We start from the raw sequence: 72089 nt of genomic DNA, 5'->3' as shown, positions 1-72089 counted from the left end.
CAGACCCGAACCCGGACTTCTTCACTGAAGTTCGGGTTAGGTGTTCTGTAGATTTTATTATTTTCCCTTATAACATGGTTATAAGGGAAAATAATAGCATTCTTAATACAGAATGCTTACTAAAATGTCGATTGAGGGGTTAAAAAAAATAAAAAAATAACTCACCTCATCCACTTGATCGCGCAGCCGGCATCGTCTTCTTTTTTCAGGACCTGCAAAAGGACCTTTGATGACGTAATCCTTCTATCTTCATTCAGCAGGACCTGCGCTGACGTCACCACGCTCACCACGTGGTGAGCACGATTACGTCATCAAAGGTCCTTTTGCAGGTCCTGAAAAAAGAAGACGATGGTTCCGCCTCTCCCCAGCCAGCGCAGCGTGCGTGTTTCTGTGCGTGCGCCGCCACGCTGGGGGGTGGGAGGGATAAAAACACACAAGCGTCCGTCAGCCATGCCGCTCTTCCGGGATCTTGCCACGCTCCTATCTGGTAGGAAGACTTTACCTAGATTGCTAAATGAGGGGGTCCCTCTTATGAGGTTTATTGTATTCAGTCCCTGTGGAAAAACCTTGGGTTTCTATGTCGAGTCTGTGGCAACAGGTCAGTTTGAAATCAACCTAGGTGAGATGCTAGTATGGTAGGTAGCCTGCTGCCATCTAGTGATTATTTTTTATTATTACCACCTATTTGTGATATTAACCTCTTCAGCAGAAAGGTATATGGTTATATAGATATATATATTTTTTATTAGATTATTAGTGACTTTGGCTGGCGACTAGGTCCAGCTAATGGGGGCTGGTCACAATGGAACAGATTAATCTAAGTTTTGCTTTATTCTATTGTAGAACAATGTCTCAGGCTTCTGAAGATAGAGGCTCCACTGCAAGAAAGCCCATTGGGCAGCGAAAACATATGTCCTGCAGATCATGTAACACTTCCCTGCCAGATGGCAGTGAGTTTTACTTCTGCTCAGACTGCAGAGTAAATGATTTTCCTGTGGAGGATCAGCCTTTAGCCAATAAAGACGTCCTGTTATGGATGAAGGATTTTGTACATCATGCTTTTAAGCAGTCAGCTAGTAAGGATATTGAAGCAGCAGCTTTTCGGACAGAGTTCAGGCCGGCGGCTACTTCTGAAAAGATGGATTCTTCACCCATAGAGTCCGACATGATTGAGAAATACAGAGTTATAGACGAGATTAACTCTTCAGAATCTGAAGAAAGTGATCAAAAGATTAATTTATTTCCGTTAGAAAGAATGTCAAAATTATTTAAAGGATAACTGTCACATTTAGACCCTAATTTCAATTTTCAGATATGTAGTTACTAATAACATGATATTCCAGAATCAGTTACTATTAGACTGACTTACCCCATATTTATTAAGATTCAGCCCTTAGCAACCAGTCTGCATAAAACTGCAATTTCACTATTCAGTTAAGATGGCCGCCACTGCCCTCATTAGCCAGTAACAGCCCCCCAAAAGTGTCAGTAACCAGAGCCCTCCCCCTAAAAGGGTTAATCTCCTGCAGCACAAAGGGGTCCTCTTACCACATGTTGCTTTCATTTATACACTGAGCAGATGGCAGATCTCCCTTCCCTGTTGTGCGCTGGTTCAACCCTGCATTCTCCAGCTCTGCTGAGTGAGAGAGCGTCTGCCAAGCGCAGGGACAGGGAGAAGTGCACACAGCCCAGGCATTGTTATCAGCTGCTGGGGAGGACCTGGCTTTAATCATTTACTTACAGTCCCTGGCTGTCAGTAATGTGACCCTGGACGCTGCCTGCTCCGTCTATCTGTTGATGGACGGACCATGCCTAGCACAGGTGAAAGTAGGCAGTACAGGGAACAAAAATTTGGAATTAAAGGGAAATTGAATACACAGTGAAAAGTTTAAATAGGGCCACCAAGGTGATATTAATCACCACAATTAAATACTCCAAAAAATATATATACGACAGTTATACTTAACTAAGGCTAAATATCTTGAGCCTGAGTGTATAGTACAGACGGAAATAATCGGAAATGACAGTATCCCAAAAAATCTAGAGCATTTAAAGTTGACCCCTTAGTGAAGAGTCTTATGATCAATGAATGGAAAACACCAGAAAAGGGACCAATATTCAACAAAAGGTTTAGAACTATGTGTATGAATGATAGATCAAGAGGAAGAAAAACTGTGGGGAGAACCCCCCAAAGTAGGCATGGCCATTTCAAAGCTATTCAAACGCACGTTGGTTCCAAGCAAAGACGGATCTAATTTTACAGACCCAATGGATAGAAGGATAGATAATGCCCTGCGTCGCAGTTATCTCTCAGCCTCAGGCCAGTCAAAGGCAGCATTATCTTCTTATATGGTCGCTAAAAACCTTAGATCAGAGGTGCACAACGTTTTCTGGTTGGGGGCCACATTGCCAGACTGAACTAATGATGAGGGCCGAAAATAAAGTTTAAAGGGGTATTAAAAACAGAAATACTGTATTTATGGCATATTGAACACACTGTATATACCATTAATGTCTAGTTACACCTCCAGGACTCCCATCTAATGGAAGAAATACATACAAAAATACATGTAAGCAGCCTCAAGACATAGACATACATTTCTGTCACCGGATGGTTGGGGGCCGCACAGAATGGTATCAAGGGCCGCATGTGGCCCCCGGGCCATAGGTTGTGCACCCCTGCCTTAGATCATGGCCTCTCCAGATGGAGGAGGACATAGATAGAGATGTGCCAAGAGATGACAGTTTACTATCTTTTAAAAAGATTGCTCTAGCTTCTCATTTCCTCGGTGATGTGTCAGTGCAACAAGCAAGGTCTGCAGCTGGGTCCATGGCATTGTCTACTGCAGGCAGAAGATCCCTGTGGATAAAACCTTGGGGGGCAGATACCCACTCCAAGAACACACTGTGTGCCATGGAATACCGTCCGAATAGACTGGAGCTAGACTCACTGATGGAAAGCTTGTCAGATAAAAAGGGTAAGTCCCTTCCTTATGCTGCTAAGAAGTGATTTTCTTCCTTTCGCACAGCTAATAGAGGCACGAGACACAGAAGAGTGGACGGAGCAGAGACATCCGGTTCAAGAGGGGGTAGTTCCAGAGGAGCCTCTACACAGCGAAGAAGAGGCCGTGGAAGAGGAGGCCCGCTCTACAAGGGCAAGCTGGAGTTCTGACGCCAGATGTATGCCTGTAGTGGGGGAGACTGACCCATTTTCATGTAGAATGGGAGAAGGTGGTGAAAGATCGATGGGTTATAGATACCATAAAAAATTACTATCGTATCGAGCTGCAGGCCAGACCCCCAGACAGGTATGTCAGAACACAGAAATTACAAGGTCAAAAACAAGGCCTAGTAGAACAGGTTCTAGGACCTGTTCCGGAAAGAGAAATCTTTCATGGAGTGTATTCGAAAGTGTTTCTGGTTCCAAAACCTCAGATGAGGTGGACAACTATCGTAGATCTAAGATATCTGAACAGATTCATACGCAAGAAAAGATTCCGTATGGAGACTATTCAGTCCGCACTAGGTCTACTAGAGCTAGGAGACTACCTTGCTACGATAGATCTAAAAGACGCATATTTGCACATCCCTCTTCATACAGGTCACTGAAGATTCCTACACATTGCAGTTTCTTTAGAGGGTCAACTACATCACCTGCAGTTTACGGCACTCCCATTTGGGATTTCCTCAGCCCCATTCTCGTTTACGAAGGTGATAGCGATGGGGGTAGCCAGTCTCAGAAAACTGGGGATAACAATAATCCCTTATTTGGTCGACTGGCTGGTGAAGACGTCGAGCGTGGAGATTCTCAACTCACATCTCCAGTTAATCTTCAACAGAATTCAGTATTTAGGCTGGATAGTCAATATAGAAAAATCCAGTATCAGGCCAGCCCAACAGAAACAATTTCTGGGATTCACCAAAGCAATGACGGTTTCCCTTCCAGTGAAGAGAATGAATATTTTGCGACAGAATATACAGTTGTTCAGATAGACCATACCGGTTTCCCTTCGTCAGTTGATGAAGACGCTCGGTCTCATGACTGCTGCCAGCCGGGCGATTCCGTGGGCAAATTGGCACACGAGGCAGTTACAATGGGAGATATTACAGAAGTGGGATTAAGACAGCAATTCTCTAGATCAGATGACAATAGTCTCAAGAGAGATGAGAGACTCCCCGAGGTGGTGGATGGCTTTCAAAAACGGCAGGAAGTTTGCCCTTCCCATTTGGACTGAGATTACAACCGATGCTTCGCCCACAGTTTGGGGTGCTCACATGAAGGGTCAGAGAGTGAAAGGAACCTGGACTCCAGTGGAGAGACTAATGTCCTCGAATCTCAGAGAGATGAGAGCAGTCTACAATGCCTTATTGCAGTTCCACCCCATGGTTCGGGATCAAGCCATAAGAATAAAATCAGACAAGATAACCACCGTTGCGTACCTAAATCGCCAGGGAGGTATCAGATCCTTATCCCTCCTCAAAGAGGCGGAGCGGATCTTCGTATGGGCGGAGGCCAATATTCAACAGCTGTCAGCTGTACACGTCAGAGGGAAGAAAACCTAGTAGCCGACAGACTAAGCCGAGACTTACCTCTCCCGGGAGAGTGGTCTTTGGACCCAGAAATATTCGCACAACTAATGAGGCGTTGGGGTCGACCCCAGATAGATTTAATGGCTACTCGGGACAATGCAAAAGTTTCTCTATTTTGCTCCCTATTCAGGGAGGACAACCCCTGGGCGCTGGAAGTCCCGTGGAACTTCAAACTGGCCTACATTTTTCCACCTATCCCTATGATCCCAAAGGTCTTACAAAAGATCAATCGGGACCAGGTCTCAACAATCCTAGTCTGTCCTTACTGGCCCAAAAGGGCATGGTTTACCCCACTGATGGTGATAAGCAAGAACAACTTCTGGAAGCTACCACAGATTCCGCACCTAGTAACTCAGGGCGACAGATGTTGTCCGCAGTTACCTGCAACTGACGGCCTGGATATTGACTGCGCCCTTTTAACTGAACAGGGCTTGTCTGAGGCGGTGGTAAGAACCCTGCTACAATCCAGAGCTCGATCTACAAACAAAGTATACATAAGAATCAAGAAGGCGTTTAATCTTTGGTGCGAAAGGAATGTAGTAGCAACCCAGTCTCCTACAATCCAGGATATCCTGAATTTCCTGCAGCAGGGGTTCGAGAAGGGCTTAACGCCTAGCACGATTAAAGTCCATATATCGGCTTCTTTGGGGAAGAAGTTATCCCAGGAGCCTATAATACAGAGGTTTGTCAAGGCCATAAAAATTAAACCGCAAGTTATCGACCTGATCCCAAAGTGGGGACCTCTGCGTAGTTCAGAGATTAAATTTTTGTCCATGAAGGTCTGTTTTTTAGTAGTAATCACTTCAGCCAAGTGGGTGAGATCCAGGTCTTAGAATGTGCTGAGCCCTACACAATTTTCCTTCAGGATAGAGTAGTAGGACCAAAAGTTCCTTCTTTTACTAATATAAATCCTCAGATTGAATTGCCAATTTTTTTCCCGAAACAGTCTTCAGAGGAGAAGTGTAAGCTTCACTCGCTGGATGTAGGCAGAGCATTAAGAATATATGTCCAACAAACAAAAGAGTTCAGGAACACAGACCACCTGTTTATATCACATTCAGGGAAGAAAAAAAGGAGAAAAACTAACAAAAACTTCAATCTCCAGATGGATAAGAGAAGCTATCACTATCTGAGCCCATTAGGGCTAATTCCACTCACGCTATAGCCACATCGTGGGCAGAGGAATCTGTCCCCATAGACTAGATCTGTAAAACAGCGTCCTGGAGCTCATCCAATACGTTTGTGAAGCACTAGATGGCTTTTGGCAGAGTGGTTATAGAGTCCACGGTATATTGGAGAGCCCTCCCGGTGGGATTAATTGCTAAATCCCCGTGGGTGCTGCTGCTGTAGGAAGACAAGGAAAGTGTAATTTTTCTTACCGTAAATTCTCTTTCTTTTAGTCCAAAGCAGCAGCAGCACATACTTACCCGCCCAATAAAGTGTTGTTAAAAAAAACGACCTTGAGTCGTTATTGTATGACTGGAAGTTCAGTTGGAATTACACAATAGGAGGGACTAGGTTAGGCAGTTTTATAGGATCTGCATTTAAATTGATATCTCCTGTCCTATGCTTTTAGGAGGATTAGAAATCCCTGTGCGTGCTGCTGCTTTGGACTAAAGGAAAGAGAATTTACGGTAAGAAAAATTACACTTTTTCTTTGCCGGATGAAAACTTTTTGTACCCTACTTAATTTTTTTTTTATTGCACTTTGTAATTAAATAAAAGAAAATTATGGAAAAGAATATAGAACTGATAATATCACAAGGATCAACCCTATTAACCCCTTAAAGACCCTGCCATATTTCACCTTAAGGACCAGGCCATTTTTTGAAAATCTGACCAGTGTCACTTTATGTGGTGATAACTTTAAAACGCTTTGACTTATCCAGGCCATTCTGAGATTGTTTTCTCGTCACATATTGTACTTCATGACAATGGTAAAATTGAGTCAAAACAATTTATTTTTATTTATAAAAAAAAATACCAAATTTACCAAAAATTTGGAAACTTCCAAATTTCAATTTCTCAAATTTTATAATAGATAGTAATACCTCCAAAAATAGTTATTATTTTACATTCCCCATATGTCTACTTCATGTTTGGATCATTTTGTGAATGCCATTTTATTTTTTGGGGACGTTAGAAGGCTTAGAAGCAAATCTTGAAATTTTTCATAAAATTTCCAAAACCCACTTTTTAAGGACCAGTTCAGGTCTGAAGTTTACATAATAGAAACCACCCAAAAATGACCCAATTTTTTTTCCAAACTTTGTTAACCCTTTAGGTGTTCCACAAGAATTAATGGAAAATGGAGATGAAATTTCAGAATTTCACTTTTTTGGCAGATTTTCTATTTTAATCAATTTTTTCCACTAACAAAGCAAGGGTTAACAGCCAAAAAAAACTCAATATTTATTGCCCTGATTCTGTAGTTTACAGAAACACCCTGTATGTGGGTGCAGGGCGCAGAAGGAAAGGAATGCCATATGGTTTTTGAAAGGCAGATTTTGCTGGACTGGTTTTCGGAGATCATGTCCCATTTGAAGCCCCCCCGATGCACCCCTAGAGTAGAAACTCCAAAAAAGTGACCCTATTTTGAAAACTACAGGATAAGGTGTCAGTTTTCTTGGTACTATTTTAGGGTACATATGATTTTTGGTTGCTCTATATTACACTTTTTGTGAGGCAAAGTAACAAAAAAATAACTGTTTTGGCACCGTTTTTATTTTTAGTTATTTACAACATTCATCTGACAGGTTAGATCATGTGGTATTTTTATAGAGCAGGTTGTCACGGACACGACAATACCAATGACTACTTTTTTTGGTTGTTTGTTTCAGTTTTACATAACAAAGCATTCTGAAAGCCATACTTTTTTCTTTTTTTTTGGGTGCGTCTTGTGTAGGGTCTAATTTTTTTTAGGATGAGATGACGTTTTGATTGGTACTATTATAGGGTGCATATGACTTTTTGATCGCTTGCTATTACACTTTTTCTGATACTTTTTTTTTTTTTACGGTGGTCACCTAAGGGGTTAGGTCATGTGGTATTTTTATAGAGCATGCTGTTACGGACGTCGCAATACCTAATATTTATACTTTTTTATTTACTTAAGTTTTACACAATAAAAACATTTTTTTAAACAAAATAAAAACGATGTTTTAGTGTCTCCATATTCTGAGCCATAGTTTTATTTATTTTTTGTGCGATTGTCTTAGGTAGGGGCTCATTTTTTGTGGGATGAGTTGACTGTTAGATTGGTACTATTTTGGGGGGTAATATGCCTTTTTGATCGCTTGGTGTTGCACTTTTAGTGATGTAAGGTTAATGGTTTATTTAGCACAGTTTTGAATGTATTTTTACGTGTTCACCTGAGGGGTTAGTTCATGTGATATTTTTAGAGCCGGTTGATACGGATGCAGCGATACCTAATATGTCTACTTTTCTTTTTTCCCTATTTTTTAACCACTTCCCATCTGGGCCATTTGCCCCCTTCCTGGCCAGGCCTAATTTTGCAAAACTGACATATCTCACTTTATGTGGTAATAACTTTGGAACGCCTTTACTTATCCAAGTCATTCAGAGATTGTTTTCTCGTGACACATTGTACTTCATGATAGTTATAAATTTGAGTCAATATATTTCACCTTTATTTATGAAAAAATCCCAAATTTACAAAAAAATTGAAAAATTCGCAATTTTATAAATTTAAATTTCTCTGCTTTTAACACAGAAAGTGATACCTCATAAAATATTTATTACTTAACATTCCCCATATGTCTACTTTATGTTGGCATCATTTTGGAAATGTCATTTTATTTTTTTAGGACGTTAGAAGGCTTAGAAGTTTAGAAGCAATTCTTCAAATTTTTAAGAAAATTGCCAAAACACACTTTTTAAGGACCAGTTCAGGTCTGAAGTCACTTTGTGGGGCCTACATAGTGTATACCCCCATAAATGACCCCATTGTAGAAACTACACCCCTCAAGTTACTTAAAACCGATTTTACAAACTTTGTTAACCCTTTAGGCGTTCCACAAGAATTAAAGGAAAATGGAGATCAAATTTTTAAATTTCACTTTTTTGGCAGATTTTCCATTTTAATCCAATTTTTTCTTTAACACATCGATGGTTAACAGCCAAACAAAACTCAATATTTATTACCCAGATTCTGCGGTTTACAGAAACACCCCACATGTGGTCATAAATTGCTGTATGGGCACACAGCAGGGCGCAGAATAAAAGGAACTCCACATGGTTATAGATGCCATGTCCCATTTGAAGCCCCCCTGATGCACCCTTACAGTAGAAACTCCCAAAAAGTGATCCCATTTTGGAAACTAGGAGATAAGGTGCCAGTTTTATTGGTACTATTTTTGGGTACATATGATTTTTTGATCATTCATTATAACACTTTATGGGGCAAGGTGACCAAAAAATTGGTTGTTTTAGCACAGTTTTTAATTATTTATTTTTACTGCGTTAACCTGAGGGGTTTAGTCAAGTGACATTTTTATAGAGCAGATTGTTACGGACGCGGCTATACCTAAGGCTACTTTCACACTAGCGTTCTGCTGTCCGCTTGTGAGCTCCGTTTGAAGGGGCTCACGAGCGGAGCAGAACGCTTCCGTCCAGCCCTGATGCAGTTTGAATGGATGTGGATCCGCTCAGACTGCATCAGTCTGGCGGCGTTCAGCCTCCGCTCCGCTCGCCTCCGCACGGCCAGGCGGACAGCTGAACGCTGCTTGCAGCGTTCGGGTGTCCGCCTGGCCGTGCGGAGGCGTGCGGATCCGTCCAGACTTACAATGTAAGTCAATGGGAACGGATCCGCTTGAAGATGACACCATATGGCTCAATCTTCAAGCGGATCCGTCCCCCATTGACTTTACATTGAAAGTCTGAACGGATCCGCTCAGGCTACTTTCGCACTTAGAAATTTTTCTAAGTTATTAATGCAGACGGATCCGTACTGAACGGAGCCTCCGTCTGCATTAATATGATCGGATCCATTCAGAACGGATCCGATCAAGCGCAAGTGTGAAAGTAGCCTAATATGTATACTTTTTCGTATTTATTAAAGTTTTACACAATAATAGCATTTTTAAAACAAATAAATTATGTTTTAATGTGTCCATGTTCCGAGAGCTATAGTTTTTTTTTATTTTTTAAAAGATTTTCTTATTTAGGGGCTCATTTTTTAAGGGATGAGGTGACGGTTTTATTGGTACCATTTTGTGGGACATACACCTTTTTGATCACTTGGTGTTGCACTTTTTCTGATATAAGGTGACAAAAATTGCTTGTTTTGACACCCTTTTTTTTTTTTTTTACGGTGTTCACCCAAGGGGTTAGGTCATGTGATATTTTTATAGAGCTGGTTTTTACGGACGCGGCAATACCTAATATGTATACTTTTTTTTATTTATTTCACTTTAAACACAATAATAGCATTTTTGAAACCAAAAAAATTATGTTTTAGTGTCTCCATGTTCTAAGAGCTATAGTTTTTTTTTTTTTTTGAGAGATTTTCTTATGACGGTTTTATCGGTACCATTTTGTGGGACATACGCCTTTGATCACTTGGTGTTGCACTTTTTGTGATGTAAAGTGACAAAAAAGTTTTTTTTAAAAGTTTTTTTTAATTTTTTTATGGTGTTTATTGGACTGGGTCGTTTATGTGATATATTTATAGAGCCAACCGTCACGGACGTGGCAATACCAAATATGTCTATTTTATTTTATTTTTTCTATTTTTAACATTTTTTTTTATTCCTTACTTGGGGAATTTTTTTTTTTTTTTACATGTGAAACCTTTTTTTATAACACTTTATTTTTTTATTTTACACTTTTTGTCCCCCATAAGGTCATAAAAGACCTCTGGGGGACATTTACTTCACTTTTTCTTTTCACTGTTGATTTCTCCTGTAACTGGGGCTGACATAGTAGCCCCAGTTACAGGAGAAATGCACCCCCTAGAGAGGCTGTACAGCAGCAATACAGCGCTGTACAGCCTCAGTGCAGGGCTGATCGAGGTCTGTGAAAGACCTCACACAGCTCCTGCACTCTCCAGTCCCGGCGGTCACATGACCGCCGGGCCGGAACAGGAAGCGCATAGCGCTTCCTGCTCTGCATACACAGCGCTCGGTGAGCGCTGTGTATGCAGTGATCCAGAAGGCAGGGACACCTGGGCACTGTCCCTGCCTTGTCTTAGGGTTGCCCTGCTGTCACTGACAGCGGGCAACCCGATCAGCAGCTGCACGATTAGCGTGCAGCTGCAGTTTCTGAACAGACGTTCTGGAACGTCCATTCAGAAATAGAGAACCACCTCCCGGACGTTTATAGTCTATGGGCGGACGGAAGGTGGTTTAAAAAAAATTCCCTTTATTTTGGCTAAAGGATATTTAATTTTTTACTTGAAACTTGTATTTTTTTGGTGAAAATTTTAATTTTTTTTATTTTCTTTCCACTTTCTTTTTTTGGCCCACTCTGGGACTTCAACTTTTGGGGTTCTGATCCCCTTTACAATGCATGACAATACTTCTGTATTGTCATGCATTGGCTGTAATTGTATTACACTTACAGCCTTCCTGCCTGTGAGATCCAGGGGGCTGGATCTCACAGGCTCTCCCGGAAGGCAACCACGATGCCTAAGGAAGGCATCGAGCTGCCTTCCATGCCATCGGGTCCCCGTCACAGCAGCGCAGGGACCAGATGGCTGCTTCCTCCCTGCATGGACATCGCACGTGCCGCGGTCAGGGCTGACCGCGACTGTGCAGGGGTTAATGCGCAGGCATCAGTGATTTCACCGATGCCGGAGCATGCAGCAGGGGTCCAGCTATCAGTGACTGCCGGACCCCTGCCGCTGATCGGGCGGGTGCAGCTCCTGCACCCGCCCGATCACCATGACGTAGATGTACTTCTCTGGTCCTTAATTCATGGCCATAGATAACGTACATGTAAGTCATGGGTCCTTAAGGGGTTAAACCAGACATACCGGCTGATAGGGCTCCTCATGCTGATTGAAACAATACCTTTCTTTTGTGTGTATGATAAGCAGCCGCAGAGAAATCTGCTCTTTTGTTCATATGCAAATGAGAATTTCGAGCACCAGGAGGCAGGCCTAAATCGTCTGAGCACTGCGCTAAAGGCATTCCGTTATGGAATTGCGTCATGGTCCATGGTAACGCAATTCAGCACAATACCCGAACTCGAACTTACTAAACTGAAGTTCGCTCATCACTAGTGATTGGTTTTGCATGTAGAGATCCCAGATTTTGCATCTTTGGAGAAACATCAACATTTTTTTCTTCAGATATATTTTTTTTCCTTCCACATTTATCCCATAAGAAAAGTCTATGTCCTTATTACAGTCAGAATAATGTTTTTTTTTTAGAAAGATAATAAATATTACTGGTTTCTTTATAATCATATATATAAATTGTGCCTGTGAATATATAGGTAATAGGTGTTAGCAAAAAAAACTAACTAAAAAAACACTATTCTCAATATTGTAAAGGCCTTATTATAATTATATAAGTATGTATTATTTATTATAGTATAGCCTTTTAATATGGTTTTGAATAAGCTAAAAAAAATAATAACAGAAAGAAAACTTAGATCTCTTCTGGGATTTAAAACTAGGATCTCTACATGCATGGTAAACCGCTATACCACCAAGCTATAGCACTACCACATTGAGAAGTATGTTTTTCCCCATGCTCAAAATCTATCACACGTTACTGGTGTCATTATATATCACATATTGTGCCTGTGAATCAGAGAAAGCAGAAATATGTAGATTAGCTTTCTGAGCAGATCTCAGTGTGGTGAAGCTATAGTAGTGCCCTCGGCATGTCTAACCCTATCAATCATGGGGAAAGGATGTTACATAGCAGTGCTCAAAGGATTCAGCCCCGTCTCCTAGTGCTCCAATTGCTCATTTGCATATGAATAAAAACGCAGATTTCTCTGCAGCTATTTATCGTACAGACAGAAGAAAAGTATTGTTTTATTTAATCAGCAAGTGGAGCCCTACCGTTTGATAGGGTTCTCTGGGAATGAAGAAAATGAAAATACTTAAATATTACTTTATTATAAATATATTATAAAATACCTTTCATTATTTATAATTGCTCGTTTTGTCTGGGGAGCAATCATCAGGGGAAATAAAATGGACACCGTCCTATTAGCACACACAAAACCTGTCCTAATCACACATGAGGCCAAGTTACTTTACAACACTGAGGTAAAGAGCTGCCTCATCCTCCTCTCTACTTGTTAGGGATCATGATCCTGAATACAGATGATAAGATCTTCAGCTGAATCTCTGGTGAATTTAGTTCATGAGGAGACATGAAATACAGAGAGGACGGACAGGACAGACTGTGGTAATGTGTTGCTGTGGTAATGGAGGCTGCATACAAGAGCTGCTGCTGATTATCCACACCTCACCCTCCTCTCACGTCTCCTCATCTTCTCCATTCCTACAGAGATTCACCTGTATTCAGGATCATGATTCCTGACAAGCAGAGCAGAGAGGAGGATGAGGCATCTCTATGGCTCATTGTGGTGAAGTAACTTGTGCTCCTGTGCGATTAGGACAGGTTTTGTGTGCACTGCAGCAATTTTATTTGACCTAATGATTGCTCCCTAGATAAAACAAGCCATTCTAAGTAATGAAAGGTATTTGTGAATATATTTATTATAAAATAATATTTAAGTGTTTTAATTTTTTTAATTACTGGAGAACCCCTTTAACATTGTGACTGAGATCCTGCAGCCCCAGTTTTATATCTTCCAATCTTGTGAGGAAGAATGGACAACTCTTATCTACAGTATAGGTAAGTATAGACGACTAAGGGGCGATCTAATAACTATGTATAAATAGATCAGGGGTCAGTACAGAGATCTCTCCCATCATCTATTTATCCCCAGTACTGTGACGAGGGGACATCCTCTGCCTGAGGAGATGGTGATGGTAAATTCTAGGGATGAGCGAATCGACTTCAGATGAAACACCCGAAGTCGATTTGCATAAAACTTTGTTCCAATACTGTACGGAGCAGGAGCTATTATTATGTATTAGAGGTGTTTTAGAATGTATTGGCTCAGATGAGCCGAAGTTATCGGCTTTATAAATAACTTCATAAATTAATTTGTACTGTAAAAAAAACATTTCCCAAACTCTGGTTTGGTTCCAAGTGGTACCTTGGAACCGAACCGGAGTTCGGGAAATGTTTTTTTACAGTAAAAATTAATTTATGAAGTTATTACGTGAAGTCTCGCGAGACTTCACGAAGTAATAACTTTAGCGCATTGGAGCCAATACATTCTAATACTGTACGGAGCTCCTGCGAATCGACTTCGGATGTGTCATCTGAAGTCGATTCGCTCACCCCTAGTGAATTCACTAAAAGAATTCAAGAGGGGCCTGGATGTATTTCTGGAGTGTAATAATATTACATGTTATAGCTACTAGAGAGGGGTCGTTGATCCAGGGAGTTATTCTGATTGCCGGATTGGAGTCCGGAAGGAATTTTTTTCCCCCCTAAAGTGGGGAAAATTGGCTTCTACCTCACAGTTTTTCTTTCTGCCTTCCTCTGGATCAACTTGCAGGATAACAGGCCGAACTGGATGGACAGATATCTTTTTCAGCCTTATAAACTATGTTAGTATATGCTAGGACCACAGTGATGTACTGATTGAGGTGGGGTCCTGCTGCCTGAGGAAAGGACATCACAGTCTCCCAAGATGCTGTCTGGAGGTGTGCAGGTCTTGTGGGCATAGTACTGATGTTGAAATCTGCCTGACTGTAACCCGCTTAACTTCTCTTTCTTTGAGCTCTGCAAGATGCTGCTTCTATCATAATTCATAAGTGGCCATAGAAATGGGACCTGCATGTGTTTTGGAGCTATGTCAAACTGACACCGAACTTGACTCTCCACCCAAGTGTGTAGCCTAAGACATGTTGGGTACTGCATACAAGTCGCGTGCTGTACATGTGATGGAAGCTTATGCTGCTGCAATTTTGGACTGTATAGGAAGAAGTATGCAAAAATAGCTATCCTCAAGTGTCACTTATAGGTGACTAACACACAAAATCAATGTCTGACCCTCTAAACCGGCTTGAAACATGACTTGGGTTATTAGCCAAACCAGAGACAACCAACTGTAGCCAACACACAAGGATTTGGTCTATCTGAAGACTTCTTTAAAATGAAAAAAGCCACTGTCCTACACCCTAACCCTTCAAGCCAGAAGGCCCCAAAAGGTTCAAGGATAAGGAAGGGGTTGTCCTATAACAAACACTTATGGGGTTGTTTATTAAAACCAGCATTTTAAATGCCAGTCTTAATAACCCTACACTAGCACTTGACGCACCTAAGTTATTTAGAGGCGCCGGCCTCTACATAACTTAGGCACATCCACCGCCATCCTAAACCTACGCCAGCTCCCTTGCTGTAGTTATTTCTCTGTCCACCTCACTGAGATGGTCACACATGTTCATGCCCATCCTTTAACTGCCACCAGCCCCAGCAGCTGTGACAGTTACAGGGAGAGGACACGTCCCCTGAGCTGCCAGTCTGAAAATAAATCTAGCAGAGCATTAAATGGGGAGATCTTTAGATCCATGTGAGGTACAAGGCCGTTTCTAGATTTTTCAGAAAGAGATTGGCATGTACTATATGATGTCTAATTTTCATATTTTTTCCATTAATAATGGGAAACCCCATTTAAGGACTTTCATCAGTGTTTTCTGGTGTCTGCATAGACTGATGTGCAAACATCCCTCAGAACTGAAACCGGTTAGGTCTGACTTGCCCCTGAAGGAACGTGGTTCTGAAGGGGAAGAAGATCCTAATGACAAACAAGTGAGGAAACATAACCCTAATCTATACTGGTGTGGAATACCAAAACAGTGCTGCCATGTTTAAAGGGAACCTGTCACCGGGATTTTGTGCATAGAGCTGAGGACATGGATTGCTAGATGGCCGCTAGCACATCCGCAATACCCAGTCCCCATAGCTCTGTGTGCTTTTATTGTGTAAAAAAAAAACCTATTTGATACATATGCAAATTAACCTGAGATGAGTCAGGGAGACAATAAAAGCACACAGAGCTATGGGGACTGGCTATTGCGGATGTGCTAACAGCCATCTAGCAACCCATGTCCTCAGCTCTATACACAAAATCCCAGTGACAGGTTTTCTTTAAAGGGTTGGACATTTATTTACATGGTAGGCACCTACACGTGGCAGTAGACAAAAAAATTGCTGATCATTGGGGTGTGCAATGTTGGACCCCAGCTGATCTGATATTGATGGGCTATCCTGAAGATAGCCCATCAATATCCTGGAAAAAACATTTAAGGAGCGTGAGAAAACGGATAAAAAGTCTGGAAAAAAAAAAAACAACAACAATGAAAGGATACAAGGTTTTCAAGCATACACTGCTATGTTAAGTAACATACTATCACACCCATCATACATGTCTCAACAATTTGGTCTTCATTTTATTTATTTTAAATGAAATCATAAAAATGAAGGCACCCTCCCTCATTCTCCCTTGTTTGGAGGCGGAGGGGTATTTATTGCCTGCTCCCCAGCTGTAAAATAATATCATATATTCATCTGTATTTATAAACTTGTGCAGATCACGTTCCTTCTCAGATACAGGAAAATAAAAAAATATAAAATATTAAAAAAAGAAATGCACCCCAACTTCCACGCCTAAGAAAAAGAAGGACTTCCGATCTGAAAGCAATCACCAGGTGTAACCGTAAGCAACATTCCAGAGAAGACATGGCGGCACTCTGGTGGCAGCAGTAGAGTCTAAATGAATATGGAGTAAGGAATAACCATTTCATCAATAAGAGACAAGTGGAGCTCAATTAAAACGTATCTGTATCAGAGCGCTCATCTTCTGCCCCCTGAAAACGCTGAAAAGTGAATGGGGAAAATTTGTAAAAGTTCAAAGAAACAAGCTCCCACAAGCAACTCCACGGAAACAAGGGGGGCACACACAGAGGGGTCCAGCATTGGCCATTGTTGATGCTCACACTGATAAGTTTAGTCACTTTGACCGTCTGTGTGTCCGGAAGTTCTCATTCTCTCATACGGATATCTCGTATGTAGTTCCCCCAACGCCTGACACAGTCTTTACACCCCCTGGGCGAGAGGGGCTCACTGGAGGGGAGACAGTAGCTTGGCCGTTGCTGCGAGAGTGCACTGACTTCACAGGAGACTCATCTCTACAGAGATACAAGGGAACAAAAGAAATATGGTGAATGAACTGTAACTAAAACATTGAGAAAATACTGAAACAGCCTATGGCTCTGTGTAGGTAGACAGTGAGGCCATGAGCAACAAGCAAAGCAGAAGCCATATTTGTAAAATCTACATCTATAAAATAATACTGCAATAGAATGACTGTAAAAGACAGACATACTTTATCCAAGTTTTCATATCATTTAGTGGTCTTATCATACCTACATAACACCCATATATTACCCACACACAGGTGAAACGCGAAAAGATAGAATATCGTGCAAAAGTCCATTTATTTTAGTAATGCAAATTAAAAAGGAATTGCATTAATGCAGCTTAAAATTAGAATTTTGTGAAAAGGTTCAATATTCTAGGCTCAAAGTGTCACACTCTAGTCAGCTAATTAATCCATACCCCCTGAGCAAAGGGTACCTCAAAATTCAGACTTTGAGGTTTCATAAGCTGTAAGCCATAATCATCCAAATTATACCATATAAAGGCTTGAAATATCTCGCTTTGCCTGTAATTAGTCTATCTTATGTTAGTTTCACCTTTTAAGTTGCATTACTGAAATAAATTAGATTTGCACAATATTCTAATTTTTCGAGTTTCACCTGTAACACCGATATGCCACTCACATAACACTACCATTCAATGCCCAACAAAAACTACCATGCAGTGTCCAATTAATGGGGTATTATGGTTACTTAAAGTTATCCCCTACCCTATAAGAATGATGGGGGTCCTACCACTGGGACCACCACCGATCAAGAGAATGGGGGCCCCGTACCCCCTGAAATGAACCGACCGGCTGGTCGGGCATACGCATGGCCGCTCCATATATTTCAATGCAAGCTCCAGAGATAGCAGAGTGCACCACTCGACTATCTCCAGAATTCCCTTAGAAATAAATGAAGCGGTCACACACATGCCCGACCGGCCGTTCTGTTCATTTCAGGGGGGCTGCAGGGGATATGGGGGCCCAGAAGTAGGACAGGGATAGGTTGGATAACTTAATGTAACCAAATACCTCTTTAATGCCCCCTAAACGGTAGTCCAATTCAGTGTCCATATAATATCACTAGATAGATTTGTGCAGAGAAGGAGACAGAAAGGACTGTGCAGCTGTTTTAACAGCGATACAGTTCTCACGATTGTTGGGCACACCACTCTGTGTAAGCAGAATGTTCTTCTGCTCAACTCTCAGGTGGTTCCTGAGGTTCCACCTCTGTGGGCTCTAGAAAAAGCAGACCCTCTAAAACTGCCCTTTATACCATGGTACAAACTTCCCCTTATGACAGAAGAAACCATTATAACTAGGAGGACACAGAAGAGCAAACTTACTTTAATGTCAATAGTGGCAGAGCTGCTGCATCTGTGTCCACCACACGATGGTGAGCGATTCGTGGTTTGCCATAACGGGGGGCAATTGGAGGAGGACAGGCTGGGCGAAGGCGTTCTCGAGCTGACAGATACGGTGATGAGTATCCAGCTGTTTCAGGCTCGGTCTCATCAGAAGGGCTCAGTAGGCTCTGGTAGGACAGACTTCCATTCTGTGTCTGATTTAGACTTTTGTATGAGGTGGACGTTGTTCCTTCTGATGGAAGAGAGGGAAGTGGAGCAGAAGTCCCTGCTGCAGAGCGCAGACTGGAGGACCGAGCTGGTGGTGCATGGCATGAGTCTGGTTCTAGACTTGGCTCCGAGCGAGAACTTGGGGGACGAGACAGATCGGAGTTTGGCATAGGAGAGTCCTGCAGGCTGTCTACACGGGGAAGCTGAAATACAAAAGACAAATATGCAGAAAAGAATTCAATATAATAATTCCGGTATGTGGCCATCTGTGCTGACACTCGGAGGCCATTCATGCTTTCATGGCCAATTTTACATATTTTGTAGCACTATGCAAACAGTGAGAAAAATCTTGTCTCTGGTTCGAAAGGGCATGATGCCTGACCCAGTTATAGCAGGCGGCAGTTGTTAGACACAGCATCCATAGTGACCAGAACATCAGGCATGAATGTTCATCCAAAAGCTCAGTTTGTACTGTGCTGGCAGCAGAAAAGCAGCATGAGAAAAACATGGCGGCTCTGGCAGCGCCAAGCCTGTCCATGTGTTGTGTCTGGTATTACTGCCGAGCTATAGTAAAGTAAAACAGTGGGACTGGGCTGCTGTACCACACACAACCTGTGGACAGGGGTGGCGCAGTTTCTGTTAGAAAATAGCCATGTCTTACTAATCCTCAAATGATGGGTACATGACCAGATAGCACGACCTTTGGTGAACGCTAGCATTTTAAAGGGCCATGTATAAAAGTGCAGCTCCTATATGCGAAATAAAGCAGCAATCAGGGAACCATAAACCTTTTCGTATGTCATAGAGACATATCAAAAGATTTGCTTGGTGGGAGGCTGAGCGCCGAGACCCCCAAGAGCACTAGCACAAGGAGAGAGAAGCACTCTCATATCACAATCTCTCTCCTCAGTGCAGGGGACATGCTGCGAGAAGGGTTCATAGACTTTCTATTAAGCATGTCTCCGGCAGCATGGAGAAAGCAGGATATGTGATCACCGGAGGTCTCAGCTCTCCAGCCCTCACCAATGACATATCAAAAAGATTTAAGAAAACTCAGAGACCCTTTAACAGCACATCAAATCATAAAAAGGGGATCCTACCTTTGTAATGGGCGCTGGTCCTCCACTTCCACTGCTGAAGCCTGGGCGAAATCTATACATAGTAGGAGTAGGTGGGCTCTCTGTGGTCAATAGGGAATTGTCTGGTTAAAAGTTATACAAGATGACAAAATGAACACCACAGACATGCACGATGAAGACAAACACATTGCTGATGTAAAAAATCTGCCAGGGAACCTGTTGGCAAGTGCTTAGTTTCTGTCTCAGAAGAAACGAAGCCTAACACAACTCCTATAAGAATCAATGGGCAGTCCTTGTAATGGCATGCCGGACCCCCCAGAGCTCTTTATAGCAACTCTCATCTCCGACTGGGGATGCATTGCAACTCACAACCTGCTGCGACTATGACACGAAGGTAACCAGAAACCCGCCAGGTATGGATTACTGGTGACTCATATTGCACAAAATTGTGGTCGTAATGCAACTCCACTAAGCACTAAGATGGTGGCACGGTTTGTGCGCAGTATGACTGTACCATCAGATTACTCACCTTCTCTTTCCCCCAGGCTTAACTGGCCTCTCAGTCCTGTATAGCGACTTAGGTCAGGTTTTGGCGGTGGTGGAGGCTCTGCATCTGCTGACTGAGATTCTGTCAACTCGAGACTGCTTCGAGACTGTGAAAGGGTAATAATAGGAAGAAGATTACATTATAGTACAAGGAACATATATGTTGGACACTCCCTTTAAGTGGTCTAGCTAAAAGGAAGCACAAACAAATGGAAACTGTTTGCTGGGGATCACAATACCTGGTAGTGTTGAAGGGGACTCTGTATACCATTATCCAGTATTTTAAGGCCAATCTGATTCTCGGAAACTTCGGGCCGTAAAAATGGAGGTGATATAGACAGGACTGAGTCATTATGACTGCGCTTTATATATCTGAGAAACAGACAATATATAGGTAAATTATAGATAACCAGCATTGGTAGTATACCACATTTAATAGATACGACATTTGATGTCAATGAAAGTTCTGCTGGGACCACCACCAAGGGTGAGAACAGAACTTTCCGGTTCCCTGTTCCTGGCAGACAGATGGGCGGCATCTCAATATCTGTGGGATCCCAGGGGTTGGACTTCCACCAATTTGCTATAAATTTTAGTCTATACTTAGGCCCCTTTCACACGGGCGAGTATTCCGCGTGAGGTGAACGCATTGCACCCGCACTGAATCCTGACCCATTCATTTCTATGGGGCTGTGCACATGAGCTGTGATTTTCACGCATCACTTGTGCGTTGCGTGAAAATCGCAGCAAGCTCTATATTCTGCGTTTTTCACGCAACGCAGGCGTTTTTCACGCAACGCAGTGAATGGGGCAGTGTGAAAATCGCAAGCATCCGCAAGCAAGTGCGGATGCGGTGCGATTTTCACGCATGGTTGCTAGGTGACGATCGGGCTGGGGACCCGATCTGTATTATTTTCCCTTATAACCACGTTATAAGGGAAAATAATAGCATTCTGAATACAGAATGTAAAGTAAAATAGTGATGGAGGGGTTAAAAATAAAAAAATAATTAACTCACCGAGTCCACTTGATCTCTGTCTTCTTCTGTAATGTTGAGCTGCCGGCTAAGGACCTGTGGTGATGTCACATCACATTATCCAATCACATGGTCCCTCACCATGGTGATGAACCATGTGATTGGACCATGTGATGAGCACAGTGACGTCATCAAAGGTCCTATTCCTCTGCACAGCAAAGAAGAAGACAGAAGAGATGCCGGCTGCGCGGTCAAGTGGATTAAGGGGAGTTAAAAAAAAATTATTTATTTTTTTAACCCCTCCAGCCCTATTGTACTATGCATTCTGTATTAAGAATGCTATTATTTTCCCTTAGAACCATGTTATAAGGGAAAATAATACAATCTACACAACACCTAACCCTCTGTTTTGGTACCAAACATGCCGATTTTATTCACAGGCGTGCACGACGCATTACAATGTTTTGCACTCGCGCAGAAAAATCGCGCATTTTCCCGCAAAGCACCCGCATCTTATCCGGGCAAAAAATATGACACCTGTGTGAAAGAGGCCTTAGCCTTTATCTTCACTTGTAGCTCACTAATTCAATTACTTCTTAAAGGGTTTCTACCACCAGAAATACCGTTATGTAGCTGACTGACATTTCTAACATTTCTCCCTGCAGCCGTTTTTGTAAAATACACACTTTTATAATATGCTAATGAGCCTCTAGGTGCTATGTGGGCGTAAAATAAGCACCTACTCACGCTTTATGCCGCCCAGGTCTCCTGTTCTGCCCGCCCGCTTCTCTTGATTGATCTCACGGTTCCCTGCATCGTAGACGAAATCCTGCGCCGTTCACTTCTGTATTTGGCGCAGGCGGTGAGTGAATGATGCGCTCCTGGTGTCGGATTCCTCACTGCGCCTGCGCCGACTACGTCACAGTGAGGAAGCCGGCATCAGGAGAGCGGCCTTCACTCACTGCGCCGAAGACAGAAGTGAACGGCGCGGGATTTCGTCAACAATGCGGTGGACCATGGCATCAATCAAGAGGAGCGGGGCGAGCAGAACAGAGGACCTGGGCGGGATAAAGCGTGAGTGGACGGAGCCTCTAGGTGCTGATTTTACGCCCACATAGCACCTAGCGGCTCATTAGCATATTATAAAAGTGCTTTTTTTTTTTACAAAATGTTAAAGGGACAAATGTTAGAAACATACTGTTATGTAGTGCTGACATTAGCGCATCGCTAATGTCAGTCAGCTACGTAACAGTATTTCTGGTGGTAGAAACCCTTTAAGTCCTAAGTTCTATGGCAATCGCTCTTAAAATATATTTTCATAGGGGGTTGCAGTGCCATTTTTCTTACACAGAGCTCCAAATCTTCTGCTTCCCATCTCACCGCCATTGTTACATAAAATTTTAGCTGCCTGCAGACACTTCTCAGGGAGTTACTACATACGGGTTTATATAGCTCACACTTGTGGAGGTCTTAGTTCCATATAAGCGTACTTTTATCACTTAACTCTTATGACTTATGAAGGAAACCAGGGGAAGCAGTTCATTTCCAGTCCCCCCCTCTCACCATAGGCCCAATAGTTGTGGTGTGGTCTACCTTTAGGTTAAGTATGCCACTAAACATAAGAAATAACCTCACATGGCAACTTTGTGGTTGGAGGATGTTAAATAGTACCAATTTTGTAAGCATGTGTGCTAAAGTATGGCTCCCGGAGCAAGATTTACCAAAAGGCCGAAGAGATCCAAGTTTTATAGGAAACCGTGGTTTATAGGTCTACATTTATCTGTATGGTGCCTAGAGCTGTTCAGTAATACTGTACAACACAAGCAGTGGTTTGAAAGGAACACTCCAGGAAAAACTGACACATGGTGTTACTCCTAGTGCCGGGTCTGAGGGGGTGGTGTACCAAGAACAAAAATAAGTTTTCCATCGCATGAAACAGGCAAACACATATTTGGGGACATACTGATTATATGGCGCTCGGCTATTTTCAGAATCCCACAGAAGTGAATGGGAGCACACCGCGCTTGCACGGCCACCGCTTCCATTCACTTCTATGGGGCTGACAGAAATAATTGAGCCAGCGCTCGGCTATTTTCAGAGGCTCTATAAAAATGAATGGAGGGCAGCCGTGCATGCACAGTGCGCCCTCCTTCACTTTGCCGGCTGGGTTTACGAGATCCTAGCGATATGCCCCCATTGTCTGAGATGGGAAAGCCCCTTTAACCCCTTCAGGACCCTGGGATTTTCCATTTTTGCATTTTCGTTTTTCACTCCCCACCTTCCCATAGTCCTAACTTTTTATATTTTTCCATTCACATAGCCTTATGAGGGCTTATTTTTTGCGGGACAGGTTGTACTCTCTAATGCCACCATTTACGGTTGCATACCATGTAGTAGGGAGCGGGGAAAAAATTCCAAATAGGGTAGAATTGGGAAAAAATGCAATTCTGATAAAGGTTTTTATTTTTTTTACACTGTACACTATGCGGTAAAATTGACCTGTTATCTTCATTCTCCAGGTCAGTACGGTTCAAACGATACCACACCTTTGAGGAAAAAAAAAACTTTTTTTTTTCATAATCATATTCTGACCCCTATAACTTTTTTGTAGCTATGTGTACGGAGCTGGATGAGGTCTCATTTTTTGCGGGACGATCTGTTATTTTCAGTGATACCAATTTTAAGTGTGTGCACCTTTTTGATCACTTCGTATAAAAAAAAGTTTGGGTAGTTGAAGTGACAAAAAATGGCAAATTGGCTGTTTGAATTTTTTTTTCTTTTACAGCTACGCCGTATATTGCCGTATTCCATTAATATTGTTAGATTTTAATAATATGGGCATTTTCACACGTGGCGATGCCCATGATGTTTATTTTTTTTTATTGGTTAAGCATTTTTATTTTAAGGAAAGGGGGGTGATTTGAACTTTTAGTTTTTTTTATATTTGTAAAACTTTTTTTTTACTTTTTTTTTAAGTCACCTTGGGTGACAATAACTGGCAATTATTCGATTTCCCATGGTATTCAGTGATGGATAAATAGCCATCATTGAAGACTTCAATTGCACTATATCAATACAAGGCTGCCACCTAGTGGCCTGTATTGATATATACCTCTAATTGACTCGGAAGTCGGCTTGGGGCTTCGGTCAATTAGATCGAGGTAACAGGTCCCCCGATCTCAGCCGTGGAAGGCTGTTACCGGACGCGCTCAACTTCCGGTTCCGGTCTGCGCAGATGCCGTGGTCACATTTGACCACGGCATCTGAAAGGTAAGATGTATGCGATCAGCCTTATGGCTGATCGCATACATGTGCGGCGGGTCTCTGCTATTTAAAAGAGCAGAGCTAAGGCGCCCGCTGCACGCCCCACGTTTAGGGATCGGACCCATGACGTACAGCTACGTCATGGGTCCTTAAGGGGTTATGGTTGATATGAAATGTTTCCTCACTAAAGTGACAGGACCCAGGACTAAAGACCTACCTTGGTGGTGAAGAGCTACATAGGACGTGGCCCACATTTTGACAACATCCATTACTAAAAGGATTAACTCCTCCTCTGAACTTTCCAGTGACCTTTAAAATATAAAAAAATGAAACATTTACAGATCCACTGAGCAACAGGTACATTGAGTAAAAGAAACTATACATGAGAAGAATTCAGACCTGCTCATTTGTAGTACGACCTCGGGAAACCAGGACAATATGGAATCCTGTGAGACCAGCCACGGGAAAGAAAAATAGGCCAGCGACACACATGACTGAAATACTGAGACGAAGTTAAGAGAATACAGCCAGCAACACTGCTGAAGAAAAGGGGTGTTGTAGAAAGAAATCAGGTACAGTGAGGAATGGATAAAAAAACTGGGTACAGCGACCACAGGAAGTACAGACCAGGTACAGTAGGGACTGGGGGAGTAAACAAGGTACAGTAGGGACTGGGGGAGTAAACGTACAGTAGGGACTGGGGGAGTAAAGGTACAGTAGGGACTGGGGGAGTAAACAAGGTACAGTAGGGACTGGGGGAGTAAACAAGGTACAGTAGGGACTGGGGGAGTAAACAAGGTACAGTAGGGACTGGGGGAGTAAACAAGGTACAGTAGGGACTGGGGGAGTAAACAAGGTACAGTAGGGACTGGGGGAGTAAACAAGGTACAGTAGGGACTGGGGGAGTAAACAAGGTACAGTAGGGATTGACTGAACAAACGAGGTATAGTAGGGATTAGAGGGGCAATCCAGGCACAGTAGGGATTGGAATAATAAACCAAGTACAGGAGATACTGGTTGAATAAATGATGAACTGTAAGGATTCGAGCAGAGGTGCACAACCTTTTTTGGTTTGGGGGCCGCATTGTCACATCGCACTATTTCTAGGGGCTGCAAAAAGAAACTTTAATCAGCGCTTGTTTGCATCAGCCTATTACACAGGCTAATGCAAAGTGACTGGGAAGGAATGATCACTACCACAGTCATTCCTCCCTCATTCACTTCTATTGATTATCGGAAGTACATTCCTGATTACACGGTGAGATGTGCTGACGATAACTGTACATCTTTCATCCTGCTAAAATATGCAAATCAGGCGAGAAACGAGTGATTTCGTGTTTACCGGCTGATCAGCGGCACGATTATACCGGCCAGATATCAGGAATGATCGCTCCTATGAACACTTGTTCCCAGTACCGTATTTTTCTCCCTATAAGTCGCACCGGCCCATAAGATGCACCTAGGTTTTTGGGGGGGAAAATAAGAAAAAAAATTTTTTTAACCAAAAGGTGTGCTTTTGATGAGTTTGGAACTAATGGTGGTCTGTGGATGGCACTATTACTGGGGATCTGTGGATGGCACTATTAGGGGGGATCTGTGGATGGCGCACTGTTACGGGGAGGGGGATCTGTGGCTGACACTGTTACAGGGGGAGGGGGATCTGTGTCTGACACCGTTACAGGGGGAGGGGGATCTGTGGCTGACACTGTTACAGGGGGAGGGGGATCTGTGGCTGACACCGTTACAGGGGGAGGGGGATCTGTGTCTGACACTGTTAGAGGGGGAGGGGGATCTGTGTCTGACACTGTTACAGGGGGAGGGGGAGGGGGATCTGTGGCTGACACTGTTACAGGGGGAGGGGGATCTGTGGCTGACACTGTTACAGGGGGAGGGGGATCTGTGGCTGACACTGTTACAGGGGGAGGGGGATCTGTGGCTGACACTGTTACACGGGGAGGGGGATCTGTGGCTGACACTGTTACAGGGGAGGGGGATCTGTGGCTGACACTGTTACAGGGGGAGGGGGATCTGTGGCTGACACTGTTACAGGGGGAGGGGGATCTGTGGCTGACACTGTTACAGGGGGAGGGGGATCTGTGGCTGACACTGTTACAGGGGGAGGGGGATCTGTGGCTGACACTGTTACAGGGGGAGGGGGATCTGTGGCTGACACCGTTACAGGGGGGGGGGGGACCTGTGGCTGACACCGTTACAGGGGGGGGGGGTCTGTGGCTGACACCGTTACAGGGGGGGGGATCTGTGGCTGACACCGTTACAGGGGGGGGGGGGGGCTGTGGCTGACACCGTTACAGGGGGGGGGGGTCTGTGGCTGACACCGTTACAGGGGGGATCTGTGGCTGACACTGTTACAGGGGGGATCTGTGGCTGACACTGTTACAGGGGGGATCTGTGACTGACACTGTTACAGGGGGGATCTGTGACTAACACTGTTACAGGGGGGATCTGTGGCTGACACCGTTATATATGTGCCATCCACAGACCCCCCACCCTATAACAATGCCATCCACAGACCCCCAGCCCTTAACAGTGCCTTCCACAGATGTTCCCCATAAAACTGTCATCCACAGATTACCCCCCCCCCCCCCCCCCCCCCCCCACCGCTGCAGTATACAAATATAAAATGTCTCATTCAATTAAAAGTGATTAAACATGCCCCCTCACTCCTAATATTACCGTACATCCTAACAGCGTCTGTACAACGCAGGCAGGCAGCCGGCGCGTCACTCATTGACGTCACGTGCCTGCGCCGCCTGCTTCATTCATAAAGTGCATCTTATGGGGTGAAAAATACGTTAATTGTCCTGAATATCGCGCCGTGTAACAGGGGCTTACAGATTTCCTGGTAAAAATATACTTTTAACCCGTTCCTGCAGCACGGGCCTGAAACAGAAGATTTATACTCTCCTGCGCTCTACTGTCTCCATCTTCTGGTCCCGGAGCTGTTTACATCCGGCTGGCTGTGGGCATAGTCACTTGTACCTTTCTCCAGCCAATGACTGGCTTCAGTGGCCACAAGCAGCGTTTCACCGCTGAAGCCAGTCATTTGCTGGAGAGGTGCTCCGGGATCGGAGGATAGAGACAGCGAGAGCATCACGGAATCTTCTGTGTCAGGGACCATACTGCAGGAACTGGTTAAAAATTTATTTAACTAGGAAACTCCTTTAAATGGCGACATTTACTTCCTGCCTCCTATTCACAAATCAGCGCTTTACTTCACTGCAGAGGACGGCGCTCACTGGTTCTTACTGCCTCCTGCACCCCCAGATATACTATAGGTGCCCTGCAATAACCAGTAAGCATTTTCTCTGAGGGCTCATACACACAGCCATTGTTTTAGTCCGCAGTTTTTGTGGCTTGGATGCGGACCCATTCACTTCAATGGGGCCGCAAAACATGCGGACAGCACTCCGTGTGCTTTCCGCATCCGTTACTCCGTTCTGCAAAATGCAGAACAAATATGGGTGGTGTCCTGCGGAACAAAAGAAAAGGTACAGTAGAGTGTATGAGGCCTACTAGCCGGGAAAGCACTTACAGGTTAACCCTTAAATGACCAGGCCTGAAAAGACCTTCATGACCAGTCACTTTTTTGTGATTTAGCACACGTGGTTCAAACACTTGTAACATTTTTATTTTTTGGACTACCAAAATAACATTTGCAGCTTTTTATTACATTGGGAAAACTGAATATTATTTTTTTTTAAGTCATTTTTATTCAAACTATAGCTCATTATTTAAATATGCAAATTATTATAATTAGTTCCCTATATGTGTTGGATCGTTTTATTATACAATATGTATAGTTTCACATGAATGGGGTGATAACTGTAATGGTTTTGGTTGGTGTGGGCGTTTTTTTCTTTTATGTATTTTACTATAATATATATATATATATATATATATATATATATATATATATATATATATATATATATTGGGGAGACACTAACTTTTATTTTGCACATTTTCCTTTTTTATATATTTTATTTTGTATTTTAAATTTTTTTTATCATCACTTTATTATTTATTTTTAAAATATATTTTTGCCACATAATATGAGTGAACAATTTTTCCTTTTTATAGTTATTTTTTTGCTTGTATTTTATTTATTTATTTTACATCTTTTTGCTAAAATTTTCTTTTTTTAATATATTTTTGCAGCCCTGTATGTCCCCCAAGAGGTCTTTAAAAGACCTCTGGGGGACACAGACTTGTTTTTGTGTTTTTTTTGCACAATTTTTTTCCTTTTATTTGTATTTTTTTTTTTTATTGTGTTTTCACTTTTTTTTTTACTTTTAATATATATATTTGCCACATAATTTGTCCCCAAAAGGTCCATAAAAGACCTTTGGGGACACAGACTTTTTCTTTGCACTATTTCCACTGTAACTGGAGCATCCAAAGGAGCCCCAGTTACAGGGTAAACCAGCCTGCTGGGGGAGCTTTGTACAGGGCAGAGCTGGTGAGGCTCTGCAGTACTCTGCCACTGAGACCCGGCAATCACGTGATCGCTGGGTCTAAACTGCACAGCGCTCCGCTGGGTCTCGTGCTTTCTCTGACAGCCGGGGACCCGTCCTGCTCCTGCTACAGTGCAGGAGCTGTAATGCTCTCTCGTGCAGCGCTGCGGCAGAAACACAGCTGATCGCACAATCAGCTGTGTTTCCGCAAACCTTGGCTCTGGGGCCGCATGCGGCCCGCAGGTTGTGCACCCCCTGGATTAGAGAAACAAACCAGATACAGCAGGGATTGAAAGAATAAACCAGGTACAGTAGAGATCGACTACATCAGGTACAGTCAGGATTGGAGGAATAAATCAGGTACAATAAGGATTTGAGGAACAATCCAGGTATGGTAGGGATAGAAGAATAAACCAAGAACAGTAGGGATTGGAGGAATAAAACAGGTAGAGTAGGGATTAGAGGAATAAAACAGGTAGAGTAGGGACTGGAGGATAAGAGTAGGTACAGTAGGTATTAGAGAAAAAACAAGGCACAGTAGGGATTGGAAGAATAAACCAGGTATAGTACAGATTGGAGGAACAAACCCATTACAGCAGGGATTAGAAGAACAAACCAGGCACAGTGGAAATTGGAAGAATAAACAAGGTATAGTAGAGATTGGACGAATAAACCATGTACAATATGGATTTGAGGAACAAACGTGATATACAATATACACAACGCTACAGTGGAAGGGTCAGAACTTCCGATGGGTAAGAGAAGGATACGTAACAGCTGCAGGGATGTCTCTGAGCTTGTCGGGATGTCCTAATGTATAGAAAAGGCCACAGATAAAGACGCTCATTATGTGCAATGTCAGAGACACCAGGAACAGGAAGAAGTAACGGTAGTTCCGACGTCCAATGCAGTTGTTTACCCATGGGCAATGGTGATCAAACTCCTGTAATGAGAAAGTATGATAGGGATCATTGGTGGTCATTTTGCCAAATTATGCCGGCATCAAATCATACAGACGTCAGAGATGAGACAGGATGAGTTTCCTATTATGATGTCCTTGGGCTGTTAAAGGGGTTTTCTGACACTTTAACTGATGACCTCTCCTCTGGAGAGGTCATCAGTTTCTGATCAGTGGGGGTCTTACACCCATTCAAGTGAATGGGACTGAGCTGTGATATCAAGCACAGCCGCTATACAATGTACGGCGCTGTGCTTAGTAAGCTGAGAGAGGGCTGCAGCACTCACAGGAGCACCGGTGCCTTCTCAAACAGCTCACCAGCGGAGGTGTCAGACCCCCACCAATCAGAGGATACGTCATCAGTTGGAAAGAGTCGGAAAACCCTTTTAATGTAATACATGGACAGCCATTTATCTGAATAGCTGCCATATAATACATTTTACCTTTAACAGCTACTGATGGAAAAATGAGCACGCATTAACAACTTCCCCAGGTAGCTGATCATCATGGAAGCTCTCAGTTTATAGGGAATCTGACACCTATTTCTACCGATTGCAACACATACCAATGCACTGTAGTGCCCTAAGACATCATTCCAAGCATACCTTTGTTATGTTTATCCACGTTTCTCACCCCCCCAGAAAATTAGCTTTTATCGATATGCAAATAAGTCTTAAAGTGCCCAGCCAGACGTCAAAGTGCTCAATGAGCACAAGACCACATTCTCCAAGAGCCCCAGAACCACCTCCTCAATGGTAGAAGTAAGTGACAGATTCCCTTTAAAAGGATAAGCAGTATGGGCATTACGTGAATCGAATCCAGAGCCTCTAGAGATTTTATATCTACAGTGCTGCTTGAAAGTTTGTGAATCCTTCAGAATTGTCTATATTTCTGCACACATTTGACCTAAAACTACATTAGATTTGGAAACAAGTCCTAAAAGTAGATAAAGATACCAAATCAAACAAATGAGTGAAAATATTAGACTTGGTAATTTATTTATTGAGGAAAATAATCTAATATCACGTCTGTGAGGAGTAAAAGTATGTGAACCTTTAGAATAAGAAGATAATGAGACGGTGAAATTAGAATCAGGTGTGAGTGGGAGACCTGTATTATTTAAAGAACAAGGATCTATCAAAGCCTGATCTTCAAAGCACGTTTGCGGAAGTGTATCACGACACGAACAAAGGTGATTTCTGAGGACCTCAGAAGAAGAGTCATTGATGCTCACCAGGCTGGGAAAGGTTGCAAAACCATCTCTAAAACATTTGGATTCCACCAGTCCACAGTCTGTGTACAAATGAAGAACATTCAAGACTATTATCTCCCTGCCCAGGAGTGGTCGATCAACAGAGATCATGCCAAGTGCAAGGTATGTAATAGTCAGCAATGTTACAAAGGAACCTCTAAGCAACTAAAGGTCTTTCTCACATTAGCTAATGTTAAAGAGGACCTTTTATGGGTCCAAACATTATGAAATAAGTAGGGAGTGGTGTAGGGCATGGTGCAGGCATCTTAGATCACTTACTAGCTTATCTGTCCGGTGCTCCGTTCCCCCGATGTGTCCCCCTTTTACTTTTCTCGCCTGATATGGAAATAAATATCATCGGTACAGGGAGGAGAAGACTGCCCTGTTTTTCAATGGGTGTCTCCTTGAAGGTGAGCTTTTTTTATCCCTGGCTGTGACGCTCTCCGCTGTGATTGGACTGTGCTACAGCCAGGGAGAAGGAGACACCCATTGAAAAACAGGGCAGTCTCCTCCTCCCTGTACCGATGATATTTATTTCCATATCAGGCGGGAAAAGTAAAAGGGGGACACATTGGGGGAACGGAGTACCGGACAGATAAGCTAGTAAGTGATCTAAGACGCCTGCACTGGCTTTAATATATGCAAATTAGCCTCTAGAAGCAACGGGGGCGTTGCCACTACACCTAGAGGATCGGTTCCCTCTGCAGCTGCCACCCCCCCTGCACTTTGATTCACAGGGCCAGTGAAAATGTCATCATGCATGGCCCTATCAAAGTGAAGAGGGTGCTGCAGTTGCAGAAAGAGCAGAACCTCTAGGTGTAATGGCAACTCCCCCATTGCTCCTAGAGGCTCATTTGCACATATTAAAACATTAGGGGTGCACCGAAATGAAAATTCTATTATGGAGAGGGGGATCTGTGGGTGGCGCTGTTATGGAGAGGGGGATCTGTGGGTGGCTCTGTTATAGAGAGGGGGATCTGTGGGTGGCTCTGTTATGGAGAGGGGGATCTGTGGGTGGCGCTGTTATGGAGAGGGGGATCTGTGGGTGGCGCTGTTATGGAGAGGGGGATCTGTGGGTGGCGCTGTTATGGAGAGGGGGATCTGTGGGTGGCTCTGTTATGGAGAGGGGGATCTGTGGGTGGCGCTGTTATGGAGAGGGGGATCTGTGGGTGGCGCTGTTATGGAGAGGGGGATCTGTGGGTGGCGCTGTTATGGAGAGGGGGATCTGTGGGTGGCGCTGTTATGGAGGGGGGGATATGTGCACTGTTATGGGCATAACAGTGCACAGATCCCTTTCCCCATAACAGTGCACAGATCCCTTTCCCCATTACAGTGCACAGATCCCCCCTCCCCATAGCAGTGCCATAGACCGATCCCCCTACCCATAACAGCCCCGGCCCTGCTGCTCACAGCATCACTCACTGCATCTTTATTTTACCTTACAATCGTGACGCTCCAGTAACAACTCTGCAGGCAGAGCGGAGGGCGGCGTAACGTCACTTACTCACGTGACGCACCTGCTCCGCCCACTTTATGAATGAAGGAGGCGGAGCAGGCGCGTCACGTGAGTAAGTGACGTTACGCCGCCCTCCGCTCTGCCTGCAGAATTCTTACTGGAGCGTCACGATTGTAAGGTAAAATAAAGATGCAGTAAACCGCCCGGCGCCCGCCCGCAGATGGTGGGTGACAAATCCCACACCCCATATTTTCGGCCGATATGTAACAATATCGGCCGAAATGGATTAGGTACATTTTCGGCCGATATTTTCGGCTGCCGGAATTTCGGTGCACCCCTATAAAACATTATTTTTCTTAGCAATGAGGGCATATATGAACATGGGACCTACACAGATGCCTTCAGCTGCCAAGAGCATATGCAACAGGTCAGCCAGTTTCATAAGTACAAATGTGCTGACTGATGCCCTTTAAAATCCTGAAGGTCCTAAAGCATGCAGTTCATGGGACGGCACCCACCAACATAACAGAGTAACAGAGGTGAAGCTGTTTTGTATGGAGAAAAGAGCTGAAATTCCTCTATGTGCAGGACTAATCAACAAGTACCAGAAAAGTTTAGTTGCAGTTTTTGCTGCATAAGGGAGTCACACCAGATACTGAAAGCAAAGGGTCACACACATTTGCCACTCACAGATGTGTAATAATGGATCATATTACCAAAAAGACATGAGTGTGTACCTTTATCAGGTGTAGTCTCCATTATGCAGTGTGTATTGGGGGTGGGAAACAATTCCATGTCCACTCAGGTATAAAAAACTGAATAACGAACACTAGTTTACACAGAACTCACCTCAACACAGTTGTCGCAGACACTGCAGTGGGAACAGCGTGGTGGCCTGTAAAATCGGCACGTTGAGCACCACTTCATGCGAACCTGTACTCCTCTTACTTCCACTGTCTTATACAAGGGGGCTCGGAAATCATCCTCCTTATCCTCATCCTCTTCCGCTGCAGAGAAGCAGAACACAATTTAAGCTGACTGTAGCTACCACTAGAGGACGATCACTGCGTACTGAGTTGAATGGGGCAGATCTACTATTGCATTCCCTACACTACATTTACTAAGTGTTGCAAACACATCCTCTGCGGTGTCCTACAAAGGTGCATGGATTAGTGTGAAAATGGGGGTGGCTTTACACGAAAGGGACATGGCATCAGATGCATTGTTGAGCCCCAATACTGCATGAGAATTTTTTCTTTAAATGTCTGGTGCAAAGTAAGCTAAGTAATAGGTGGTGGTATCATTGAATCCCTTAAAGGGGTTCTCCGGGAATTAAGAAAATGAAAATACTTAACTATTACTGTATTATAAATACATTCCCAAATACCTTTCATTAGATATAATGGCTCGTTTTGTCTGGGGAGCAATCATAACGGAAAATAAAATGGCCGCCGTCCTAGTACTGCACACAAAACCCGTCCTAATCACACAGGAGGACAAGCTGCTTCACAACACTGAGCTAAAGAGCGGCCTTATCCTCCTCTCAGCTCTACTTGTCAGGGATTATGATCCTAAATACAGCTTAATATGATCTTCAGTTGAATCTCTGTAGGAATGGCGTTCGTGAGGAGACATGTAGTACAGAGAGGACAAACAGGACAGACTGTGGTAATGTGGGGCTGTGGTAATGGAGACTGCTGCTGCTCTTTAGTCACATCCTTCCTCTCTAACTTTTCTTCCTGTGTGATTAGGACGGGTTTTATGTGTACTAATAGGACGGCGGCCATTTTATTTCTCCTAATAATTGCTCCCTAGACAAAATGAGCCATTATTAGGTAATAAAACGTATTCGGGAATATATTTATAATAAAGTAATATTTCAGTATTTTCATTTTCTAAATTCCCAGAGAACCCTTTTAAGGACCGAGCAATTCACATAGCCATATGACAGGGCTTATTTTTTGCGGGAAAAGTTGTACTTTCTAGTAGCACCATCTTATATTGCATATGATGAAGTGGGAAGCTGGAAAAAAATCCAAATGGAGTGGAAATGGAAAAAGAATGCAATTCTGCCATAGTTTTATAGGTTTCGTTTATATTGAGTTCCCTATGTAATACAACTGACCTAATGCATTCCTTTTGTAGGTCAGTACGATTACAGCAATATCACATTTATATAGCTTTTCTTGTGCTTTAATATTTAAAAAGACAAAAATGATTCTTTATTTGCATTGCCATATTCTGACCCGCATTACTTTTTTATATTTACATCTAAGGAGCTTTTGTTTTTTTTAAAAAAAAGCCCCACTAGGAGTCTTGAAAATGCAAGCGGCAGGCCTCGCATCCGAGGCTACCATAGCAACCGAACGGCTCCCTTGATCGCCACGCAGGGGAACCATTTGGGCCACGGGAGTACATTGCTTCCGGGGAAAGCCCTCTCAGATGCCATGATTGCACGTGACCGCAGCCTCTGGTTAAATGTTCGTGATCAGAGTTATCACCAATCACGGTTTGCTGTGTAAAACAACTGGTACTCATCGGCTATGGCGTGAGCCCCGCTTTGGGCAAAATCTTTAAAGAGACAATTTGTGCTGAACATATACGTCACATGTTGTTAAGGAGTTAGATATAAAAGTCTATGCAGGAAATGTGGAGCTCTGCAGCAATTATACAGAGCTCTGATTGCTATAAATATATTAAGAAATTAAAGGGTTATTCCCATCTTGTAAACTGTTGGCATATCTTTAAGAAAATACATCACTTTATACTCTATAGGGGTCTGACCTCGGGGACCCCAACCGATCCTGAGAATGAAGGGACTGCAGTGTTACCTCAGCATTGTGTCCACTTTACTGTTTTTTCCTGTACAACTGCCCTCGGCCACTCCATGTGGGAAACTGCAGAATGGACCCATCCCAGTGAATGAGGCTGGCTAGGGGCGCTGCTGTGTATTGATAACTTAGAAGGGGATGCAGCACTGAATCATGCTGCGTCCCTTCATTCTCAGGATCGGTGGGGGTTCCCAAACGAATATAAAGTGATGTCAGAGGTCCTAGAGGCCAGGCTGCCAAAAATTATAGCGGTATGTTAGAGGTCAGAGTATAATATTTGGTGGTCTGATCTCTGGGAACTTTGACATCACTTTATAATCTTTAGCAGTCCAACCTCTTGGACCTCTGGCATCATTTTCTAATCTTTGGTGTTCTGACCTCTGGGACATGTGACCTACAGTGCCTTGCAAAAGTATTTACCTCTCCCCCCTTGACTTTTTTTGTGTTTTGGTGCCTCACAACGTGGAATTAACATGGATTGTTTGAGGATTTGCATCATTTAATTTACAGAACATGCCCACAACTTTGAAGATGTTTTTTTTTTTTTAAGCAAACAACAAATAGGACAAAATAACAGAAAAAGTCAATGTGCATAACTATTCGCCCCCCTAAAGTCAATACTTTGTAGAGCCACCTTTTGCGGAAATCACAGCTCCAAGTCGCTTTGGATAAGTCTTCATGAGCTTGCCACATCTTACCAATGAGATTTTTGCCCATTCCTGCTTGCAAAACTGCTCCAGCTCCTTCAAGTTGGATGTTTGCGCTTGTGAACAGCAATCTTTAAGTCTGACCACAGATTTTCTATTGGATTGAGATCTGGGCTTTGACTCGGCCATTCCAACACACGTTACAGTCAAGTGCTGCTTTAGCAGTGTGTTTGGGGTCATTGTCCTGCTGGAAGGTGAACCTCCGTCCTAGCCTCAAATCACGCACAGAGTGGTACAGGTTTTGCTCAAGAATATCCCTGTATTTAGCACCATCCGTCTATCCCTCAACTCTGACCGGTTTCCCAGTCCTATCCCCACAGCATGATGCTGCCACCACCATGTTTTATTGTGGGGATGGTGTTCTTTGGGTGATGTGATGTGTTGGGTTTGCGCCAGATATAGCCTTTTCTTTGATGGCCGAAAAGTTCAATTTTAGTCTCATCAGACCAGAGCACCTTCCTCCATACATTTTGGGAGTCTCCCACGTGCCTTTTCGCAAACTCACAACGTGCCTTTTTGTTTTTTGCTGAAAGTAATGGCTTTCTTCTGGCCACTCTGCCATAAAGCCCAACTCTATGGAGCGTACGGCTTATTGTCGTCCTATGTACAGATACTCCAGTCTCTGCTGTGGAACTCTGCAGCTCCTCCAGGGTTACCTTAGGTCTCTGTGCTGCCTCTCTGTAATGCCCTCCTTGCCCGGTCCGTGAGTTTTGGTGGGCGGCCGTCTCTTGGCAGGTTTGCTGTTGTGCCATGTTCTTTCCATTTAGTTATGATAGATTTGATGGTGCTCCTGGGGATCATCAAAGATTTGGATATTTTTTTTATGACCTAACCCTGACTTCTACTTCTCAACAACATTGTCCCTTACTTGTTTGGAGAGTTCCTTGGTCTTTATAGCAGTGTTTGGTTAGTGATGCCTCTTGCTTAGGTGTTGCAGCCTCTGGGGCCTTTCAAAAAAGGTGTGTATATGTAATGACAGATGATGTGACACTTAGATTGCACAGAGGTGGACATCATTTCACTAATTATGTGACTTCTGAAGGTAATTAGTTGCACCAGAGCTTTTTATGGGCTTCCTAACAAAGGGGGTGAATACATACGCACATGCCAATTTTCTGTTTTCTATTTCTAAACAACAGTTTTATTTATATATTTTTCTAATTTCTCTTTACCAACTTAGACTATTGTGTTCTGATCCATCACATAAAATTCAGATTAACAAAACATTGAACTTAAAGGGAACCTGTCACCAGGATTTTGTGCATAGAGCTGGGGACATGGGTTGCTAGATGGCCGCTAGCACATCTGCAATACCCAGTCCCCATAGCTCTCTGTGCTTTTATTGTGTTAAAAAAATGTTTTGATCCATATGCAAATGAACCTGATATGAGTCCTGTGTCCGGAGAGGAGTCCAATTTTCTGAGCGCAGCACCGCCCCGCGTCCTCCGAATCTCCTCCTTGCTGGCTGACGTCACAGAGCTGGAGCGCCGAAATCTCGCGATGCGCGAGCTAGCGCATGCTCAGTGTCGGCATCATGTTAATTCACTGAGATTTCGGCGCTCCAGCTCTGTGACGTCAGCCAGCAAGGAGGAGATTCGGAGGACGCGGGGCGGTGCTGGGCTCCTTTCCGCTGGACTCATCTCCGGACACAGGACTCATATCAGGTTCATTTACATATGGATCAAAATGTTTTTTTTAACACAATAAAAGCACACAGAGCTATGGGGACTGGGTATTGCAGATGTGCTAGCGGCCATCTAGCAGCCCATGTCCCCAGCTCTATGCACAAAATCCTGGTGACAGGTTCCCTTTAAGGCTGTAATGTAACAAAATACGAAAAAAGTCATGGGAGGGGAATACTTTTGCAAGGCACTGTATATAAAGTGATGTCACAAGTCACAGAGGTCAGATCAGCAAAGATTATAAAGTGATGCAGAGGCCAAGAGATCAGACCACCAAAGATTAGAAAGTGATGACACAGGTCCCAGAGGATATGAAATTATGTTATATCCTAGCGATATGCCATAATTTTACAAAAATGAGAATAACTCGTTGAGCAGCAAAGCACGGTGGTTAATTTTAAAATAAAAAAAAGTGGACACTTCAGTTCTTACCTCTTGGAAATATTCCGGGATCCATAAAAGTGGCCATGCTGAAATTGGCCAAAACAAATAGGAACATGATAGCATTATAAGCAGGAAGAGCAGGGGACACCTCCGTGTTGAGCCATGGGCATCTAAGAAGACAAGTTAGAGAGTTCAGCAGATCACAAGTGGAGTAAAATTACTCAATACCAACAACCTCCTACATAAATACACCCTCCTCTCCACCTCCTCTGAGAGTCCGCTTAGAATAGGGGGCATCCTCAGTGAGGATTCCTCACAGAACTCGATCAAATATGAACTTGACGGTGCAACTACTTTTATGAAATGACCTCTTGAAGTGCCCTCTTGGGTCATACGATTAATCTGCTCCAGTAAATGGGGGAGAGGAAAGGGGTATGTGACAAGCTACATGGGTCCTCAGCAGTACTAGGACATCCTAACATAAAGCAGACTGATGCATCAACACATTGGTTTATGTTTTACAATGAATTGTACACCCCGTGAGTCATTTACATGCCTGTGACTGGCTGCAGTAAACATACGCAAACATGCAAGCTAGTGACACATACAAGCTCGTAAACCTGTAGGAACAATGTACATTAGGAAAACTGGAAAAGGTTCAAAGGCAATGAGATAGATAAAAGGATTACAAAAGACATCTTAGAAGACAGAGTACAAATATACACAAAGTCACTATGTAATCGGCTAAGAGACCATTCATGTGATGGTTACATTAACAATACAGGAAAGGGTTCTTTTCAGTTACAGTAGTGAAACTATGGAATGCCCTCTCCCCAGAGCTAGTAATAGCAGATACTATGACAGCATACAAAACAAAACTACAAAAGTAGACAGTGTTCAGACAAATGACGCATAAGAGAAAAATAAAGACTTAACATGATCTGGGGAATTATCCAAACAACGTGCCCAAAGCCGCCATCTATATTAACTACCTATCCATCTATAGCTCCAGTATTATCTGTCTATTATATCTACTGTATTTATCTATAGCAGCTATCCATAATCTCCTTATCTATTTATCCAATTACTTAGCATCTCTATAAATCTATATCATTAAGCTATCAGTGGGGTGCATGCACGGGTCTTCTACCGCAAAGTGTCTTTATCGCTAAGTGTCATGCAGTTAAACATGGCAGGAGACAGGTAGGTCATCAGTACTACACATCCTCACACTCTTCCTCAACTATGTGCCTTGTCTCTATGTCCCTTTTTCTATGTGCTTTTTACCTCCACACTCACCGCCCTGTTCCTCCTCCATTACCTTTCATCCACATCTGCCCCTCTCTCCTCCACTCCCCCATGTACAGCTCCCATGCTTTTTTCACCCTCCTCAATCAATTGAAACCATCGTGTTCCGGGGTGCAGCACAACAAGCTCTCCCACAACTCCTACAACCATTTGATTTTCCTTTCTTTACTTTTACTTCTTATTTCAGGGGATATCTCTCCTAACCCCGGCCCACCCTGCCCCCACATCAACCCCTCCCCCATCTCTCACAGAAACCTTGCAAACCTCATCATTTGTTGTCCACCTTCTTTCCCCTCTTTTAACTGTGCGCTCTGGAATTCATGGTCAGTCTGTAACAAGCTCCCCTACATTCAAAACTTATTTTTAACTAACTCTCTTAACCTGCTGGCCCTCACTGAAACCTGGATTCAGGAATCTGACACGGCTTCCCCTGCTGCTCTCTCCTATGGCAGCCTACACTTCTCCCATACCCCCAGACCTGAGAACAGACATGGTGGTGGAGTTGGCATTCTCCTGTCCAGGTCATCCCCCCAGTTCCATCACTCTCATTCCCTTCTTTTGAGGTTCACACCCTCAGGCTCTTCCATCCCCTCTCCCTCAGAGTACCGGTTGTATACCGTCCCCCTGGCTCACCCACCCAGTTCCTGGATCACTTTGCTGCCTGGCTGCCACACTTCCTGTCCTCAGAAATACCAACCCTTATCCTGGGAGACTTCAACATCCCCATAAATGGCCCCATTTCCCCATCTGCTTCCCAGCTTCTCTCCCTAACCTCCTCTCTTGGCCTTTCTCAACTCTCTAACTCTCAGACACACAAAGACGGTAACACACTTGACTTGGTTTTCTATCGGCTCTGCTCAATCCAACTTTAATAACTCTCCTCTCCCGCTTTCTGACCACAATATCCTCTCCTTCGCTCTCACAAATCTGTACCCATCCCAGCACTCCCCTACCTATTACATGCACAGAAACCTACAGGCCATCGACCCTCACACACTTACAAACACTACATGCATCATTGTCCCCAATCTCTTCCCTTTCCTGCCCAGATAAGGCTGTAAATCACTACAATGACACCCTAAGAAGTAGCGCCCCCTACCCTCAGAACCTTCAAACACAGACCAAAGCAACCCTGGCACTGCAAACTCGCTTCCTCCAGCATTGCTCCAGGAGTGCTGAACGCCTATGGAGGAAAACTTGCACACCCGAGAATTTCCTCCATTACAAATTCATGCTACGGAACTATAACTGCCCTCAACCTCGCTAAACAGACTTACTTCACCACTCTAATCTCCTCACTGTCCAACAACCCAAAAAAACTGACACTTTCCAATCCCTCCTCAGTCCCACCACAGACCTCTCTGCTGAAGACTTAGCTGCCTACTTCACAGAGAAAATAGAATATATCTGTCAAAAAATCAGCTCCCAGCCACTAAGTACTATTCACCCCCCCCCCCCCCCCCCCCCCCCCCCCCAATCTCCTCTGGCTAACTGTCCACATTTGACCCAGTCACGGAAGAAGAAGTCTCCAGGCTCCTCTCTTCTTCTCGTCCTACCACTTGCGCCTCTGATCCCATTCCCTCACACCTACTCCAGTCTCTCTCTCCGGCTGTCACCACTCACCTAACAAAAATCTTCAACCTCTCCCTCTCTTCTGGTATCTTCCCCTCCTCTTTCAAACACTCTATCATTACTCCATTAATAAAAAAAAAAACATCTCTCGACCCATCCTGCACAACTAACTACAGACCAGTCTCCAATCTTCCCTTCATTTCTAAACTCTTGGAGCGTCTGGTCTACTCTTGCCTTACCCGCTATCTCTCTGTCCTCGATCCATTACAATCTGGTTTCCGCCCCCTGCATTCAACAGAAACTGCCCTCACCAAAGTGACAAATGACCTCCTGACAGCATAATGCAACGGTAACTACTCTCTGCTCATTCTCCTTGACCTCTCTGCAGCTTTTGACACTGTAGACCACCATCTCCTACTCGTGATGCTCCAATCCATCGGCCTAAAGGACACCGCCCTCTACTGGTGTTCTTCCTATCTCTCTGGTCGCTCTTTCAGTGTATCATTCGCTGGCTCCACTTCCTTACCTCTCCCCCTCGCTGTTGGAGTTCCTCAGGGTTCAGTCCTAGGACCTCTTCTCTTCTCCCTGTACACAGCACCAATTGGACAGACCATCAGCAGATTTGGTTTCCAGTACCATCTCTATGCTGATGACACACAACTATACACTTTATCCCCTGACATTACACCTGCTGTATTACAGAACACCAGCGACTGTCTCTCTGCCGTCTCTAACATTATGTCCTCTCTATCTGAAACTAAATCTTTCAAAAACTGAACTTCTTGTGTTCTCTCCATCTACTAACCTACCTAAACCCGATGTCTGCCTCTCGGTGTGCAACACAGTCATCACTCCTAGGCAGCATGCCCGCTGTCTCGGGGTGACTTTTGACACTGATCTCTTTCACCTGCTATATTCAATCTCTCTCCCGCACCTCAAAAACATCTCTAGTATCCGCCCCTTTCTCACTATGGAAGCAACAAAAACTCTCATTGTTGCCCTGATCCACTCCCGCCTTGATTACTGCAACTCACTATTAATTGGCCTCCCCTCACCAATCTATTCCTAATGCAGCAGCCAGGGTCACCTATCTGTCCAACCGCTATTTTGATGCCTCTGTCCTGTGTCAGTCATTGCACTGGCTACCCATACATTATAGAACCCAATTCAAACTGCTCGTCACCACCCACAAAGCCTTCCACAATGCTGCACCACCCTACATCTCTGTCTACCACCCTACCCGTGCTCTCTGTTCAGCCAATGACTTACGACTGACTTCCACAAAAATCCGAACCTCTCTCTTCCGGCTCCAAGAGTTCTCCCAAGCTGCACCGGTTCCGGTTCTCTGGAATGCCCTACCCTAAGAAATCAGGCTTAATCATAACATGCACAGTTTTAAGCGTTCGCTAAAAACACATCTTTTCAGGGTGGCCTATCACCTCCCTTGATCTAACCTCCCATAGCCCATTTATCATTCCCTGAAGCTGAGCCTCCATTGCACCCAGAAGCACTTCGTATATTGGCTGCTGACCAGCTCATGTGGCTTTATATCTGCTCCCCTATTCTCCCAAGATGGCTGGACTATCGTACATAACAAGCACTTCTACCTTTTGTGTCCCCCCTATCCCCTCACAGATTGTAAGCTCTTGCGAGCAGGGCCCTCATTCCTCTTGTTGTAATAATCGACTTGTCTGTTGCTATGTTATTTATAGAAATCAATTCACGGCACTCGAAAATTGCAGAATGAAATTTGAATATTTATTTAAGCCGCCAATGGTTTTCAGTTTTGTTGGCCCAACAAAACTGAAAACCATTGGCGGCTTAAATGAATATTCAAATTTCATTCTGCAATTTTCGAGTGCCGTGAATTTATTTCTAGAAGTATTGGGACATCATCTCATCACAGAGCACCGAGCGAGAATAAGAAAAGTGGAGTGTCAGCCATCCATCTTGTACAGCTATGTTATTTATCACGGTTTGTACATGAACCCCTCAATTGTAAGGCGCTGCGGAATATGTTGGCGCTATATAAATAAAGATTATTATTATTATATTAAATATCCATCTATGTCAGCGGTATTTCTGCATCTAGAGTAATTATATTATAGCTAGGGATGAGCGAATTTCAAATTTTGAAATTAGTTTTCGGTTCGTGTTGTGGTATAATGTGAATTGCGTTATGGATTCCGTTACCACGGACCATAACGCGATTCCATAATAGAATGCCTGTTCCGTTATAATAGAAGTCTATGGCTGCATAATGGATCCGTCCCGTTTCTGTTATGCAGGACAGGACTCCAGCATAATGGAAACGGGACAGATCCGTTATGCAGCCCATAGACTTCTATTATGACGGAACAGGCATTCTATTATGGAATCGCGTTATGGTCCGTGGTAACGGAATCCATAACGCAATTCACATTATACCACAACATGAACCGAAAACTAATTTCAAAATATGAAATTCGCTCATACCTAATTATAGCTTTTTACTATTTATGTCTCCTGTATCCATTCATTCAAAAATTTACCATGAGGGCGTGTACAGTGCAGTCATTTGTGCCAAATGTATCATGTGTCGCACAATGTTCTCAAATTTGGTGCATCTTTAAGTCTGTTACTTTTGTCTTGAGATGTTACCCTACCCCTATATACTTGCGACAATTTTTGCAACTTTTCAAAAAGTCGCAGTTGATAAGTCGGTCTTAAAATCAGATTGACAGGCTAATCATGCTCACTTTAAAAAACAGGACAGAATGGTGTAAAAATTCCAAATGTCAAATTTTCTCTGCACAAATTAGCCCTAAGATAAAGCAAAACGCTATTTTGCGACTTTCTTAAACCAGAATACTGGAGTGCAGTTTGTCTAGATAATTACGTATACGCTCTTTTTATGAGATTGCATCTGTCAGCAGACTTGTACCTAAGAAACTGGCTGACCTGCATTGCTGACAATAATGATGTTTTAATATATGCAAATAAGCCTCTAGGAGCAATGGGGGCGATGCCGGTACACCTAGAGGCTCATGTCATGCCCTCTCCACTTTGATTGACAGGGCCAGGCAGTGTAAATGTGATCACATCGGGCCCTGTGAAAGTGCAGGGGGCGCAGAAGATCAGCAAGTTTCATAGATACAAATCTGTTGACAGATGCCCTTTAAAGAAAAACAGCATTCCAATACATTTCACAATAAAGAAACATCAAAGTATCTAGAAACAAATACATTCTATAATGAGAAAACGAGCTGTAAATAGACTAAGGCCTAATATTATACTCCCACTCAAAGCGAGCACCAGCAATCAGTCAACACTCGCCAAATATAATAATACGTGAACAAATGAGCATTGAAGGGGTTATCCAAGACTTAAAAAGACCTCATAAGAGTGGCTGACCTGCGGTCCCCACCACTGGATTCTGGCTCCCGGTCCCCACCACTGGGTTCTGGCTCCATTGCTCCCCAGCTGTCTGTACAGGTCCATGATGCTCTGCTATCAACATCCTGTTGACGGGCACATGTGACCACTGCAGCCAATCACTGGCCGCAGCAGTGACCTGTTCGGGTCAAAATATGTTGCCCAGGCCTATGGTAGCCAATGCCCCAGACAAAAGTAGAGAGGGCCTTTTGTACAAACTTAGAGCTCATGTCCATGAGCGTACTGGCTCAATGCCCGTATTGTGGGCCGCAATATACGGGCCCTGGCTGTGTGCACTCAGTATCACATATGTGGACCCACTGACTTAAATGTCTCCTCATCCGCCAGATAAGACCAAAGATAGGACATCATCTATCTTTTTGCGGTGCGGAGGCACAGATCGGAAGCCACAGAAGCGCTTCCGTGGGCTTCTGATGTCTCCATATCTTCTAAAGATCCATGCCTCCGCACAGCAAAAAGATAGAACATGTTCTAACTTTGGCTGTATGTTGCAGTTTGTGGGCCCGTTCAAGTCAATGGGTCTGCATCTGCACGTGGAGTACACACGGCCGGTGCTTGAGCATGGGCACTGAGCAAGTACCCTTGTGTGCATGAGCCCTAAGGGAGACATAAATTGTCAAAATCTGAAAAAGATAGAAGAACCAAAAGCAAAATGTCCATCCTGCCAAACCAGGAGAGACATTTTAGGTGATATTGCTTCAGATCCTCTACCGTTTTCTTCTGCAGATGGAGGTAATCCCTACGTAGTTAATACCAAGAGAAAATAAACTGAAGAGAATAGACACCTGGTCTGCTTGGGAAATATTTAAAGCCTCTGTTTTTGACAGATTAGCCTTAAAATTGCTCCGACTGCCAAACCTATTAAATTCTCAGAGAATAGATGGACGAGAAATGTGAGGTGAAGTAACATAATAAATCACCAGCGCAGAGGAAGAGGCGGTATAGAAGACCAGTCAGGGAGGGCCACCGCAGGCCGCTCCAGGGCCGACAGAAAGTTGTGTAGATATGCCGGGTCACGTAGCGCCAAACGTCTCCCATTTCTATGTACTACCAGCTGAAAGAGTGTAAGCTGTAAAGAGTAAGGAATATCGTGCCCTCTCAATAGGTCCAGAAGAGTCAGAGCCTTGCGCTGCAACAGAATAGGATGAGGTAAGTCTTATAAAAGAGGATGACCTGGGCTCCTGCGAAATCATAGTATTCCACATTCTGCGCCTTGTGCATCATTTCCTCCTTCATTGGGTAGTAATACATGCAACAAATCACATCACAAGGTTTAGTCACATCCCGGTTGATAGCGCACAGAGCCTTTGGGTCCCATCTCCAACAACTCCTAAGCTGGGTTACAGTGAATGTCGCTGAACATGTTCTGTAGCATAGAAATAAGATCCATGGTATAAATGGGCTCTGGCAATCCCCAAATCCAAATATTATTCCTCCTACTCCATTGTGAAGCTGATGTAGTTGTTTGGAATGTGGTTCATGAACGTCCCATTTTAGAGCAGTATCATCCACCGTGGAGGACAGAGCCTCCTAGCTTGTAGTAACATGGTTAACGTTAGAATCCAGTACTTGCACCTCTGTTTTCAATGCGACCGACTCCATCTTTTATGAACACTTAAGGCGCTCAACAAACTTCCATCTCTACTGATAGGTAGCAGCTTGACATGCTTCCTCCAGTCCCAGTCAGAGCCCAGTCTAGCAGATTGCTTCAGTAGATGTGGCCCCAGCGACTTGGCATTTTATCAGTGAGTCTATAAGGAGCCTGCACACAGAACAAGGGAGCAGAAGACTCTACATCCAGCATCCACCAGTACGAGGGAAGCTGAGGCCTCAGCAAGTCTCAGCCGGATGCCCGTTCATCCTCCTCCCACATTTCAGTCACAGGGAAGGCACAAGGGGAGCTGCTGGGTTTGCCATTCACCCCGGTGTAGAAGTCGACTGGAGAGACCTCGGCGATGTGGGAACAAATGGCGCCGCTCCTGTAGTACAGTCCCGCGTAACCGCACTGCTCAGACATATGGTGCAGGCTGCTTCATTCTGCAACAGGTACTCTCTGGGTTGGCTCCGATTTAAACCCTTGTTGTTTCCTCACCATTGGACCTCTGATTTGCTAGGAGAATGGGTGGGATGCATTTCAGAAGCAAGTTTGCGGCAGAAGCTCCACAACAGTGCGTGCTCACTCTGCCATTACTAGGACACCCCCCCCATCTAGATAATTAAAGGGGCTCTTCTGGGATGACGACTTATTAATTATCCACGTTAGGTGAAAACTGTCTGACTGGTGGAGGTCCAACTGCTGGGTCACCCATCATTCTACGTTAGTCACATAGAGTCTAAATGGATTGGCAGTGCGCATGCTAGACCGCCTCACCGTTCAACAAGAGGACAGGGGATCCCTGTGATCTGACAGGAATGGAGTGTTCAGCTAAAACAGCATAAACTAGTCACCTGAATATGACTCCATTACCTTGTGTGATATCAGAGCTGTGCTGCATGCTCTAAGCCAATCAAATTTCTCATCCTGCAGCTCCTCCCTCCCTCTCACAGCATACAGTCTCACCGAGATAGGAAAAAAACTGCAGCTGCATCTTCCCCCTCTCCCTTTTACTATTTATCCTCCCTGTCTTTATGAACCTTTCAGCAGGTGGAGAGAAGTGGACTACAGACTGCTGGGAGGTAAGGAAGAGTGCCCCTGATGAGACAAAGCTTTACGTATGTAATGCTGATTTCTGCAAAAAAAAGTAAAATTATGATATTTATGCTTTCCTTTAGTCAAACATTATTAGGACAAACTGGGCTAACAATGTATACTGCAACTGGAAGTTTCCTGTGAGAATGAGCCAAAAACCTGCCTGCTTTATGCCATATTTAGTACTATAATACTTTACTATATATTTAGTGCTAATTTTTCTTGCAGGTTCAGTTCTATACTATCTTTTTCCATCTTTAGTACCATTTTACTAGATTTTTTTTTTTACATACATTTTTTTTATGTAATGTTGTTTTTTCCTAATTAACTTCTACTGTACTTTTTACATATTACTATATTATTTTTATATTTAGTACTATGCCATTTTTTACATACTTAGTACTCCAATATTAGTTTTTGCATATTTAAGACTACATTACTATTTAGCATATTTAGTACTATATTTTTCTTTACATACTATATTACTTGGTTGACATCAGTGGATGACCCATCTTAATCATACTCATGCCACACTCCTTGGGGAGTTGGTCTAGTACAGGGGTACACAACCTTTTTTTGGTCTGGCGGCCACATTGTCACATCGCAAAAAAAAGTCTATTACACAGGCTAATGCAAAGCGACTGGGGAGGAATGATCGCTACCATAGTCCCTCATTCACTTGTATTGATTATTGGTAGCACATTCCTGATTACACGGGGAGATGTGCTGACGATAACTGTACATCATGGGTGTCAAACATGCGGCCCGCGGGCCGCATGCGGCCCGCAATGAATATCTTTGCGGCCCGGCAGTCTAGTATCTCTGAAGATGAGCGCACTGCTATCGGCGCGCTCATGTCCTCTCAGCAGCACGGGGAGAAGGAAGCTGTCCTCCCTCCCCCTGTGCTGCTGCCACCAATGAGAGGAGAGGGGGGGGGAGGAGGAGAGGGGGGGGGGGCGGCGAGGGGGGGGGGGGGGGGCGGGCGCACTGCGCCACCAATGAGGAGAGAGGGGCGGAGGAGGGGCGGGCGTACTGAGCCACCAATGATAGGACTATTCCCATTTCCCACACAGAGCGGCGCCCAGCGATGTCTCAGCACTCACCATTAGTCCTGGGCGCCCGCAGTGCCCCCTTACTGTCTCCTCTCCTGCTCCACATGCTGCTGATTACTATCGGAGCGATGGGAGGAGACATCAGCGTCACTAGTGGGCGTTCCTTCTTCCTGGCTGTAGCGCTGTCCAATCGCAGCGCAGGGAGAAGGAACGCCCACTAGTGAAGCTGATGTCTCCTCCCATCGCTCCGATAGTAATCAGCAGCATGTGGAGCAGGAGAGGAGACAGTAATGGAGCACTGCAGGCGAACGGAGCGGCGCCCAGGACTAATGGTGAGTGCTGAGACATCGCTGGGCGCCGCTCTGTGTGGCCTGATAGTGAAAGTCAGTCTTTAACACAATACAGGAGGCGGGTGCCGGCAGCAGAATCGCATTGCCGGCACCCTGTCGCTGACAGGGGGCTGCGATCAGAGGCAGTTAACCCCTTAGGTGCTGCACCTGAGGGGTTAACTGCTGATCTGCCAGTACCAGCCTCCTGTATAAAGTGGTAATTTATCATTGGTGGTGCAGTGTGCCCCCATCCCCCCCCCCCTCAACCCCCCATCCCATTAAAATCATTGGTGGCACAGTGCGCCAGCCCCTCTCAACCCCCCCAGTATTAAAATCATTGGTGGCAGTGGCCACAGGGACCTCTCCCCTCCCCCTCATTGGTGGTGCAGTGGCAGCTTCTGATCGGAGCCCCAGCTGTGTAAGCCTGGGGCTCCGATCAGTTACCATGGCAGCCAGGACGCTACAGAAGCCCTGGTTGCCATGGTAACATCCCTGATGCTGTGTGCACAAGGCACAGAGCAGCAGGGACAGTGTGAAGTCCTATTCACCCTGATAGAGCTGAATAGGACAAGGGATTAAAGATCCCAGGTTCTCGCCCCTAAGGCTACTTTCACACTTGCGTTCAGAGCGGATCCGTCTGAGACAGATCCGCTCATATAATGCAGACGGTGGATCCGTTCAGAACGGATCCGTCTGCATTATATTGTAAAAAAAATATTTTTTTGATGCGGCCCACATAAACTAAAATTTTGTTTTTTTGGCCCATGTTAGCTTTTGAGTTTGACATGCTTGCTGTACATCTTTCATCCTGATAAAATATGCAAATCAGCCGACAAACGAGTGATTCCTTGTTTACCGGCTGATCAGCGGCACAATTATACCGGCCAGATATCAGGAATGATCGCTCCTATGAACAATAGTTCCCAGTAATTGTCCTGAATATCGTGCCGTGTAACAGGGGCTTACAGATTTACTGGTAAAAAATGATTTTTAACACGTTCCTGCAGCACGGGCCTGAAACAGAAGATTCATAGTCTCCTGCTCCCGCTGTCGCCATCTTCTGGTTCCGGCGCTGTTTACATCCGGTTGGACATGGGCATAGTCACTTGCACCGCTCCAGCCAATGACTGGCTTTTTTGCTGGATAGCACACGGTGTGCTCTCTGCATTTTTGGTGGACCCAAATAATTGGGTCTGCAAAAAAAAACGGAACGGACACGGAAACAAAATACGTTTGTGTGAATGTAGCCTCAGTATGATATTTGTATTCCTTATACATATTTAGTACTTTACTAAGTATTATTTTTTTACATATTCTGTACCATGTATTCTGATTTTTTACATATTAAGTAACGCTTTTTAACATTTTAACATCTACGCTACAGATAAACAGTGCTCAGTCTTTTTTGTTTGTGTTTTCTCACGTGACTAAATGACTGAAGTGAGGTCATTGTTATTTTTTTGTCATTCTGAAGTAGTCAGACACTGATGGACATATCATGAGGTTCAGACTGGTGTAATCTCTTTAGATGGTTTGTATATACTAAGTAATCCCCAAATCTGGGACAGAATTAAAGGGACAGATGGGGGTTGCCAGACAAATAAATAAATGGAAGCTAAAGGAAGAGACATGAAGAGAAACCGGTGGGAAAAAAAATAAAAAGATTAATAAATATACGTATAAATTCAATCTCGTATGAATGTGTCCAGTGGATGGAAAATGTCGGCATGTGGGGTCAGGTATGTACAGACACGGTACACGCACACGTGTTATTCAAAGATGATAGTAATAAATGCAAAAATGCAATCTGCAGACAGGGGAGCCCCTTAAGGTCTTGCCGGACTTACGTGAAAGTGAAGAAAAGTGTGGTAGATCCCACTAGAAAGACGGTTGCTGCTGCCACAGGGATGTACTTGCTGGGTTTGAATGACTTGACAGTTCCTGCAGGCATCGTGAAGATGGGAGGATGGAACTAGGGGGTACAGCATATCCCCACACAGCACTAGTAGGCAATGGGAGAAATATATACAGGAAGCAATCTAGAGGGGCCAGTATACAAAGGCTATTAAATATCTCCCCACATGGTCCAGCAAATCAGCGCCTAATAATTCGGGGGTCGCTAACAGTGAAAGCCTCCCCTCCTCCAAATCTCCAGAGTGAGGGGAGCATGCAATGTCTTGCAGCCCTTTGCCCCCTCCCCTTATTAGTCCGTCTCCCTCCTTGCAGTAATCCCTTGGTAATCCATGTGGCTGATGACACTGGGGGGCGGGGGTTCAGTCTGCTTCGGAGCTGCACTCCTGGATTAAGTCACGACCTGGAAAGAGGGAAGAGAGAGATAGTGAAGCACGCTACACACAGACCTAAACAACACATGATACACGTATGATTCTATAGGACACGCCTGGAACGGCAGTGAACATGGCAGCACATTATCTGATGGTAGCCTGACATATGTGTTTTTCATTAGTACTAAGCACTACAGTGTTGAGTAACACAGGTAATCAATCCAAATGCCTTCAGAGTACCACAGGGGAAAGCCAAAAAAATACAACTTTGAGCACTACACAGTGCCATGCCCGGACTTGTTTAACAGCTAGCTGGCATTTATTATACTACCCTTAGCAGTGCCAGTGCAAGTCCCGATGTCAGTCACACACAGACCATGTAGGAGTCAGCCCCCTCGACCACGGCACCTGAGGTGCCCAGGATCGGGTGTCCACTCAGCTCCACAGCCTGCTCCATTCACCCTTCATGTGCACGAGACGTAAATGTATGTCCCAATGCTCTAAGGAGTTAAAGGCTCTAAGGAGTTAAAGGGTCCCAAGAACTGGACACAAAACTGCTGTCTGCTCCTCTCCCCTGCCGGTTAGTGGCTATCCGCTCCAGTTCACTTCTCCGATACCCATACACCCTACAATACGCTATGTGAGTAATGGAGCCCGCACGTCCTTATTAATCATGTGACTGACGTTATACCATCCTGCCCTGAGAAGCCTGACAAAACACAGTGAATAATATCAGAGCGCAGTGAGTAATAATACAGCACGTGTGAGAGCCACATCCCTTTACCCTCCGAATGCTGGTGACACGAGGTTCTCCAGCTTTACCTAATCATTGGAGAATGAGGAGATCTGAAACTCACAGGGGGAGATTGATCAAACTGGTGTGAAGTAGAACTCGCTTAGTTGCCCATAGCAACCAATCAGATTCCACGTTACACTTTACAGAGCTCCTTTAGAAAAAGAAAGGTGGAATCTGATTGGTTGCTATGGGCAACTAAGCGAGTTCTACTTTACACCAGTTTGAGAAATCTCCCCCACAGTTACCAAGATCTCTGCCTGCTGTCAGTGAATGGGCAGCTACAATGTTCACCTCCGCATAAGCCAGTGACGCCATAGGATATGTTAGGATATTCCATCACTTTCTGACTGGTGGTGGTCCAACCGATCAGAAGGAGAAAGGTGCTGCTGGAATACAGCCCCATGTAAAAACAAAACCTTTCAATCCCATGCCATATAGCAATTCACCCTTGATGTCATGGCGCCATAAAACCCCAGCCTAAAAGGGATGAAATGTCCTTGTTAGGCTTACACAGGTGCACATATGTTATCTGTGTGTCCATCACATGACTTGCTCCCATTCAGCGTCTACAAGCAGAGGTCTTGAATTGTTTGTATGGTTGCAGTTACTGCAAAAGGACATCACAGGGGTGGTCACTGATGTAGTACTCAATGCGACAACTATGCCACGCTGCTTCCATTCACTTCTATGGGAATAACCGAAACAGTGAAGAGCAGCCTCCTCAATTGTCTCCATAACTCTGACCAACCCGACCACAGCAGAAGGCCTCATCATGCACACGGCTGTGTTCTGGTCTGCAAACAACGAATACTGATACCTTCCGTGTTTTCCTCACTCTCATCAGTAGAAAGGGCTATTCCCGTCTGCAAAAAATGCATCCGAAAAAAACACTGACGTGTGCATGGCCCCATAGAAATGAATGGCACAGTGCTATGCACGCATAAAACACAGACAGCACACGGATGAAAAATACAGACATGTGCATGAGGCCTAAGACAGGTAGTCCAATCCCAACTATGAATGGCTGAAATACCCTGTAATGCTGCGTTTCCCCCATCCTGACAGTCACCACTGTCCCCGGGCGATCTGCAGAAGGAGATTGTGGGAGATGAATGGTGTCTTTCTCCACCCTTTATTACATTAAAGGGGCTCTCTGGGTGTTAAAGGGGTTGTGTCACAAAGCATATTCTACATGTTTCAAACCAACACCTGGATCTGAACACTTTTGTAATTGTATGTAATTAAATATTTTGTATAGCCAGTGAGCTTTTCAATAAAATGTATCTGTATAGCGCCACCTGCTGTTTGTTCTTTTCCTTATTTTTTGTCCATCTCACTGAGCTGGTCAAAGGTGCTCAGCCCATCACCTGTGATTTGTACAGGACATTGGCAACAAGTGGTTAATTTTTCTGCAGCGCCACCACAGTGGAAATGAGGCATTACACAGTCTCTACTGAAAACAATGAGCTTTCCATGCAGTCTACTGACATGGAGGCTCCTTCAGTCACGGATGCTCTTTGTAACTGCTACTCCACTCATACTAATAGATCACGGTTACGAGTGAGGTACCCCTTTAATTAGCCATAGCCTACATTTCCTGAACAGCTAGCATATGACTGCCTGCTGCCACCTTAACCGTTACCTGTACTCTGCTGACATCACCTTCAGATGCAGGGATTTTAATGTTTGTCTGAGGCTCTATTAACCGAATCAACCAGGCTCATCAAGCGAGTGATTCCATTAATAGATATACACGAGGGAATTGCTGATAATGCACAATATAATCCCCACTATAAGGCACTAAGTGGCTCCCCAGCAATGCACTGGAGTACCAGCTGCCAGTCGTATGGGAATTACAGGGGCATTGCTGCGCCGTCATGTCTCCTAGACTGCCATTTTCAGGTTCTTACTACCCTGGGAAGCAGCACTGGGAATCCACCATTTACATTGTGATCATCATGTCCCGGAAAGGTGACTTCTACTTAGGTACCTGACGGGAGGCAGCACTTGTGACAGCGAACTAGGGAGTGCTAATACAGCTCCATGGGAAGAAATCAGCTACAAAATTCTATGATTCCATCAAGAATGGCTCCATAAGTTTGTCACAGGCTTGACACGTGGAACAGAGTAATAAACCACATTGTAAGAGCAGCTCTTGCTCTGGAGGACTCAGTGTGACCATACATTGCATGGACTATGAGTGAGCACAATGTAATACCACATTCATCCTGCAGAGGCCACCGCATGAGAAATGTGCAACTTCACTGAGGTGTAACAGCTGATCGTTTGGGATTCCAGATGTTGGATCTACAGCAATCAATTAGAAAATTGTCTGTCAAGATGAAAAATCATAAAAAACTGGAAAAAAAATGCATCCTCACAGTGTGATATTAAAAAACTCTATTGTCTAGCAATAGCCTCCCAGTGGTTATGAAACGACAACCCACAGCATGCAACTATAGGAGTATAGGGATGCAAATGAGCTCTTAACAAGCTCTGCCTCTAATGCCACCAGATGTAAGGCAGCTCTTAAAATAAGCCTTGAGACATGACTTGGATATTAAATAAGCCAGCACCTCATCTGCAGACAGCTGTTTTGGGGTGATTGCCCCTCATCAGTGCAGAGCAGAGAGTACTGGCTTAACTGGGTGAGAGGCCTGTGTCTAGTTCCCCCCCTTACCTGGACACAGGCCTCTCACCCAGTTAAGCCAGTACTCTCTGCTCTGCACTGATGAGGGGCAATCACCCCGAAACAGCTGTCTGCAGATGGGGTGCTGGCTTATTTAATATCCAAGTCATGTCTCAAGGCTTATTTTAAGAGCTGAACGTTGACTTATAGGATCGCTGCCTTACATCTGGTGGCATTAGAGGCAGAGCTTGTTAAGAGCTCATTTGCATCCCTTCCCTCCCAGAATTCCAGAGGAGCATGTATGGCACTGATTAAGGTGTACTATAGGAGTATTATACACAAGATTGTCAGATGCAGAAAGAGGGCGAAGGGGAGGAAGTATCTCTATAGCTTTTACTGCACCCCAGCCAGAAACTGGCGCAAGCCCCATTTCTTTCCCCAAACCCATGATTCATATAGGAGAGATAAAATGGACACCACCAGGAAACATAAGAATATTTAAGGTTCTTATTTTTTACCTCTTTGGATTACAATTTAGGAAAGAGGAGTGCTGCAGTCAATTTTTATTCTTTTTATGTGTTGTTTTTTTTTTAAAGGGCACCTGTCAGCAGATTTGTACCCATGACACTGGCTGACCTGTTGCATGTACACTTGGCAGCTGAAGGCATCTGTGTTGGTTCTATGTTCATATGTTCCTGCATTGCTGAGAAAAAATGATGTTTTAATACATGCAAATGAACCTCTAGGGGGAATGGGGGCGTTGCCATTGCACCTAGAGGCTCTGCTCTCTCTGCAACTGCCGCACCCTCTGCACTTTAATTGACAGGGACAGGCAGAAGTGAAAATGTTATCACTGCGTGGCCCTGTCAATCAAAGTGCAGAGGGTGCGGCAGTTACATACAGAGCAGAACCTACAGGAGTAACAGCAATACCCCCGTTGCTCCTAAAGGCTCATTTGCATGTATTAAAACATCATTTTTCTCAGTAATGCGGGCACATATGAACATGGGACCAACACAGATGCCTAACGCTGCCAAGCGCACAGGTAACAGGTCAGCCAGTGTCATAAGTACAAATCTGCTGACAGATGCCCTTTAAGTGTCAAAAGGGTTCTCCACTAAATTTTGGGCATCCGAGGCCCCTGACGATCAGCCCGCTTCACTGTCCACAGAGGTTGGACTGCGCCCAATTAAAACACTGACAACCTATCCTAAGTATAGGTAGATAACGTCCCGGAGAACCCCTTTAACCTGTTTAGCAGACTTTATCTGACATGTATAAATATATAATTTCATAATTTCTAAATTTGTCACAAACAAAATTAATCAAAAAGTATTCACACCCTACCTGACACATTCTGGGCGGCCTAACGTTAAAGCCAATTACTGCTTATGAGATTTCCTACTAACAGGATAGCACGTCGGCAGGAAGGCTCGGGTGATAAAAATACTGTTCCTATGTCTCCCTCGCCCGATATCTCAAGAGCAGGACCAACGGTGTGTCACAAGGGCATTTCCCAACACGGCAGGAATCGGTCGACCATACATATAGCACATGGACAATTTGGTCACATCGCAGGCTTCATTTATGGAAGCTAAGCATAGATGACCATGTGGCCGGCAGCAACCAGAGCGCTTGATTTACCATATACTCACTGGGGAGATTTATCAAACTGGTGTAAAGTAGAAATGACTTAGTTGCCTATAGCAACCAATCAGATTCCACCTTTCATTTTCCAAAGGAGCTCTGAAAAATTAAAGGTGTGATCTGATTGGTTGCTATGGGCATCTAAGCCAGTTTTCCTTTACACCAGTTTTGATAAATCTCCCCCATTGTTCCTACTGGTAGCAAAGAGAATGGTCACTAATGACTCCTAAAAGAAGACCTGTCATCTCTCCTGACATCATATTCCACACGAAATTACTATTCTGCAGCATCTAAGACTCTTATGTTGTGTGAAGTTTATTAATGGTCAACTCTATGTTCCCAGTGGCAGACTGTCTAGGGACACACCTCTTTGACAAGAGGGATGGTAACAACCAGTGGTACATTTAATCATACGTGTTTAGTAGGAATAATAGAGGAAAAACACAGCATGGAGTTATAAAAGATGCTCTAGAACGGTCATTTATCCCCTTAACGCAAAACATTGCAAAATAAACTATGAGGTGGACTTATGAGCTGAGCCCGCTCCATACGCAGCGGCTGCTGGCTGTGGAAGGCCTCATGCACACGACCATATTATGTCCGATCTGCATTTTTTGCGGATTACACACAGACCCAAAACTGTGTGCTGTAAGAATCTGTCTCCGTTCTGAAAATTATAGAACATATCCTATTCTTGCCCGTATCGCAGACAAGAGTAGTAATTTGTAGAAATGGGGGATGAGAAAAATGCGGATTGCACACGGAAGGGGTCTGTATTTTGCAGATCTGTGGTTTGCACTCGCGTGCACGAAGCCTAAAACGCCTAACGCTTGGCCGCAATGACCGAGATCGCTAATGACTCCGATCCCAGTAGTTTAACCCATCACATGCCATGGGCAATAACGACAGGGCTTAAAGAGCTTTTGTCAGCATGATCAATCCTATTAAACCAGGCATGTTGCTTGGTAGGGTTGATCATGCTGATTAAAACAATACTTTTCTTTTGCCTGTATGTTGAAGAGCTGCAGAGATATCTACGTTTTTATTAATCATGCAAATAAGCATGTTGGAGCACCAGAAGGTGGGACTGAATCCTTGGAGCACTGTTTTGTAACACCCCTTTGCTCTGCACACTGCCCCTTCCACTTTATTGAGAGGTTTAGACATCAGCATGTTGAGGGCAGTGCTGTGTCCTGGCATGTACATATCATATACACTACCTATTATAGCCTTACCATGTTGAGAATAGAGGTTTTCTATACTTAGAAAGCTAATACATATTACTGGTTTATTCACAGGCACAATATATGACTATAAAGAAGCCTATAATATATATTAATACATTTTCAATATGATAAGGCTATAGCCTTGAGGTAAGCCTTGCATGTAGATGTCCCAGGATGAAATTCCAGGAATAGCTTCTAGATATATTCCTCCCTTATTTAACCCATAATATAAAAGGCTATAGCCTTACTACACTGCTCAAAAAAATAAAGGGAACACAAAAATAACACATCCTAGATCTGAATTAATTAAAAAAAAATCTGAAATACTTTGTTCTTTACATAGTTGAATGTGCTGACAACAAAATCACACAAATTAAAAAATGGAAATCAAATTTTTTAACCCATGGAGGTCTGGATTTGGAGTCACCCTCAAAATTAAAGTGGAAAAACACACTACAGGCTGATCCAACTTTGATGTAATGTCCTTAAAACAAGTCAAAATGAAGCTCAGTAGTGTGTGTGGCCTCCACGTGCCTGTATGACCTCCCTACAACGCCTGTGCATGATCCTGATGAGGTGGCGGTCGGTCTCCTGAGGGATCTCCTCCCAGACCTGGACTAAAGCATCTGCCAACTCCTGGAAGTCTGTGGTGCAACGTGACGTTGGTGGATAGAGCGAGACATGATGTCCCAGATGTGCTCAATTGGATTCAGGTCTGGGGAACGGACGGGCCAGTCCATAGCATCAATGCCTTGGTCTTGCAGGAACTGCTGACACACTCCAGCCACATGAGGTCTAGCATTGTCTTGCATTAGGAGGAACCCAGGGCCAACCGTACCAGCATACGGTCTCACAAGGGTTCTGAGGATCTCATCTCGATACCTAATGGCAGTCAGGCTACCTCTGGCGAGCACATGGAGGGCTGTGCGGCCCTCCAAAGAAATGCCACCCCACACCGTTACTGACCCAATGCCAAACCGGTCATTCTGGAGGATGTTGCAGGCAGCAGAACGTTCTCCACGGCGTCTCCAGACTCTGTCACATCTGTCACATGTGCTCAGTGTGAACCTGCTTTCATCTGTGAAGAGCACAGGGCGCCAGTGGCGAATTTGCCAATCTTGGTGTTCTCTGGCAAATGCCAAACGTCCTGCACGGTGTTGGGCTGTAAGCAAAACCCCCACCTGTGGACGTCGGGCCCTCATATCACCCTCATGGAGTCTGTTTCTGACCGTTTGAGCAGACACATGCACATTTGTGGCCTGCTGGAAGTCATTTTGCAGGGCTCTGGCAGTGCTCCTCCTGTTCCTCCTTGCACAAAGGCGGAGGTAGCGGTCCTGCTGCTGGGTTGTTGCCCTCCTACGGCCTCCTCCACGTCTCCTGATGTACTGGCCTGTCTCCTGGTAGCGCCTCCATGCTCTGGACACTACGCTGACAGACACAGTAAACCTTCTTGCCAGAGCTCGCATTGATGTGCCATCCTGGATAAGCTGCACTAACTGAGCCACTTGTGTGGGTTGTAGACTCCGTCTCATGCTACCACTAGAGTGAAAGCACCGCCAACATTCAAAAGTGACCAAAACATCAGCCAGGAAGCATAGGAATTGAGAAGTGGTCTGTGGTTACCACCTGCAGAACCACTCCTTTATTGGGGGTCTCTTGCTAATTGCCTATAATTTCCACATGTTGTCTATCCCATTTGCACAAAAGCATGTGAAATTGATTGTCACTCAGTGTTGCTTCCTAAGTGGACAGTTTGATTTCACAGAAGTGTGATTGACTTGGAGTTACATTGTGTTGTTTAAGTGTTCCCTTTATTTTTTTGAGCAGTGTATATTGAGAATAGAGGTTTTCTATGTTTAGAATCCTAACACATATTGCTGGTTTATTCACAGGTCACAATATATGATTATAGACACAACAGTAATATGTATAAAGCTATAGCCTTTTACTGTGGGTTAAATAAGGGAGAAAATAAAATCTTGTAGTCTCTCCTTGAATTTCAACCTAGGACATCTACATGCAAGGCTGGCCACTTACCCTAAAGCTACAGCCTTGTCATATTGAGAAGAGTGGTTGTCTATACTTAGAAAACTTATACAATTACTGGCTTCTTTTTAATCATATATTGGGCCTCTGAAAAACCAATGATATGTATTCGCTTTCTAAGCATAGAAAACCTCTATTCTTAACATGGTAAGGCTATAATAAGTAGTGTATGTGATAAGTACATGCTAGGAAACATCTCTGCCCTCAGCATCCGGATGTCTAGCCCTCTAAATCAAGGGGAGGGGGAGTGGGCAGAGCACAGGGGTGTTACAAAAGCAGTGCTCCAAGGATTCAGCCTTGTCCCCCGATGCTCCAATGTGCTAATTTGCATATGAAAAAACAACAACACACAGAACTCTCTGCAGCTGTTTAACATACTAAGGAAAGGTATTGTTTTAATATTAATGATCAACCCTACCAAGCAATATGCCTGGTTGAGGCTACTTTCACACTTGCATTGTTGTTTTCCGGTTTTGAGATCTGGCAGAGGATCTCAATACCAGAAAAATAAAATCTGTATAGTCCTCATGCATTCTGAATAGAAAGATCCATTCATCCTTTCATGTATGGCATTATGCACCCGCATTTGTATAGAGCGGGCTGCTGTAGTGAGCCTGCACCATACGGGGGCGGGTGCCGGCTGTATCATGCAGCAAGCACCCGGCCACAATGATGGGGAATGGTGATCACACCACATCACGTCATTTAACCCCTCCGATGCCATGTTCAACGCGGATCACGGCATCTGTGAGGCAAGGCAGAGGGATGTGGCTCCCTCTGCCTTCTGATAACAGGCCCCACAGTGAAATCGCGGGGCTCCAATCGGTTACCATGGCAGACTATTGTAGTCTAATGTAACCACTGCCGCCAGGCAGTCCCCAGTCTAATGTAACCACTGCCGCCAGGCAGTCCCCAGTCTAATGTAACCACTGCCGCCAGGCAGTCCCCAGTCTAATGTAACCACTGCCGCCAGGCAGTCCCCAGTCTAATGTAACCACTGCCGCCAGGCAGTCCCCAGTCTAATGTAACCACTGCCGCCAGGCAGTCCCCAGTCTAATGTAACCACTGCCGCCAGGCAGTCCCCAGTCTAATGTAAACACTGCCGCCAGGCAGTCCCCAGTCTATTGTAAACACTGCCGCCAGGCAGTCCCCAGTCTATTGTAAACACTGCCGCCAGGCAGTCCCCAGTCTATTGTAAACACTGCCGCCAGGCAGTCCCCAGTCTGTTGTAAACACTGCCGCCAGGCAGTCCCCCGTCTATTGTAAACACTGCCGCCAGGCAGTCCCCAGTCTGTTGTAAACACTGTCGCCAGCCAGTCCATAGTCTAGTGTAACCGATGCTGTCAGACACTTAGTCTGCTGGTCAGGCCACAGTCTAGTGTAAATGCTGCCAACAGCCAATCAGCACATTTGGCAACCAATAAATATCACTTGGCTCCTAAATATTTACACTTTAGTTTCATTTAGAAGCAAAACAATGGCAAAGTCCAATGAGCCTGGAGATACGGATCTATAGTACACACTAGGGTTGTTTTGATACGAAAATTTTGATTCGGTTTCGATACCATAAAAAAGTATTGCGATACTAGTTGATACCATTCGATACCACGCGTAAAAAATAAAAAGATATATAAAAAAAAACACACCAAAAAAAGCCTCGTGCATTCCGCATTTTATGGAACGTCTGAACAGTCCTAACCAATTTTTAGGGGGACAAGGTGACTAAAGAAAATGGCAAATCGCGCAGTTTTTATTTCCACCATGTTTTTATTTGTTTTGTTTTTACAGTATTTACTGTGCGGAAAAATGCCGACATCCTCATTCTGCGGGTTGATCCGATTACAGCGTTACCATAGTTGTATAGCTTGTATACAGGTGAAACTCGAAAAATTTGAATATCGCGCAAAGTTCATTTATTTCAGTAATCCAACTTAAAAAGGTGAAACTAACATGAGAGACTCATTACATGCAAAGCGAGATATTTCAAGTCTTTATTTGGTATAATTTGGATGATTATGGCTTAAAGCTTATGAAACCCCAAAGTCAGAATTTTGAGGTACCCTTTGCTCAGGGGGTATGGATTAATTAGCTGACTAGAGTGTGAGACTTTGAGCCTAGAATATTGAACCTTTTCACAAAATGTAAAAAGAATAAAAACCTTTGAAACTACTTTTCTTTGCCATTGGTATTCCCATCTCCAGAGCTGTGCGAGGCCTTATTTTTGCAGGCGAGCTGTAGGTTTTAATAGAACTAATACAACTTTTTGTCCCCTTTTTATTGTGTGATTGAGTAGGATGCTCTATTGTTACTTCTAGGAGAGAAGTCCAGCTTCTTACAGTCCACATCTCAGAGCTAACTCTTGTAAGACCCTGTTCAGACGATGTGGAACTGGCTTAGTTGCCCATAGCAACCAGATTCCACCCTTCATTTTCCAAAGGCGCTGATCTCCTTTACACCAGTGTGATAAATCTCCGCCTATGGGTCTATGCAGACAGGTCACTGGCGACAGATTCCCTTTAGCCCCCACGTGATATATTCTGACACTGGGAGGCATTTGGATACAGGGGCGAGTATAATCTTTCTTTATTTTTTCGGCAGAACAGTTATCCATCCCAGACCCGTTTATGAGAGCGAATGCACTGACAAGCATAGCCTACAGCAGAACAATGACACACACATGAGTCACGCCGCAGCATTACACGCTAAACCCTTTTACAGGTACTGAAGCATCCATTAACCCAGCACTGGTGTCCACAATCTAATCTTCCATCTCAAAACTGCAACACTGCCCTTTCAGATCCATGTGCTGAGTCCGGGAAACACTGTCCATGTGTCGGCTGCATCTCCCAGACCGCGATTGTTCCTATCTGATGGCGGGTCTCTTATACTGTACTCAAATAGGAACAATCATAAATCACTACGATGCAGTAAGTCAGGGTCCGTCTGGGAGATGTGGCCGACATGGACGTGTGGACCGCCCTTATAGTACCATCTGGATCTGCAGGTTTATTTTAATAAATATCGATGACAAATCCTAACAGAAATTGACATGCCCTGAGGATTTGAAACGCACACAACGTCACATCTTTCTGCTGATTTCCACCGCGGATCTCACCCTCTCAATCAGATACTGATGGCCTATACCAGTGATGGCTAACCTCCGGCACTCCAGCTGTGGTGAAACTACGACTCCCAGCATGCTCCATTCATTTCTGTGGAGTTCTGAGAACAGCCAAGCAAGTGTGCATCTTGGGAGTTGTAGTTTTCCCACAGCTGCAGTGCCGAGGTTAGCCATCACAGGCCTATACCATGATTAAGGACAAGTCATACTACGTCCGAAATGCGTAGGTATGGTTTTAAATCATTGTACAAGAGGTTTTTAAGGATTCTCCAAAAAAAGAAGTTTTTACAGAATTCACTGTGCCCTATGAGACCAGAGATCATCTGACCACCAAAACACCAGACCTATGGGCAGCCATGATATGACAGCGCTAGTGGTATGTGTATGACAGGAGGTGAGAGCACCCTGACACGCTGGCACAGGTCGCCTCTGTATGAAGACCCTACAGAAAAACATACAGCATAGGCATCCACAATGGTGAGTGATGACAGGGATATCCAGGCGCTGCCGGAGTAACAGATCTGATAAGACGGGATCTGTATGGGGGATGGCACTGTGAGTTGCCACGGCATGGTGGCGGACACCCTACATGAGTGATCAGATCATGCCAGGTGAAGGCGGTGAATGTTCATGGTGATATCCTGGCACTGCCAGAGTAATGGATCTGATAAGACTGCATGGTGACTGCCATTCTACATCAGTGATCAGATCAAGGTGAAGGCGGTGGGTGACCATGGTGATGCATTGAGTGCAGGCAGTATAGGTAGGTGGGTGCCACGGAGGGTGGCCAAGCATGGTGACATGGGTAACAGACATCCTACAGACATTCTAGTGATAAGACCATGCGAGGTGAAGGCGGTGGGTGACCATGGTGATGCATTGAGTGCAGGCAGTATAGGTAGGTGGGTGCCACGGAGGGTGGCCACAGCATATTGACATGGGTAACAGACATTCTAGTGACCAGACCATGCCAGGTGGAGGCTGTGGGTCATCATGATGATATCCTAGCGCTGCCATAGTAATGGATCTGATAAGACTGTATATGTATGGGGGATGGCACCGAGGGTGGGCACGGCATGGTGACACTGGTCGCAGACACCCTACATTGGTGACCAGACCATGCCAGGTGGAGGCAGTGGGTGATCACGGTGATGCATCTGAGTGCAGGCAGGTGGGTGTCACTGAGGGTGGCAACAGCATAGTGACATGGGTAACAGACATCCTACAGAGATTCTAGTGACCAGACCATGCCAGTAATGGATCTGATAAGACTGTATATGTATTGGGGGTGGCACCGAGGGTGGGCACAGCATGGTGACATGGGTAACAGCCATCCTAGTGACCAGCCCATGCCAGGTGGAGGCGGTGGGTGACCATGGTGATGTATTGAGTGCAGGCAGTATAGGTAGGTGGGAGGCCCGGAGGGTGGCCAAGCATAGTGACATGGGTAACAGACATTCTAGTGACCAGACCATGCCAGGTGGAGGCGGTGGGTCATCATGATGATATCCTAGCACTGCCATAGTAATGGATCTGATAAGACTGTACATGTATGGGTGATGGCACCGAGGGTGGGCATGGCATGGTGACACTGGTGAAGGCAGTGGGAGATCACGGTGATGCATCTGAGTGCAGGCAGGTGGGTGTCCCAGGGTGGCCACAGCATAGTGACATGGGTAACAGACATCCTAGTGACGAGACCATGCCAGGTGGAGGCGGTGGGTGATCACGGCGATGCCAGGGTACTGTATCTGATAACACAGGCAGGGTACGGCCACCCATAGGAAATCTCAGGCTTCCACTGAAAGCCCCACAGCCAGCTCCCGGCGACAGGTACAGGTGACACATGAACACTATAGGGAGTAGCCGGGATCCTGATAGCTGCTTCAATTCCGGGTTGACCTGACAACTGGGAGGTTAGCGCCCCTAATACCACTTTCTTATTCCTACCCGGCAAGTAAGGGGTGGTGATGTCGTCCTCAGGCTCCACCCACACACAATCGGGGAGTCTATCGCGATATGTGGCGGTTTGTCTCCTCCGCTGTCGCCTCCGGTGGCTCGCGTTTCCTCTGGACTTCACTCAACTAGCTCTCGGGCCTAGTCATCTCCGATTGGACGTCAGCGAGAATGACGTCAATAGCGGCGGCGTTCTTCTAGCCTTCGGATTGGCTGCAGGATTTCCCCCGCCCGCCTCCGTGCTTTCAGAGCACTTGCGCTCTAGTTATTTCCTTACGAGAAGGGAGCTTGTGATTGGTGGACGCAGGGAGTGTTCGTTACTAGAGGGTGAGCGCAGCTGCAACCTCCCTACCGAGCGCTCTATGGGCTCTGACAAAATGGCTATTGCAAATCGGTAGTAACTCATATCAGTGGAGTAAGTGATTTCAGTGGTTGAAAAGGTAACCAAAACCCTAAATATATAGAAGTAGGATTGGATTGGCTCACCCTCCAATTTATACGGAATGGGTGCTCCCCCTAAAAGAAAGATATCCCCAATCTTCTAGGTAGGTAAATAAACTATATGGAGGAGAGGGGCACACCTCATATGATGATCAAATGGAACTGCAGCCAATGCGTTTAAACTATTTATTAGTTACAATAAAATAATATACGGTACCTGAATAGCATAAAATACATTCACTAAAATACAATTAAAACATAAATAACTATCTGTGTAAATTGAGAAAGCCAGTATAAGTGTCACTGATATCCAATAAGATTGGTAAATTTGATGGTATTCAAGTTCAAATGCGCAATGGTATATGCGCTATATCTCTCCTATTGTCGGGAAATAACTAGCAGCTATGGCTAGTGTGTTGCAATGTGATACAAAGTCTCGTATATTGCTTGCTGTTTGTTACAGCATATCAATTGATGCGATATAATGGCTTGGTGTGTATGAACACACTACTCACTGTTTGAAGCGGTAAAATGTCCGGTCACTCGTGCTTGGCGTGGCGTCCCACGTGTTGCAGCACAAGAAGCCTCAGTTCCGGTCCGCTCTCGATATATGTGAGTAAGGTACTGTAGCAGGCAAAGAAACTGTCCGTTTTAGACGCCGGGGTATAATTGTTTTGACCCACTTGATTATCGGCGTTACTTTGGTGTCTGTTAGTTTAGACACAGATGGACTTGCATTTCTTCCTGATTGATATGTAGAAAGCGCTCCAGAAAAAACTTCAAATGTTGCGCAGATAATACGCTGCGGTTTCTTTCTTGCTTTACTTGAGACTTGTGCACCAGACGCGTTTCGGAGTTGGCAGTGACTCCTTCCTCAGTGGTCAAGTCTCATCTGTTATCCAAAGGTTTATATAGGGCTGAAGCCATCTGTTTTTTGTTAGCCTTTTTGTTTTCTCTTTTAAAGAAAAAATAATTGGTGGGGCCAAGAATAGACTTCTTATCCACGGGTTCCCCAGTTCTAAAAAGACTGGCTGGGGGCTCCGAAACCATAGGAGAACAAGCCCTCTGCTCCCCTTCATACGCCTCATCATAAATCAGGTGCAGCTTCAGGCTGGCGCCTGGTTATCATACTCCAGTGTATGGCGCCGGGCTATGATAAATCTCCACCACTGGATCTGTTAAACAGATTGAATAACAGATATAAAATTGAACACCTTCTGTCAAACAGGTGTATTGGCAAAAGTCTATATTTAATTTGCGCCTCATTTATTATCCCTTAAGCCTTATTCACACGTCAGTGTTTGATCAGTGATTTCCATCAGTGATTGTGAGCCAAAACCAGTACTGGAGCCTCCACAGACATAAGGTATAAGGGAAAGATCTGCACCTGTTCTGTGTTTAGAGCCGCTCCTGGTTTTGTCTCAAAATCACTGATGGAAATCACTGACCAAACACTGACGTGTGAATGAGGCATTAATAAATCTGGATTGTCTTTTTTGGTTTAAGGCCTCATGCACACGGCAGTTGCCCGGTTGTGGCTGTATTGCGGACCTCAAACATTCACTTGAATGGGTCCGCAATCTGGAGCTGCGGGGCGGAACGGAGGCGTGGAACCACTACGGAGTGCTTCCGTGGTGTTTCTGTCCATGCCTCCGCACCGCAAACAAATAGAACATGTTCTATTTTTTTACGGTGCGGACGGATCACAGACCCATTCAAGTTGAATGGGTCTAGATCCGTCCCAGCTGCTGCAACGGCCGAGTGCATGAGGCTTAAGTAAGACAGGTTCAAATTCACTAAAACTGGTCTAAATAATATGCGCATGAAAATGTGGCGCAAGTGAACAGAATTTTGGTGCACGTCTCCATGAAAGTAGGCAAATTGTGGCACAACTCACCACTCAAAACAGAGACAGAAAAGTACGCCAGCCCTGGGGTGGCGCAGAAATTACTCTGTTTTTACGATAAAATCTGGCACAAAATAAAGCGCATCTACATAAATAGGACAGATATTAGGCGCAAAAGTTAAAAAACTTCTGAATTTGTCTTAAAACTCAACAGGCGTAAATGCCTCCAAAACAGTTGTTAAATGAGACTTAGGTTACTTTCACAGGATCTTGAAGCCGCAGTAAAACACTTCAGTTTTCTCCCCATTAATTTTCATTGGGGACAAAACTGAACGGAGTGCATCTCTTTTGCCACCTCTTCTCTGTACTTTGACTTGTCATTCTTACTGATGAGACCCACCACGGTTATGTTGTCTGTGAATTTGACAATATGGTTTGAATTTTGCCTTGCTGCACAGTCGTGACTCAGTAGAGTGAACAGTAGTGGACTGAGAACACATCCCTGAGGATCTCCTGTAGGCTTGAGTGTTTTGACCTTCAGATCATAGATCCAAAGTTGATTTGTTCAAATACTTACATTTTAAAGCTGCTCCGTGGATCCAAAGTTCTTCTCGCCCAAAGTCGTGCAAGACTTGGTTAATTCCTACTGTATGCATATCTGCGTATTGAAAAACAATTTAAAATAGAAATCCGAACTGGGCTTTGGTACAATTTTAAATTGTTTTTCAATATGAAGATATGCATACAGTAGGAATTAACCACAGTCTCGTGCGATTTCTGCCGACCTAAACTTTGGCTTCATGGAGCCAATACATTTTAATGCTGTATGGAAACTGTAACAGATCTCCTGGCACCCCGACCGGGTACCTCCGTCGATGGATGCTCCTAGCGCTTCCCGAGGACTCCAAGCACTTCACTCGACACCATAACCGCCACAGACCCCACAAACCGCCGAAGCTTGGTTGAGGTCTCACCGTCTCCTACCCACCCTGGACCTACGACAAGGCTCCAGGCTCCAGTGGGTGAACCTCTCCTAAAGCCAGAGAGCAGGAACAGCTCTTACAAGAGCTGTAGTTATAGCCAGGGGAGTATAGCAAATCTTCAGCGTATAGCAATCCCCAGTGTCGATCAGTTACCCAAACACCAGCCTCAACATGATGAAGGGTAAAACAGGAACTCTTTATTGAACACACAAGCATTGACTTATACACATTTTCCAACAAGGTTACCTCCTCCGTGGACCTGGTTGGGAACTGAGGACATGACATAGCAGCCAATCCTGTACAGTTTAAACACAAAAACTAACCCTATTCAACAAACACAATGGCATTGTCTGTGACGCAATTAACAAACACAATGGCACTGTCGTTGACGCAATCAACAATGAGCATGCAAACAGACATCTTCACCCCCTCCATAATGAATGAATGGGAAGAGGAGACACATGTGATGGGATTATCTCCTGAGTGTATCATATGGTGATCTACTCATCTACGAGTCGGCTGCCATTATAATCAACCATCTTGATCCCATCACCAACACAATCAGTGGGAGTCTCAGTGAAGAGTTAACCCTTTTTGTGTCACTGAATCCACATCACGCCCCTCCAATGGGCCATAGGAAATATGTGGCATATAAATTACACACATAAATCAGGGTTCATAGTTCCTTGTAACCCCAAAAGGTCTCAGGGGGTCTCCACAGTTCTCGGTCCATAGTCTGCAGGAAGGAGGCTGGCCCTCAGGCTTCTCCAGCAGCCCCAGTGACGGTTCAGTCCGTCACAGAAACAGCATGAAAATTGAAGTATTTGAATGGATTGATTCGCTCAAGCCTAATCTCCTGTACTTAGCGTAACGGTTCTGGAGATGTTACTTCCAATCCAGACATCATTAGGTCTCCCAATTAGTCCAGGATCCAGACACTGTACCTGCCGATGTCCAGGGGGCCGCCCAAGCCCCCCACACAGCTACTGGCCAGGTATACAGTCAGGTCCATAAATATTGGGACATCAACACAATTCTAACATTTTTGGCTTTATACACCACCACAGTGGATTTGAAATAAAACAAACAAGATGTCCTTGAACTGCAGACTGTCAGCTTTAATTTGATGGTATTTACATCCAAATCAGGTGAACGGTGTAGGAATTACAACAGTTTGCATATATGCCTCCCACTTCTTAAGGGACCAAAAGTAATGGGACAAAATAATAATCATAAATCAAACTTTCACTTTTTAATACTTGGTTGCAAATCCTTTGCAGTCAATTACAGCCTGAAGTCTGGAACGCATAGACATCACCAGACGCTGGGTTTCATCCATGGTGATGCTCTGCCAGGCCTCTACTGCAACTGTCTTCAGTTCCTGCTTGTTCTTGGGGCATTTTCCCTTTAGCTTTGTCTTCAGCAAGTGAAATGCATGCTCAATCGGATTCAGGTCAGGTGATTGACTTGGCCATTGCATAACATTCCACTTCTTTCCCTTAAAAAACTCTTTGGTTGCTTTTGCAGTATGCTTTGGGTCATTGTCCATCTGCACTGTTAAGCACCGTCCAATGAGTTCTGAAGCAATTGGCAGAATATGAGCAGATAATATTGCCCAAAACACTTCAGAATTCATCCTGCTGCTTTTGTCAGCAGTCACATCATCAATAAATACAAGAGAACCAGTTCCATTGGCAGCCATATATGCCCATGCCATGACACTACCACCACCATGCTTGACTGATGAGGTGGTATGCTTAGGATAATGAGCAGTTCCTTTCCTTCTCCATACTCTTCTATTTCCATCACTCTGGTACAAGTTGATCTTGGTCTCAGCTGCCCATAGGATGTTGTTCCAGAAATGTGAAGGCTTTTTTAGATGTCGTTTGGCAAACTCTAATCTGGCCTTCCTGTTTTTGAGGCTCACCAATGGTTTACATCTTGTGGTGAACCCTCTGTATTCACTCTGGTGAAGTCTTCTCTTGATTGTTGACTTTGACACACATACACCTACCTCCTGGAGAGTGTTCTTGATCTGGCCAACTGTTGTGAAGGGTGTTTTCTTCACCAGGGAAAGAATTCTTTGGTCATCCACCACAGTTGTTTTCCGTGGTCTTCCGGGTCTTTTGGTGTTGCTGAGCTCACTGGTGCGTTCCTTCTTTTTAAGAATGTTCCAAACAGTTGTTTTGGCCACGCCTAATGTTTTTTCTATCTCTGATGGGTTTGTTTTGTTTTTTCAGCCTAATGATGGCTTGCTTCACTGATAGTGACAGCTCTTTGGATCTCATCTTGAGAGCTGACAGCAACAGATTCCAAATTCAAATAGCACACTTGAAATTAACTCTGGATCTTTTATCTGCTCATTGTAATTGGGATAATGAGGGAATAACACACACCTGGCCATGGGACAGCGGAGAAGCCAACTGTCCCATTACTTTTGGTCCCTTAACAAGTGAGAGGCACATATGCAAACTGTTGTAACTCCTACACCGTTCACCTAATTTGGATATAAATGCCCTCAAATTAAAGCTGACAGTCTGCAGTTAAAGCACATCTTGTTCGTTTTATTTCAAATCCATTGTGGTGGTGTATAGAGCCAAAAATGTTAGAATTGTGTCGATGTCCCAATATTTATGGACCTGACTGTATAATTGATCTGATGCGATCAGCATTAATTAATGTAGGAACATCGGGTACTTATGCATGTGGCCAATGGCCGCACTCTTTCCTGAACTCAATAGTTATACCGTTAAATATTGCAGTATTTTGTGCTACACTCTGGTATTTGGCTCTGCTGAAGCAGTATTTTGTGCAAGCATAAAAACAGAGAGACCACTGACGGCACTGCTCGGTACGTACTCCAGCCCGACTTAGTCTCCCGACCCTTGTATACTGCAGTGTACGTGGTGCTCTGCCTTATAGAAGACAACAACTCAAACCGTTAATTGTAGAGGTAAAAAGAATAGGCGGCACTCACTACTGGGATCATCAATCTTCTTTATTCACTGACATAATCGTCATCAGTGATGGCCAGTTCGCAGTGTTCGCCGCCGAACACATGCGATCTGCCATCTTCACTCCCAAGTCCGGCGATGCAGAGGTAAGTCCTTACCTGTGCCTGCGCCGCGAGCCGCTCTGAAACACATGCGGTCACCTTCATCGGGCTGTTCTCGGAACTGCCTGCTCCCGGTGACCGCATGTGTTTCAGAGCGGCTCGCGGCGCAGGCACAGGTAAGGACTTACCTCTGCATCGCCGGACTTGGGAGTGAAGATGGCAGATCGCATGTGTTCGGCGGCGAACACTGCGAACTGGCCATCACTGATCTTTATACACAATAGAGCTGGGGCAGACTCACATCTCCCAGAACGCTAAGTAGCGACGGACGTTTAGCGCAAACTGGGCTTCTTCCGGGTACTGGCATCATGGCGCTGAGTCAGCGCCCCTTTTAAGCATCATCACATGCAATCAACACCACCACCTGTGACGCTAAAACACGATTAAAACCAAATACAATAAATAATTCAAGCAACCTACCAGCACTATTCAGCTATTAGATAAAGGCACTGAGATCGTTCCTCTCATTAAGGCCCAGTGCACCAACGACATCTGAGAGGATGATCCACCTTGCCCCCTTCTGAAGTAAAAGACAGTGTCTATCACCTCCCTGTGTTATAGGAGGGACACTCTCAATGCCCACAAAACTCAAATTTCAAATGTTTCCTCCATGCGCTGTACTTCCATTCTCACCGAATTCAAATGCTCCCTGAATCTCTCAAACATCGGTCTTATAGTTTGGCTTATGTAGAAGGCTCTGCATCGACACATGACAATATAAACGACATAAGCCGTCTTGCAGGTAATAAACTGTGTTACTCTGTGATTAACCCCTCCAAATGTGAGAAATGTTTATTTGGTGATTGTGACTACAGAAAGAACAGTCCCCACATCTATAGTTCCCTACCGGTCTTCTACTGGTTAACCAATTAGTAGCCCTGCTCTCAATCAAGCGACTAACTAATGTGTCTTTGAGTGTGTGACATCTCTTAAAGGCTACCAAAGGTCTCTTTGCTGCAACATCTTTGGGTTCATTCCTCAATATGTCCCAGTTGTTGTAGATGACCTGGCTAATCAGATCCGATACCGCACTAACGTGAATCTATCTTCGCTACTGTTTCTAGATCCCTTGTTTGTGCCTCTCTGAAGAAGCTGTTCCTGCGTGTATATTTGTGCTCTATGCAAAGCTTTGTCCAGCTCACTGACCGGGTAGCCCCTTCTGATCAATCTCTCTTTTAGTTCCCCTGCTTGTCTTACCCCTCATCAGTGTTGTTGATTCTTCTGAGCCTAATAAACTACCCATAGGGCACTGATTGCTTCACGCTACGTGGGTGAAAACTGTCATGGTGTAGAATGGAATTTGTCGCAGTGGGTTTATTGTGTGTGACGATTATGTCAGTGAATAAAGAAGATTGATGATCCCAGTGGTGAGTGCCGCCTATTCTTTCTACCTCTACAATCAGCAGTGATATTTGGTCCTGTTGGGGCAATATTTTGTGCTGCACTATGGTATTGCAGACCCTGCCTACTTGTGTTGCCCCGTCTTCTTCCTTCAATTTGGACCCTCCTACAACATGGCCCACTTTACATTTCCAGTTTGCTCCTGTGACTTCACCTATGTAAATATGATCGGTG

The 72089-nt window shown here is 44.5% G+C and overlaps 1 protein-coding gene across 2 annotated transcripts; it reads right to left on the bottom strand.

Moving 5' to 3' along the window:
• Window positions 1-15991: 15991 nt before the first annotated feature.
• On the bottom strand, window positions 15992-64283 carry ZDHHC5 (zinc finger DHHC-type palmitoyltransferase 5). Of its 2 annotated transcripts, none has more exons than XM_040436058.1 (12): window positions 64124-64283; window positions 50271-50737; window positions 38087-38208; window positions 33284-33441; window positions 29539-29711; window positions 24693-24795; window positions 24511-24602; window positions 20293-20425; window positions 20037-20160; window positions 19529-19608; window positions 18201-18631; window positions 15992-16840 (listed from the first exon to the last, which is right to left on the bottom strand). In XM_040436058.1, the coding sequence occupies exons 2-12, from the start codon at window positions 50372-50374 to the stop codon at window positions 16702-16704; spliced, it is 1659 nt and encodes a 552-aa protein (XP_040291992.1). In that variant the 5' UTR covers window positions 50375-50737; window positions 64124-64283; the 3' UTR covers window positions 15992-16701. The 2 variants fall into 2 exon arrangements, with proteins under 2 accessions (XP_040291992.1, XP_040291991.1); XM_040436057.1 differs by having other exon boundaries at window positions 15993-16840; window positions 19529-19629.
• Window positions 64284-72089: the final 7806 nt, after the last annotated feature.

This window comes from Bufo bufo, chromosome 6 (genome assembly GCF_905171765.1).
Source record: "Bufo bufo chromosome 6, aBufBuf1.1, whole genome shotgun sequence".
Taxonomy (NCBI): Eukaryota; Metazoa; Chordata; class Amphibia; order Anura; family Bufonidae; genus Bufo; species Bufo bufo.
The sequence above is the reverse complement of the archived record's forward strand: the minus strand, read 5'-3'. Positions and strand labels throughout refer to the sequence as shown.

Coding starts and splice junctions, on each gene's coding strand:
- ZDHHC5 (XM_040436057.1), bottom strand. CDS start 50,374: ATGCCTGCAGGAACTGTCAAGTCATTCAAACCCAGCAAGTACATCCCT. Junction 19,630..20,036: donor AAGCCTGGGGGAAAGAGAAG/GTGAGTAATCTG, acceptor ACTTTTAACCAG/ACAATTCCCTATTGACCACA. Junction 18,632..19,528: donor GACCAGCGCCCATTACAAAG/GTAGGATCCCCT, acceptor TTTGTATTTCAG/CTTCCCCGTGTAGACAGCCT.